The sequence below is a fragment of the Lonchura striata genome, chromosome 1 (genome assembly GCF_050655825.1).
Source record: "Lonchura striata isolate lonStrDom1 chromosome 1, ASM5065582v1, whole genome shotgun sequence".
Classification (NCBI taxonomy): Eukaryota; Metazoa; Chordata; class Aves; order Passeriformes; family Estrildidae; genus Lonchura; species Lonchura striata.
The window spans coordinates 62,698,667-62,770,571 of record NC_140703.1 but is presented as its reverse complement, the minus strand read 5'-3'; the positions used below and the strand labels follow the sequence as shown (position 1 = coordinate 62,770,571).

Here is a 71,905-nt window from a genome sequence, read left to right as displayed (position 1 = left end):
ATCCCTCTAATTTGCCATGGGCTTTTTGTTTCAAACATTTCTTCTGATGAAAAGAAGCATGCAAAAAAAAAAAAAAACAAAACAACAAACAAACAACAAAAAAAACCTCCATATTTAGAATTCAATAAAATACTTCATTTGATCCTCTTCCATTTCTTTGAGAAGTTCAACATGAACACTCAAGTGCTGAATTCCTTCAAACTGTGTGGAAGCTGCTGATCTAGGAGTTGTGCAACTTTGATGTTCCAAGTGCTAAGAGAGGGTACTATAAAAGCTGCTGTAATTCAGATTATTCAGTGGGACTGTTCTGATGGGTGTGAAACCTCAATCTGGCAAGTACAGTACAAGAACAGAGACAGAAATTGTCCTGATGGTTTTACCCTCCTGATCTATGAATCCCATAGGGTTAGGTATATGTTTTTGTGTGGAGTGACGCAGAGAGAATGGGATGATCCATTCAAAACATTTTTCCACCACTGAAAGTGTAGTTCTCACATTTATTGTGTGAGGTGATTTTTCTCTTTTGTTGTGGAGAAAGTCAGGATAGGAAGGATGGATGGCAAGGCAAAGTAGACAAGCTGTATATGAAGGATGAGATCCTGCCCTTGGGCACTGCTGCTGCTGCTGCTGCTGCTGCTGCTGCTTCTGCTGCTGCATAGGGCCAGGCAGGGAGCTAAACCCTCAGGTTTGTGGCTCGTGCTCTTCCACTGGATTTCAGAAATGCTCAGCTCAGTTGTGTTTTCATTTATTCCAATTCTTCCTTTTCAAGGTTGCAAGAGAAAATATTTTAAAAGCCTTACAAATCATCCTTCAAAACATTAATGAATAGGAAGAGTTCAAGGAGAGCAGTCGGTGTCAAGCGATGGTGGTGTGCAGGGACACACATGGGTGAAACACTGTGCACAGAAACGAGGCCAGGACAGCCCTTGCCACACAGACATTGTGAAAGTGGCACCAGCTTGCCCCAGAGCAGACTCAGAGCTTGCCCAGATCCATGCACTGCAATCCCAGGCAAATGGCAATTACAGGGCATTGCAGCAGGGTGCAGGTGGTCCGGCCAAAACTGCTGGGTTAGATTTGACTTCCAAGCACAAGGTGAAGAAACACAATTATTGCCCTCTGCTTTGCAGTGGTGAGGCACATCTGGAATGCTGTATCTTGTCTGGGGCTCCCCAGTGTGAGAGACAACATACTGGAGCAAAATGTCATCAAGACATGTAGAGGTTGAGCTTATGTGCACAAGAGGAGGTCAAGAGAAATGGGTCTGTTCATCTTGGAGGAGAAAATACTCAAGTACCTCTCATTGCTGCCTGAAGCTGCTAAATGAGAGGGTGAAGGCAAAACAGACTTCTCAGAAATGCACTTTGGTGGGATAAGGGACAACAGACACATGCTGCAATATAGGAAATTCCAAATAAATATTAGAAAAAGTATTTTCAGCATAAGGGTGGTTAAATATTGGAGTTGGAAAGGTTGTAGAATCTTAGCTTTTGGAAATATTTAAAATTTGCCTAGGCAAAAACCCAAGGACTCTGATCTAGTAGACTTGCTTTGAGGAAAGTCCTGGACCCTGGTGACCTCCAGAGGTACCTTCCAGCCCTGTTTGCTCTACAGCTCTGTGAGCTCAAAAGCTCAGCAGGGAAAGTAGAATGACAGCAATACAAAGATCATCAGAGCTAATGACATAGAGATATCTTAAAATATGATTAAGAAGCAAAGGGGTCTTAAAAGACTGTTACTAGAGAAATAGCAGAATTGTTCATGAAAAGCAGAAATAACAGACTTTTCCAAAACTAGCTCCCTAAGGAGATTAAAATTACTCAACATAATTAGATTACATGTTTATAAGATGCTTTGTGTCCCAGCAATGAAAGATGCAGTGTAAAGCTAGGTTCTTCACAATCAGGTGTTGCCAGCTAATCTAGACCAAAGAGGAGTAAGAGAAATCTTTGAGGGTCTTTCTGGGTCATTTGCAGTTGGTTTTCACCATTACTTGGATCAGAAAGAAAGTTCCAGAAAACTGAAAGGAAATTTATCCCAAGAAAAAGAGGAGAATTAAAGGTCACTCTTAATGTGATTTCAACACACATGGCTTTTGCCAGACCAGCTAACTCAGTGACTTTTTTAAATGAGATATTGTACAAGATTGATTGACAAAGGTAAAAATACTGATACTCCATACATGTGTTTCTCTGTAGCACTTGATCTTACTGTGTCAGGCACTGGTATTACACAAGTAAACCAGTTTAGCCTTGTGGGTTCAAACAGGTTAACACCGTGCCTCAGGCTTACAGCCTTCAGTACAAGAAATGGTAACAGGATCATTTCTAAAGCACCTCAAAAACAGCCCTGGCTGGCACCTCGCCTGGGCAGCGCTGTCACCTTGGGCAGTGCTGTGCCAGTCCTGCTCAGCCCTTACCTACTCCCTTCTCAGAAATTATTCCACTGGGGAAGCCCAGCCGAGGGTGTCCTGCTGAGCCATCCCAAGGGCAGTGCCTGAGGGTGAGTGTGTCTGTGGGCTCCCACAGTGCTGGCAGAGACCCCTCTGCCCAGGGCAATGGAAGGCTTTGGGTCTTCTGCATTGATGAAACACCTGGAAACAGCCATCTCAGCCTGCAGTCAGACAGAGCAGAGGAGCATCATGCCTGATGGGAACTGACAGGGAGGGGAAGGCCAGGAAAGAGGAGGTTGCAAAGCACTAGTCCTGCCAAACTAACCTTATTATTTTTCCCTCCTTTATCTTTTGACATGAAACAGATTGAGTGGGAGAACGGAAGATGCAGACACAATTAAGCAGATATTGCAGACGGGAGGGTGAGTTGCTTTTTATGGCTAGTTTATGTTTCAGACACACAGCTATACAGAATAATGCAATAAGAAAAACCATGCAGTATTTAGCCTGGGTTTATTCACTGCAGGTCTTCTGAGAGTTGCTTTTGTTTGTCTTTATTTAATTGGCATGGTCAGAGGACCACCAGCAGGTCCAATTAAACAGATTCAATAGATTCCACTGTACATTTTATTTTTTTCTCCATCAGTGTGCAGCAAAAACTGTCCAAAATAATTTGTCTGAGTACTAGTAATGAATATAAAGTGCACTCTATTCCAGCCTGCACACAGTAAGTTTCAGCTGTACAGCATTTTACAGCCAAAGCAAACTGGGTTACTAATGAAATCACTGATGCAATCTTTAGTACAGCCTTAGTGGGGAAGAAAGTAGTGTGTTATGATATGAGATATTTGGTTGCTCAACTTTTCTCTATATCTGAAACACAGAGAAGCATTATGTCATCCTTTGTAGCTATCTTAAGTTTTGGCCTTAAGTGTTAGGTGGGAACAATTTAAGAAAATCCCACCAACAGGACCTGAGCATGCCCTCAATATCAGGTATTTGTTTAAGTGCTTTGTTGAATTGCTGCCTAGTAGATCCTCTTGAAAAGAAAGTGATTTTCAATCTAATAAGGTTATCTTAGTGTGAACATTTTAACTATATCAATCAATATGCCCATCAGGAGTAAATGACTAATGGGATTTTTCTTTTCTTTCTTTCTTTGTTACAAGAATGATGAATTGACTTTGCCTGTTGCTAAAGATTCTCATCTCCTTAATGCATTGCAGATATGTTTAATGGACAGAAGCTGACAGGGTCTTGCAGTAACCAGTTCCAACCAAAAATATTTCCCCTTCGGATTTGGTCGTCGTATCCCAGTTCTGCTCTCACAGTGGAAAATTTGAAAAGGCTGGAAGAGGAATATGTGGCTTCTAAAGAAGCCTTCAAAATGCAGAGAGTGCAAGATTATATTGAGAAGACTAATCTTATTCTCTTCCACAAAGAGACAACTAGGAGAACCAGCAGAGATTTTGTCTGTGATGCAGAGCCTGACGAAGCCTCCTTATCCCTTCCTGCTAAACAAGCAAAAATTGCAATGGAGTTTCCTGAAAGACCTCTGAAGAAAGAAGAGCTATTGACAGGTATTTTTGAGCAATCTGTTACAGGGAAGGAGAAAGAATAAGTCAGCTGTTCTGGAGCTTTTCTACATTGCTCTCTGCATATCATAGAATCATAGAATGAATCATCATAGAATAGTTAGGGTTGGAAGAGACCTTAAAGATCATTTCATTCCAACCCCTCTGCCATAGGCAGGGACACCTTCCACTAGACCAGGTTGCTCAGAGTTCCATCCAAACCTGCCTTGAACAATTCCAGGGATGAGGCATCTACAACTTCTCTGAACAACGTCTGTCAGTGTCTCAGTACCCTCACAGTAAAGAATTTACTCCTAACACCTAATATAACTCTCCCCTCTTTTAATTTAATACCATTCCCCCTTGTACTGTCACTATATGACCATTTAAAAAGTCATTCTCCTGTTTTTTTTATAAGCCTCCTTTAAGTACTGAAAGACATCCAGCATAGTGTCCCTGGAGCCTTCTCTTTTCCACACTGAACAACCCCAACTCTCTCAGCATAGGATAGAACCATCTGTTTTCTTTTTGTCTGGATCAGAGTTGCTGTATTGCATTTAAATTACAGAAAATTAATATGAGACAGTTATCTGTCTTATAAGACTCTTCAAGTTCTGTTTACTTCAGACAGATAAATAGATAGACATTTAGATAGATATAGGTAGATATACATATCCTTCTTTTAATAACACTTGACAGCCCATTAAGTAACCCAGCCAGGATAGGGTCACAGCTGCCCCCTGCGAGTGGGTGAGGAAGGGACAAGTGGCTCCATCAAAAGCCACTAGGAGGGAACAACACAGCTGGTTCCCTACACGAGGAGAGTCTGGCTTTCTGTCTGGATCACAAACTGGGGTCCAGGTGGGAAAGCTTGGCATTATCCTAGGTCTAAACAATTTTTTGGAGGAAAGATCGTACTTTTTCTGTTAATTCTTATTTGAACACAGTATGAGCAAGAATTCTGCCTGCTATAGGAGAGCCCCTGGCACAGCCAGCATGAAAGAGCCAGGCTATCCCTTCATGTAAAGGGTTACCTATTTCCTAAGGAATTCATGCATTTGTCCTCCTTGGGGGTTATCAACAGAAGTATTTTCTGCTCACTTTTGCATTTTTCTCAATGCAAATTTGCCAGCTCCTAAAAATGAGAAAAATAAACTGCTCACACACGTAAGGTTAATGTTTTAGAGAGTTTTCCACGTGGAAATCAAGTACTCTTATCAGGAATACATGTGAGCTGCATCCTTGAGGACAAATCTATCCTAGCAAGAGGCTGAGAGTCTGAAACCACCACAAAAGACAGGCAGCAAATGCATGCAGAAACCTCTCTCAGTGCTATCCTAGGCAGTCATTTCTTGGAATTGCATATCACAATTAAAATTCAGGTGATATATTAAGTTTGTTTCAGTAGAGAGATAGTATGTGGACACAGGAAGATTTACCAAGGAAAGTCAAATATGGGAATGCCTCATTAGGGGACCAGTGTCAACATTTGATATGTCTTCAAGAATTTGTACACTACAGTGGTTCATGGGGATTTTTTGGCTTCTTTTGATTGCTTTTCATTCTTTTTTGTCTTTCATAAGAGTGGCTTATGTAATCTGAGCAATAACCTGCATTTCAATGCTTTTTCTGGCTCCCTGTCATAGCTATCTATACCTCTCTTTTTTTACCATGTGTCTTACTCTTCCACATTTTCTTTTCTACCATCTCCTCTGCCACCCTACGGCCCTTCCCAAATGCCTCCTTGTCCACCCTCTTTCCCCAGAACCCTGTGTGTCCACAGGCACCTCTCCTCTCTCCCACTTCCTTCTGTATATGTCTGCCCTGAATCTCTTCCCTCTGTCTCGTCCGATTTTTTGGCAATAAGACCACTTGGTATGGAGACACTGAGGTAGGTTGCATAAGAGCTGCATGACCTGACAGAGCACGTGAGACAAGGCAAGAGGCACAGCTGACCCAGTAGGTGTGGGCTGTAGCAGCCCCCAGGCCTGCTGAGCTCAGCACAAAGAGGGAAATGTGCAGCATGTGGCCACTGAATTAAGGCAAACCTGGAGGAGAAAGGTGCTGTTCCGGCAGCAAATTCCTTATGGCACCCCACCTGGTTGTATGACATGCTTGGTCCAAAATCACCATTTTGGGTTCACTCCTCATTCTTGCAGCACCATGACCTTCCCAAAGAGGGGCACCCCAGTCCTCTTTGCCCCATCGCTGCTGTGCAGCCACAGGGAAGGGAAGGTAAGACACCCAGGGGAATGTGCCCTTCCAAAGAGTCTCTAAAATAAGGAGACCCAAGCTGTTTACAGAGGAAACCTGAACAGAGAGGCAAAGCAAATTAGCTTGTTACTCTTGCCACATCCTCTGCAAAGCCTGCCCTCGGTCTTCAGCAACTTTTTTTACGGTTCATTTTCTGGAGCTTTTTCTTTGCTCTCCCTCAATTTATTATACCATTAAAACCGATGGGGAAAAATGTTCCTCATTAAGGTGAGAAGGTTTTATCTGAAATACAAAATAATAAAATGGCAAGAAATCTCAAGGCAGGGGAAAAAAACCAACCAACCCACTGTTCTACACAAAAAGATGATTTTTTTTTTTTAAAGAAAACTCTTTCTCTCCTCTCCAGCACCAGCAACGTATTCTCCACCAGCTCAGCCCACAGGACCTGTGCCAAAGGAACCCAGGTAAGCAGAGTAATTGGTAACATTTTTCTGTAAAATTCAGTCACGTTAGGCTGTATTTATGCCATGCACAGGCAAGCAGCAGGAACACCGAGCAACTGGAAATTTACAGTGTGCCTGAGACACTCACAGCCCGGCAGCCTCTGCTGTGCCCTTGCCATTAATAAACTGGAAGTTATGCCTGTCCGAGGGGTTGTCTTTGGGCCCCTCAGCATCAGCTGTATTAAAAGGGATGCTGCCAGCCTCTGCAGAGAGGTTTTTAAATTTTTTATCTTATTTTGCTAGACAGATAAATCTTACACAGCATCTCTCAAATCAACCGAGATGTGTGATTTTTATTTTACAGGCTGCTCTTCCAGCTGGGGAAAAAAATAGGTCTGATTCCCCAGGCACAGTAAATCAGCATAATACCACCCTTCCCACCACCGGTGCTGCTGCAGCAACACGGATTTACACCATCTGGAGACGTGGCTCCCTCCTCCCGTCTGCCCAATGTAAACATAGAGACATATCTAATCTTCCTCGAAGAGAGAAAGCAGGGAAAGGAAATTGAATAGATACTCTTGTGAAGAGGCAAACAAAGACCAAATTCTTTTTCAGTGACTTTAAAGAGCTCTCAGTTCATTAATAACAATCTTTATAGGAATATCCAATTATTTTTTTTTAACTTCTTTCTTCCCTTGGCACCAAGGGAAATGGATGCGAGCAGCTGTTTTAGGGAAAGCTGTTACGTTGTTACAGGAACATGCTGCCAGGTGTTTTTTGGATTATATTTTATAAATAACATCCATAGAAATTGTAAATGTTATAGATTTTTAATAAATTTAAATGTCCAACACATATAAATAACTGTTCTAAATTCATAACTTTCATCCTGAAAGAGTGCAGACTCTATTTCTTCCCCAAATTTTGAAAATGTTGTGGACTGAAGTGAAACTTCCAATGGCAAATCAAGGGAAATCAGTCTTAAAAGTTTCCTGGCTAAAGTCACTACATGAATGGGAAAAAAAGATTTTCCCCCATCTGAAGGTTTGTGAGAGGGCACCCTGCAGTCCATCTCTCCTTAAGGGCCTGGCTGTGATTTGGGGTGCCTGCAGAGAGCTGCCCATGCACTGCTGGGGCTGCCCCCAGCCCAGCATGGGCAGGCAGGTTCCTCACTCTGGGCACATCTCGTTCTCAAGCAAACACCAGCTTGACCCAGGGAGCATCCAAGTCTCCCACCTACAGCCTGGTCCCAGAAACAGGGTTTTCCATGAGATTTGGGCTTGATACTGGTCCCAGTTAACCTGCACATAGTGCTCTACTCCTCATGTGCAAGGCAGAGATGATGGCCTTTTGCTGCCTCAGGAGGGCTGACAGAGCAAACACAATGGAAACATCTCCCTATTCCTCATAAGTTTTCATCCACAGATGCATTAATCTGTGTGTGCTCTGCCCAGAATCCTTTACAATTCATAGGTAAGTAATAAGAAAGCAGTGATGTGTAAAGACCTTGTTGAATTACTAATGGATATAAATAAATAAATAAATTTTTAAACATCCTTCACCCCTTGCCTTGAATCAGATCACAGTCAAGCCCCAAGCAAAGTTTCTTCAGTATCTTATTTTCACTTTTTTTCTGGTTTGTTTTTGTCATTTGCTAAGGCAACAGGTATCTTTAAATTAGTTTATTTCAGGGACTGTAAAACATTCCCTACATTACACAGATAGTAGTGGCTGGACACCTTGATAGCTCTGTGTTGTAGGCTCAGAATGATCTTGCACCCTGACTGACAACTTCTGGTGAAAGGAGAGAGTGGAAGGCTGTATGGGAAGCCCCAGCTGCTGCTGGACATGCTGTGGTAAAAGAGGGGTGTCCCTGCAAGGTCCCAGTCCAAATGTGTGCCGAGAGATACCGTACTGTCAGCAGAATGGGGGTCACCTACTGCCATTTGCAGAACTGTGAAAGCTGAGATCAGCAGGAGGGTGATTTTAGGACTGATAAAACCTTGTTTTGTCCAGTGACAAGGAAAGCAGTGAGACCATAGAAAAGTCAGTACAGCTGCCACCAATACTCCTTGTCCATTCTGGTGTGTCAGCTACCCTTCTCCTCTGTGCTGTCCTTAGCTTTGTGAGGGCAATTGTCTCCCCTGCGTGCTGCAGAGCTCATTTCACAAGGATAAGTGTCTTTCATGACCTGTGTCCTGAGTTCTGTTCCTCTCCTCTTAAGCAGGGTACCCTCCTGGTAAGCCAGGGCAATGCTAAGCCCCTCACCTGATAGCCCAGCAGCTGAGGAGCATCATCAAGAGTGCTCTGAGGAAATGTGACCCCAGTCCACCCTGTCAAAGAGCAGGGATTAGCTGATTTTCTGTGACATGCCCCTGGAAGGCTGCTCTCCATCACCACCCTAAGCCATCATGCCCCAGCTGAGGGATGACGGCAGCTGGGGTGGGAGGATGCCCAGAGGTGCTCAGCATCTCCAGCCTGAGTGTGTCAGCATGGGCTGTCTCAGCCAGCAGAGATGGCCATGACCCAGAATGGAGGAGTATTCCAGTCTTCATCTTCTTCATTTTAACAGGCCTCCTCAGGCTGATGGTTCCCTCCGTTTTTGCCTGAAAAGGGAAAATTAATTCTTGAAATTAACTTGAAATTCACCAGCAGTTCCATGGTGTTGTCAGTCTACCATCAATGTGCAAAAACTTTTCCTCCCCTCCCTGCCTCATGCAACCCTCAGGTTGTGCCTCCTCCTTGCCACCAGTGAGGTGAGCTTCAAGGCCAGCATCTCCTTTTAGGCTAGCACAACTCCTCCATCTCCAGACACCCAGGTTTCAAAGGGCATTTGAGGGCCTTTTGAACCATTCACAAATGTGTTTCAGATCGATCACATTGATTTCCAGGGGCTCAGTAGACACCTCAGTGTTTTAGGGGTTCCTGGCCTAAGGGTTTCTCCATGACAGAAGCACAACATTGTCACCAGGCTCTCAGCCCACGAGGGTTTACAAAATGCTTAGCTGGCAAAGCAAACAGCATTAACTTCTTGGCTACAGCGTTCTGCCAAAAGATAGGCAGGTCGTGCTTCAATGCAGATGTCTCAGGGAAAAAATGTGCAGTGCATTAGAGCTGTGACTCATAGAATAATTATCCTTGTTTCTCATAGTTTATTAATAATTTAAACCCAATCTTGATGTTATTGATCTATCATTGAATTGGAGATTTATTTCAGATCTGTAGTCACTGAAGCAGTAAATTTAATCCCCCTTTCCTCCCGCCCTTCCACCCACTAAACTCACTTTATAACTAAAACATGATGTTTAGGCTGTTTCAGTAATAGCACTCAGAGGCTGTGGGTGGCAGGAGCAGCCTTAAGCCCACATAATACCAAGGGAGGGCATCTAAGGTTCTAATACATCATTTTGACCAAACCATCCTTTTCACATGGTCTCAGGGATGTCAAAAGGACCAGAAGCTACTTGCTGGCATGTGCATCACAACCAGATCCTGGACCAATTTTGCCTGTTTTCATCTAGACTTGATTACCCATGCCCACGGTTAAGCATCAGTTTTGCAGGCATCACCCCAGCTGCGCATCCCACTCGTACTCTCTGTCACAAATATGAGATCACTGAGGTAAAAGTGCCTGCAACACATGGGCTGTTGCAGGGCACATAAGCTCTTGGGCCTGATAATAATCTTACTTAAACTGGCAAAAACCTGAAGCAGCTGCCTGGGTGTCCCAGGAGCCTCGTGAGTGTAAAATCCATTTATGTGTGTGAAGGATCAAGCCTTCACACACATTCAAGAGAACTATAATGTGAAGACTCCTACAGCAGTGCTCGCTGGGCTGTACCATGTGTCTGCTTAATTCAATAATACAGCAGCAAGACTTGGCCTTTTAAAAGAAGCTAGGAATAGAAAGCAGCATCCTTTATGGCTGTAATGTGCCCAGAAGAGTGATTTTTGTAGGCAAATGAAATACATTTTTTATTAGACCAATTGTAGTGTGCAGTTGGGTAGGAAAATATGTTCCTGGTTATACCATCTCTTTCTCAGGTCTGGAAGAAAACAAATGTGCCTAAACATGTGTCTGTTCTTTTCCACCTGTATTAATGGATACAATTAAATATATTTCCATCCTCTTCCATCCTATCCTTGCTGCTGATCTTAGACCCTGCAGTTGGAACCACAACAAGCGGGGTCTCTTGGCCACCACTGGGGTCCCTGCAGCTATAGAAATGTGTGATATGGCCAAGCCGTCACAGCCTTGCTCTAAAAATCAAACCTGATGGGTGTCACAAAACAGAGGGGATGTGTTGATGTGGGTAGTGCTGCAAGTGTGTGCTCTTAGTGTGTCTGGCATTTCTGCCCAAGTAGGAGAGGAGAAGCAGGAAAACAAGGCACAGCAAACTCGATGTAGTTTATGTTTTCCAGAGGTATCATTTTAATGAAATAGTCACAAAGCTCAGCTTTCCTTGGTTTGGATTTGGGGAAGTTTTGTGTTTCAGTTTATGAAAAAAAACTGGAATAAGACCAGGGAAATGCTGCTATTTCTTTAATCCTGCAGGACAAGGGATGGTGCCAGCAGTAGCACATCAGGGTGGAGATGCTGGGTGTTGCAGGGCTGTTGGAAAGGGAACAATCCCAGGGAAATCCATGTCTGGAAATGCTGCTGGATGGCTGGGTCCCTGTGTCACTAGGTCCCACCTGCACTGATGGGACCTTTGTCACTGGCAGGTAACAGCTCCTGCAAGGCCCAGGGTCAATGGCATTAGACCTTTCTCTTCTTTGAGGCCTGAGAGCCTTCTTTGGTAAGTTTTCACCTGAAGCCATGAATTCCTGGGAACTGGGGCTTTCCTGCAGTTGGAAAGGAGTGAGCTCTCCTCCTCCCTGTCCTTGGTGAAATAGGTGGAGTGAGGGATGGCAGGCACAGGTACCCATCACCAGTGCGAGGCTGCTCTGAGCACCCGCCTGTGACGGGAGCAGACTTGGTGCCTCTCTAAACACATAACCCCAACTCCCAGTTAAGTCCCACACCAGGCTGTTAGGAGGGTGTTTTTGGTACTGAGCAGCCAAGTAGAGAAGCTGAGCACCACTTCAGGGCTTCGTCTCTCCAGAATATGCCATTTAATAGGTCTAGGTCTCACTGCACCCTGGTGAGGTGAGGAAATGCCTTTTGCTGCCCTTCTAGGGTGGGTAGCTAGAGAGCTGTGTCCACATCTCTGTCCCCTGGGCCATGTGCCTCCTATTCCAACTTGCTTGCTGGAAGTGTCTGTTTCTTGCTGTTGACAGTCCCCTAATTCAGGTTAAGCTTCACTTAGGGTGTTGACCTTGGGCCCTGGTTCAGCTCACACAGGGTGTGTTTGTCTTTCTGGGCTGCCAGTGCACATTGCTGGGTCGTGTAGAGCTTCTCCTCTCAACCAGCACTGCAAGTCCTTCTCCTCAGGGCTGTCCTCAATCCACTTTCTGCCCACCCCGTATCTGTCCTTAGGGCTGTCCTGACCCATGTGTGGGACCTTGCACTGGCCTTGTTGAACTGCATGAGTTTCACATGGACCCACCTCTCAAGCCTGTCAAGGTCCCTCTGGATGTCATTTGTCAGGTAGAGAGTGCTTGTCCAAAGCAGAGGATGTGCACTGTGACAAAGTCTGCTCCAGCATATTCCAGAACAAATACCAGGCAACAGGAGTGACACAACAGTAGAGTCACTGCCTGTGCCATTTCTCTTTGCCCACCCCAAACCTCTCAGTCTCCCATCAGTGGGATGCAACAGCTTGAAATCTGCAGGGGGAGAATTCCTGGAAATTTGGCTCTGTGCCTTGCCCTGCCCTGCAGCTTGTCCCAGCAGCCCTACTTTTGCTTGCCAGGCATTTGTATAAATAGGATTAACATCCACAGTTACAGTTAGCTAGGTTGCAAATTACACAGGCTATCAAGGCTCGTGCTTCAGGGCATACACTGATTACCATCAGAGGGACAAAAATGAGTTTTTCCAATAACAGAATATTGCGTGATTGACTGGGAACATTACAGGGCAGAGTGGATTAGCCCTTGCCATCAGTATCAGTTATATGTCATTACCACATCAAAGCACCAGCCCGCTCCCATTCAGGCAGCTGGGTCTCGAGGAGCAGGGTTGGTTGTTAAACCCGACACAGATTTTGAAGCTGTTTGTAAAATGTGCCTGCAGCAAGCCGTGCTCCCTGCTTCTGCCTGCCTGCCTCCTGGGCTGAGCACCTTCAGCTGGCCAGAGGAGCTGCCCGCCCCTCCTTGCCTCCTGGGGGTTCCTGGTGGGATCAGGGGGTATCATGGCACCATCCTCATGGCATCAGAGGCTTGCAAGAGGAGCTGAAGTCCCTGTTAGCTTTCTATTATGGATAAATAGCTTTGCCCCCTTTCACATTATCTCATTTCCTTCATCTTGGCAGCAAATGATTATCTCATTTGAATGGAAGAGCTAGAACTGATAGAAAATTTAAAATAAGAAACATAATTAGCAGCAAAACTTTTAATTCTCCTTTCTGAGCCATTTCTAAGTGTGTTAGTGCTTATTTATTGAACCTGGCTTGGCATTTAGACAGCTTCTTTTAGTGCTAATAGGGTTGATTACGGGGTTGAATACTACAGCTTTCAGGAAATGGCTGCTCAGTATTCAGAGATGCCAAGTCCCCTTGACACAGAAATACCCACCTTTCTTCACAGGAAATGTGTTTTATTCAGCACAAACATATTAACATAAGGCTGTCACAGGAGCCACAGGAGTCACAGATGCCACACCAGCAGCCCATGCAAGAGGTGCGTGGCTATGGGATATTAGGGGTTAAAAGCTCCCCCCAGCACAGGCAGGACAGTGCCAGCCTTTGTGGTGGGAGCTGGGCTGGGGTTTACTCCAGGAGGCACCCAGAGAGATCTGGATCTCACCCGGAGAGTGATCCATGGGGAGATCTGTAGTGAAGGATTAGGGCAGAGGGTAAACAATCAGAGAAGAGGAGAAGGAGGAGGAAAAGGAAGAGGAAGCTACCTGTTTTCCCCAGGTTACAGTCAAGATCTGGGGTTTTCTACCCTTGCCCACTTACATTTCACACTGAAATCCAAGACTCTTGTCTTCCATCCGGAGCCAAGCAGAGCAGGGTCTCTTTCCTAATAGAAATCTGGGAGCAAGAAATGTGGGTGGGGATTTTTCTTCCATAACAGTCATTATCAGACTAGTTGCTTCAGTACGTGTAATGGCCCTTTTTGTGTTGCCTCTCCTGCAGATCAATCAAGAGGACAGGTGTCTGATTGTCCTCCTGTTTCAATGTACATCATCATTACTCCTTCGGAGCTGCTGCAAAATAGCACAGGTGTCAATAAAAATAGAATCTGGACTTTCATTTACTTTCATTTAGGCTTTATAGGTGAAAGTGGTGGGTTTTCAGAAAATAAGCCTCACTTTTACATTACTGAGCATGTGATGTCAACACAAGGCTGCTTGGGTGATGCAGCAGCCTCCAGAAATAGGGTGGGTTCCTAAAATCTGAGAGTGTCAAACCAACCGGGCTTGATAAGCTTTGCCAGTGACTAGCCAGGTGCAATGAGATTACCCTGATCTGGGGAACAGAGATAGTTGAGCTCAGGAATTTCTCCCTGGGTGTGATTCTCTCGTAATAGCCACTATCCCTCATTCTCACTTCTAGCTGGGAAGGAGGTGCAGTGTGAGTTTACTGCTTTGTGGCCACCAGCTTGTAAACTGCCAAGGCATGGCTTTTAAGGCAGCCTTGGAAAATGCACAGGAACACAAATGTCCCTGTCATTAAGGCACTGAGATTTCAACCAGAAGGGTCACTTGTATCTTGTGTGAATGCAGCGTCCAAGTGTTTGTTTTTAATTTACTGGGAGAAATTTAGCAAATTACTCAGATTTGAATTGACCATTAGAGCCACTGCTGCATTTTTTCCTCCATCTTTTCTTGCTCATACCCAGGGATGCTCTTCCAGTGATATCTTGGAACAATAAACCCAGGGTGACCCAGGCCAGGCAAAGTGACCTGGGAGATCTGCACATGAGAGGTCTGTATGGAGAACAAAACTGCATCCCTTGATTACCTGTTGCATTCCAGACGACTTGGCCCTCCAGCTGAGAAGCCTTGTCCATGCAGGTGAAGAATTTTTCTTTGAGAGTGTCCTGGGTTGTAAAATAAGCTTGTATTCCATTTGCCATCTGTCGAAGGCGAACCGGTTGGACAGGTTTTTTTGTTATCTCTCTCAGAGACAATAGTTTGTTTATACACCTTTGACTGATTAAATGAAGGGCTGAAAAAATGTAACACCGTGAGGGGTCCCACCCAGAGGGGGGAAGCAGCTCTCTCTCTCTCTTCGCAGGATTCCGAGAGAAGCAGCTCTCCCTCTTCTTCGCGGGACTCCGAGAGAAGCAGCTCTCTCTCTCTTCGCGGGATTCCCAGAAAAGCAGCTCTCGCTCTCTCTCTCTTCGGCGGCACTCGCAGCGAAGCAGCCGGCGCGCGCAGAGGCGACGGCAGCGGAGCTCAGAGGCAACCCCGGCGCAGAGGAAGACCGGCCCCCACTGCCACCAGATCTTCAGAGGAAAACTATACCCTTCTAAAGATCACCACTTCAGCTGCAACTCATCAACTATTGCAAGAGAAAGCAATTGTCCCAGCAAACCTGATACTGGCATTCCTCAGGTTCTAGACTTTTTCTTTCACTGGTTTTGTTTGTACCGATTGCATTTGCCTTTTTAAATTGTTGTCTAGTTTTCTCCTAGTAAAGAATTGTTACTCCCACTCCCATATCTTTGCCTGAGAGCCTTTTAATTTAAAGATCCTCGTAATTCAGAGGGAGGGGGGTTTGCCGTTCTCCATTGCACAGGAGGCTTTGCCCTCTTTCACAGACTCCTGTCTTGTCTAACCAAGACAGAGAGCTAAAGGAAAATGGAATGCTCCTGCCTGCAGGTCTTGGTGGAAGGCTTTTTAAGGTGAAAATTGTGCCTGATGTTGGAACAGTGACAGGCAAGAACACCAGACAGCTCAGGCTTCATTTCAGCCATTGCCTTTAGTGAGATACATGGCCTGGTGTGAAATGCAGGACAGAGGGATGACTGAAAATGGTCAGCCCCCAAAATACACCTGGCCCCGCATTCTGCCCTGGATGAGACCCAGCAGATGCTCAGGAAGTAATACAAAAATAGAGCAAACATTTTTTTTTACTTCCCAGAATACTTTTCATTTCCCCAGTGGTCTGTGACTCAGGAACCTCCTGAACTGTAGATGCCATCTTTGCATTTAATAGCCCTTGATGGATTCCTCTTCTATCGATCAGTTTGCACCCTATTGAACCAACACAAACTTTAAACATCCACTGTACCTTATGGCAAGGAGTGCCACAGCTAAAAATCTCCTTTGTTTATTTTGAACTTGTCACTTGATAGTTTTCTTTGATGTTCACTCTCTTCCTTTGAAGAGCACTGAATAATGTGAACAGCTGTTCCCCAGTCACATCGCTCTTCCTTTCACAAAACTCGGTCATATTTCTTCAGTCATTTTTTCCTTCAAGATAAAAAGTCTTCATCTGTTCAGTCATTCCCTGAATGGAGGCCCTTTTGTGCTTTTGATCATCTTCAATTGCCTTCCTCTGTAACTTTTCTATTTCTTCTGTATCATATTTGAGATCAGTGAATCAGGACTGCACAATGGCATTCACGAGAAGGGAGTCCACGGAGTTATACAGCAGCATAATGATTTCCCCTGTTTTACTCTCTCCTCCTTTCCTAACAATTCCTAGTTTTCTGTTTGCTTTTTTGATTGTTACTGAGTCTTGAGCTGACATTTGCATAGAATTATCTATTATACCCTGAGGATTTTGCTCCCAAGTGGAAATGGCCAGCTTGGAGCCCATTATTTTGTATATAAAGCTAGGATTGTCTTTTCCCATGTACATCACTTTACATTTATCTACATCAGATTTTATCTGTGATTTTATTACCCTTTCATTCAGTGCCACGAGGGCCTTTCTGAAACTATTCACAGTCAACCCTTTGCTTCATCCACCCTTAATATCATCAACAAACTTCTCTCCCTTCTTGCCACTATTTTGAGATTATTTCTGAATATTTAGAAAGCATGGGACAATGTTCTAGCTAATTTAACAGCTTACTCCCTCAATTTTGAAGTGCCAGCTCCCAGGGAGAGGGGAGAAATGGCACCTCTCAAGCTCTTGGGGTGTCATTGGAGAGCAGCTGGGGATAAATGGCATTGTGCCTCAGCAGCACTTCCAGCTCTCCCCTTGCACAGATAGGATGGGGGTGATGGCACTTGCTGGGATGTGTGTCTGCCCTTGTACCAAACCAGCCTAAAATGGGCCCCAGCCCAAGGAGGTGAGCAGAAGCCCTGGGGCCCCAGGAAGGGTTCAGAGTGGAAGCAATGGATGGCAAAGCCTTTCTCTGAGAAAACCTCTGCACACAAAGTTGTGTTGAACAAACAGGGGCTAACTGGGAACTCCTCCTCACAAAAATCAATCTGGGAGCCCGTCAAGCTTGTCCAAGGGAGCCCAAAGCTAGAGTCAGACAAGGAGCCTCTCTCCATGGGAGGAGAACACAAGGATGATGGAACAGTCACTGCCCTCTGCTCAGGCAAGGCAAGACCCAGCTCTGGTTGTTTGGTGAGAAAAACCCAGAAATGAACTTTCCCAGCAGTGTGTTTACCCTGGAAAGCAGCACCTTGCAGCAGTGCCTGGCAGAGGATCAGTGCTGGGTAGCAACACCAGAGGCTCTTCTTCCTTGTTTGGGGGAAGAGGCTGGGCAGTTGCCACTGCCATTTGTGGGCAAAAGGAGCCAGACTGAGCCTCTCTCCAGCACCATGGGGGAGCATGAAATTCATTCACCTAGAGGAAAAAAACAGGAGAGGGTTTCTCATCCCTATCAAATGCCACTACTCAGAGCCACAGGGTCACAGAGAATATGTTTTCTTCTGCTCTCTGGTCCTAGTAAATTTGTGTTGCAGCCTCTAGAGCCAGGTAGGGCAAGATTTGCCAGCTCTTTGGTGAGATGCCTTTCAGAAAAAGCATGTGGCTTTCAGAAAAATGCTCTGTGGAAGTGATTTGATGCTCCTGCACCTGCAAGGAGAAAAAGGATGTGTCTCTCCTCTGATGACAGAGCAAAACTTGCTTCAAAGGGCAGAGACTCTCCCTTTTTAAGAGACTTAAGCTTGACCATCAGAAAACCAGAACGCTTTTGATGACAAAAAAAAAGAGCAGGCATCAGTGGCTCAAGCACAAAGTGTTTCTAGAGCTGTGGGAACAGTTTTGTCTCCTGGCAAAAAGATGTGTGTACACGTAAAAAAAGGCTGACTGGTTTCACAGAACCAGGGAGCAAAACAGAAATCCAAGAGAAATCCAGAGGCAGACCCACTGATATTGCAGACATCAACCCCCTGCTCGACCGAGTGTGGAGGTGCTCAGCCACCGAGGCAGAAGTCCTTGTTTCCACCCCAGCCTGGCAGCTCTGGCCATGCCACTGCCCACTCTGGAGACTGAAGCTGGGGACCAGCAAGTGACCACGGCTCCTCTAGAGTGGCTGAGGATTTCAGCAGTGCCTTCACCTCTTGTTTAGGGGTGAGGTTAGGGGTGGGAACAGCGTGGTGTGCCCAGTGCCAGCTCAGCGCTAGTGACCCACACCAGCATGGCTTACACACCTGCACTGACAGTGGGTGTAAAATCAGCCCCTTTGGCTCCTGTTAGAAACTTTGCATTTCATTCGGGTCAGAACTGGAGGGTCTTTGCCTGTCTCTCTCGACGGGAGGTTTTGGGGAGGAATGAATAATAAATAACAACTCTTCTCACCACCAGAAAGGCAGATGTGGATCACAGGCAGAGCACAGCTTTTGTAAAAGCAGCAGTGGCAGCAGCCACTGTAACTCAGCCAGCACAAAGCCACAATGCCTGTAAATCAAGCTGGAATAAGATGCAAAATGCACAGATGCCATTCATTGGTCCTGGTGGCGCCAGAGTTTGTGCTGTCAGCCCACACAGCCCTGGACCACAGCTGGTTGACAGATAAGAAATACCCATCTGGAAAGAAACCTGGGGAAAGATGGGCTGGACTTAGGTGACAGGACTAATCACATAGAAGGCAGCAGAATTGCTACTATGAATATTACAGAGAGGAAAAAGGCCCTTAAGGCTAAACAAGACTTGCAGTGCTTTTGATCCATTATCATAGAATCACAGAATGGCAGCATGGTTTGGAAGGGACATTCATGATCATCTAATTCCAATCATCTAGTTCCAATCCCTTCACTATGGGCAGGGACATCTTCCACTAAATCAGCTTGCCCATAGCCTCATCCAGCCTGGCCTTGAACATTTCCAGTGGTGGGGCATCCACAGCTTCTCTGAACAAGCTGTTCCAAGTGCTTCATCTCCCTCACAGGAAAGAATTGCTTCCTAATACCTAATCTAAACTCTCTGACAGTTTAAAGCCATTCCCCCTTTTGCCTTTAACAAAAGTTCCTTTCCAGCTCTCCTGAGCCCCCTTTAGGTACTGGAAGGCGCTGTAAGGTGTCCCTGGAGCCTTCTCTTCCCCGGGCTGAACGACAGGCTGGAGACAGGATCTCTCAGCCTATCTTCATAGGAGAGATGCTCCAGCCCTCTGACCATCTTTGGGGCCCTTCTCTGGAACAGGTCCATGTCTTCCCTGCTCTGAGGAGCCCAGAGCTGGATGCAGCAGTGCAGGTGGAGTCTTACCAGAGCAGAGCAGAGGGGTAGAATCCCCTCCCTCATCCTGCTGCCCACACTGCTTTGGATGCAGCCCAGGACAGGTTTGGCTTTCTGGGCAGCAAGTGCACATTGCTGGGCCATATTGAGCTTCTTGTCAACAGACACCCCCAGATCTTTCTCCTTAGGGCTGCTCACAATCCATTCTCTGCTTGGGAAATCCCCAGTCTGGAAGGAGGAGAGCTGGCCATAAATGTTGCCATTGCAAATGCTTTGCAAGTGCAGGCTATTTTACTTTCCAAAATGCAAATTTTCCAACTTCCCTCACAGATTCTTCATATTAATATTGTCTTAAAAGCTGAGTGTGTCTTGACTTCTAATCTAGTTTCTAAGGGTTTTCTTTTTAAAGAAGAGACAGGAGCTGCTTTTTTAAAAAATAGTTTTTAAAGTTTTAAACCTTTTTTTCTTTTTTTTTCCACTTTCTCAGTGTTTCACAGGATGTTAAAAGAAGGCCAAATTCCCAAGTTGTCCATATTTTCATATGAAAAACAGCTATAAGTTTACATTGAGCTCTTAAGAAGGAAGTGTAAACATGTCAACTGTGTTTATGTGGGAACACAGATAAATATAACCTACATTTCCTGTATTTTATATCTAAATATATATATGCCTTTATGAGAACAGTCTAGACCTACAGTAGCTGATCAGCCGCAATATCCCCAGGAAAATGTGAGTCTACCCACACTGTGTGAGCATGGCTGCAGCACAAACTTTGTCCTGGCAAAAAGGGAGAGTGACCATCCCATGGCAGTGCCAGGGAAACAGACTCTACCCACATCCACACCATTCCCCTCTCTTGCCCTCCAAACCAGGCTGCTCCATTCAAACTACCCAGCAGGGTCAGATCCAGGTTCCTCAGCTAGGAATCACAAGGAGAAGCGCTCCTGGTCCCAGGCCAGCAATTTAACAGCACAGGCAAAAGCTTTACAGGGTTTAGGCAGCCTTGAGTAAGGACATCACCACTGTGTCCAGCAGGGGATGAGGTTTCCTGGGACATCCCCTCCAACCCAACTGCCAAGAGAAGCAGCACCCCAGGCCCTGTTGTCCCAGCTTCGGTGACTTTGGAAGGGCAAGCAAGGACTGGAGCTCTGCCCAGTGAGCCAAGGGCTGGAAGGGATCTCCCTGACAGCTCCAGCCCCTGCAGCATGGCTCCTCTCTTCCTTGCCTGCTTCTCCTCTCCCTTCCCCAGCCAGGCAGCATTGCAGTCTCTGTCAGCATGCAAGAAAATGACCTGTGATTTATCACACAATCAGTGATTTTGTTGGCTTTTTTATTTTGGACATAGAAGCACGTTATACTGCTCTCCACGCTGAAATATAGGGGTAGCAAATCCGCCTGCCTGTCTGTCTTTTTAGCCTCATAAAAAGCCTGGAAAATGAAAGCAGGAACAAAATCGTCAGTTTATTGCTTTTTTTGTTCCCCTCTACAAGCAGGAAGGAATTCTTTGCTGTTCTGCAGAGCTAATGCCTGCACCTTCAGGTTACTAAACTGCTGCCAGAGCTACAACTGGAGTCACCCACTTCAAGTATACAAAATGCCTCCACCTGGGAGCTGCTGTGGACGAGTTCCTCAAGTCCCTGCCACAGACACAGCCTAAGCACAGTCCCTTTCTGCAAGTGAGAATTGGCTGCTGCATTAACAATGACCTCTCTGCTTCTCCCTCTCCTAGCTCTCCATTCTTCCCAGAGAAGCAGGAGGTACTGCTGCTTATTTCTATTAGAAAATATTAAGCCCTGCTCCCTTGTAATGCTGGGAGCCAAGCCCTTAGCAAAGAAATGTTTCTATGTTCCTTGTCAGTACCTTGCAGGATGAATTACTTTTGTGTCTGATGAAAACAGGGCACTTAGCAAATTATAACATCAGAGAGCAGCTAATAATACAGAATAAAAAGAGCCATCTTTGTACATGGAAATTGAAAACACAGAAGTGAAGGATGAGTTTTCCTCAATTATTTTAAAGGGTTTAATTAAACAATAAACAAATAAACAAAAATACCCAAGGTGAGGTGGAAAGCACAGAGTGAGATGGTCTTGCAGAGCTCTGGGGGTGGTACCCGTGGAGGGGGGAAGAAGGCCTGGGGCATCACATCCCCATACCCTCTATCCAGGCAGGCATCCCCACCACACTTCCACGTGGAGCCCCAGGTGGCCACAATGGAAAAATGTGGGCTTGCTACCTGCACCTGTGAGGGGAAGCTGCAATGGAGCTGGTTAGCTTCAGAACAACATTGCTGCTGGATTGTTTCTCATCTCCTGTGAGTGTTCTTCACTGAAAGAATGACTGAGGTGACCAATTTCTTGCAGTCTAAGTTGTTATATGAGGTGAGTGATGACTTTAGTAAAAGCTGCAAGCATCTGAGCCATCAAATAATAATTTTTGACATCCCATTTCCAGTCTCCAAAGTTTCCCTTCAGAAAGCTCATATCTGGGGGAATCACTAAATCCCATCTCAATTTTACAAGTCCTCCTTGTGCTGAGGCTAATTAATGGACATCTTAAATGTCTAACCAGCTATTACAAATCATTTTAAATAGCTTTTGCAATAACGCTTCCATCAGACTCCTGCAGTCCTGCCATTTGCCTGCAGACATGTTGGTGCTCCATCCATCACACAGCAGCCAGGTTTTACAGCCTGACACCCAGGAGATGCTGAGCAGCACTGAACCATCGTTGATGTGCCACGAGTCTCTCCCAGCCTCACAGGACCGCACGCTTCCCATCGCTGTCAGCCACATGCTGGCTGCTGGCTCACCTTGATGCCTTAAGTTTTAGCTTTCATATTTTTCACATTCTGTACTGCATTAGTACATAACTCCAAACTTCATATAAAGTTATAGCAAGTTCCCATCACAGTTCAGTTAGACAAAACAATCCTTTTCCAGTCTGAGAACCAAAGACACCACTGCAGCTTCAGGCCCAAAAAGTGTAAACAACAGTGAATTGAGGAGAGCAGTCTGGGAGGATGGGACTTCATAACCTCAAGCTGTAATTGGAAAAATAACCCCACTATGTAAATGGACCAAAACTTATAGAAGTGTGAAAATTCGTGACCCAGCATCCACCTTGGGTGGAGGGACAGCTGGGCTCTTGCACTGCCCAAGGTGTATCCTTTGAAGGCCTTTTAATAAATACCTACTTTATTCCTTTAACACTGTCTAGCCCCTCTTCTAGGTAGCCTTGGAAGGCATCAGCCTCAGAGCTGGGGCTGGCTGCTGCAACACACCCAGCCTCACCCAGCACCTGCAAATTAAGGGCAGCGTTAAGTGACCATTCTGATATTTGTGAATAGAATGTGATAGTTTTGATGGGAGGAAAAGAGAAATCTGACAGCTTGTCCTGCTTACAGACAGGCTCAGGCTTGCCCATGACTGGTGCTGTAACAAATCACAGAGGAAAAGTTAGATTTTTTTTTTCCAGTTGTTTATTCCAAGCTGCAGCACAAGGGAGACCAAGCCACACTTGCAGCCTAGTGAGAAACAACTTCTTCATGCTTGGGCAGGAAAAACTTAATGCAATACATGCTGTGTGCCACAGCTGGTGGATGGTCCAGCACCCAGAGCCCTCCACCAGGCTGTCATGAGATGGAGAGCATCAATTTGTATTTGTATGTGTAAATATGGGCTGTTTTCCCTCACATGCTGCCTTTCCCTCTCCTCTGTAGTTTGGCAGGGCCACTTCCCATACCCAGCCCCACATACACGTATGGAAGACCTCTTTTTAGGGACTTACAGCTGTAGCCATGCAGTAGGAAGAGAGGGATCATGGAAAGATGATGGGGGTAAAAAAGATAACGGTGTGGAAGTTGCTGTGGAAAATAGAGCTGCTACTCCCTGGATGGAGCACGGTCAGCATACCCCACCTTCCACACACAGCACAGCACAGCCTAAGGGGGACTAAAGGGAGGGTGGAGCAGAGACACCACAGCCAGGCTCTGCTGAAACCCTTGCAGAGGAGGGAACCCAGTGGTACTTTCCAGCTGATGAGCCCCTGAAGACAGCAGCTGAGAACCAAGGGAGATAAAGAAAGGCATCTTGCTGTTGAATCAGCAGCTGTGGTGAAATTGCACTCCTTGGACTGGCACATGTCCGCATCACACAGGTCCCAGCTTTTTTGCGGTGTTAGCAGACCAGTCAAACACAAAGGGTTTGAGTTAATCTCCCCTTTTCACTTGACAGGGACTTAAACACACACAGCCCATACTCCACCCATGGGGTTTTTCTGCCCTTCAGGGACTCATGGTTCTCCAAAGGGCCACCCAATTTCTGTAGTGTGCATTTACCAAAGGACAAAAACTTACCAAAAACCAGCCCCTGACTTGATGCATCAGGTCCCAGAAACAACTCTTGAATGGAAAAAATGGAAGTTTGGTCCAATTGCAGACAAAAAGTGGTACCTGGGACCAGGAAGTAGTTGGGTCTAAATTCACCCAGCTGTGTATTTCTCCTCAGGGCCACCCCAGACCCATGTACTGGAATCTATTTGGGGCAGGAAGGAGCCACCAGAAGTGCTGATCTGACTTGACTTCAGCCAGCACTCTCACAGCCATCAAGGAACAGAAAGGCCACATCACCATTAAGGTTCAAACTGACTGTCTCTCAGACACAACAATCCCGTGTGTTTCAATGTGGGGTCCCAGCTCCTGGTGAGCACGTGCTGTGATATCCCTGCCTGACCAGCTCCTGCCTACCAGCTCCTTGGAGAGCAGCAAGGAAACCACCCAGTCGAGATAAACCTGGGACTTCTACATGGGACTGGTCACAAATATTCATGCAGAAAAATAACTTGTTTCATTCACAACCAAATTTCCTGCCTGACTCTTTATGAAATTCCCTCCTGGAAAAGCATTGAGTGGAGATGCTGTCATTGAAGGGCAAGAACAAGACTCACAAAGCCATTTTGAAACACTGCTTCTTTTCAAAGCATTAATATTACATGTCAATATAAGCACAAACCTTCTGATTTTATCTGAACAACATTCCACTTAACAGGAAACAAGCACACAGGGAGAACACCATTAAAATCCTTTGGTATTTGTTGTCACCCACTCAGGTTTACACCACTGACCCTTAGGGGTGAAAATGCTGTTCTGGCCAAAGTTGAGCCCCACTCAGTGCCAGTGTGACTGTCCCAGCCTACTGTGTGTAACCCTGTCCCTTACTAGAAGCAAACACAACTGGTCAGCACTGCAATCACAGATTGCCCATGCTTGGTTGGGCGCTGAGGCCTCATGGGGAAGGATTCAAGTTGTCCTCCCTAGTGCAGGCACACACCAAATGCTGCCAGCCCTTACAGCAATGCTCTAAGTGGTCACAGGCACATCGCTAATGGAAACAACCTCTGCAGTGCCTGTTCAGGAGGGTGGCAGTGAGCCAAGGCCCCAAGAACCACAAAGTGCAGAACCATAAAGTTCTGGCTACTGCTCTTTGACTCCCCAGATTCAGACTTCTCAAGACCTTCTGCTCTGTTAGATAAGGAAGTCATCTTCCTTGTCCCACTACTTCTGGGCAGCCCACTCCCATCTGAGCTGGCTCCAAGTCGTGAGTTTAGTTCTTTGCTCTTCAGTCCCCTTGTGCTGGAAGAGGATCAGCTTCCAGGGGAAGCTGTAGGGTTAGTGTGCTCCACAAGCATGAAGGGAAGGGGCAACCATCGCAGGTTGCATGATGGAAGGCTGGGTTACAAGAGATGCAGGATGCTCTCCCGCTCAGTCCCCCCCTCAGAAAGTTTAGCATTAACATCCTTCACTCTGCACAGGCTCTCTTTGCAGCTGAAAGATGCAGAGGAAAGCCACCCACTGAGGTGGTCAGAAAGAAAAGATGCTTCCTTCAGCCTAGAAACATTCAGCTCATGAGCCTGCTCTCCAATAATCAGTGTTGCAATACTTTTGGCAATCTCTCAGTGGTATCACTCCTTGCATTTTGTTATCTTCTACCTGCATGAAATACTGAAATGCAAGAAACAGCAAGCAGTCACATCAGCATTTCAGACCAACTTTTCCCTTATCAGGGTGGTAACAGTCACTTTGCAATAAAAACGAAGCTCCTTTCTTCAAGCTCACAATGCCCATTTGTGCACCAGGTCCTTGTAAGCAGGTTTGCCTCAGCTGGCAGCACATGATGGATCGCAGTCTGATCAGCAGGGCTACACACCAAATGCACAGTGCCTTGAAGCACATGGCTTCCATACGGCAGCTGAGGAACTGGGAATTTGGGAACTGGTTGTGCCAAGCATGAGCAACCAGCTTTGGCTCTCAGCCAGAGACACCTGGGCTGGTGCAGAGGGGATGGCAAAGAGCAGCCTGGGCACGGAGATCAGGGGCAATCCAAGAGAGGGAACACGAGGTGTCTCTTGGGTTTCTGAGCTCCAGCTGATGGCAATACCCATGGCTTAATGGCATGGCTGGCCACCACTGAAAGGAACCATCTGATTCTCTTTTCCTTTTGTGTTATTTAGAGGCCTTCATATCAAACAACTGACTTGCTTCACACATATTGGCTTCGTTTTAGACCTCTATGAGGATGAAAATGTACAAGAGTAGGAGAAAGCAGCATTTGTGGACAGAGCTGGATCTACCTGCAGTCACCAGGATTTGCTTCAGCAGCACAGACTTTTTCCCTTTTTCATACCCACATCACCCACAACACCAAATACGCATTTGAGAAAATAACTATTAGGTTTTGCTCAGAAAACACATGGCACAGCATAAGATTTTGCTGCAGGCATCACAGTTGTCCAAAAGCTGGCCAGGCATTCATCTCATTTGGATGCAATCCGAAGAGCCAGACCCCTAGAGGAGCCTCCAAGTGACCAGGAAGCTCTAGTTACACATCACTTCTCCAAACCTCTCAGACAGAAGCCAAATTCCACAGGTAAGGAGAGCTTTTACTTTGATAGTTCCATTCAAATGACATTGTGAAAGCCAGAGGGTGAAGGGAAACTTCATGCTGACATTACAGGGGACAAACTGCAAGCTTCTGTATGATGTGTTTTACACCACCAAGGGCCAGAAGAGCACTACAAAGTAATGAGAAACTCTGGGTAAGTAAGTTTGTGATTAAACAGGCAAGAACAGTCATCAAACTCAGTAACACTTCTGTTATCTGCCACCAGCTCCCAAGCTCTCTTAGTAAAAGCCAACTTAGCTAAAATATGTTCTTGTATTTCAGTTGTGGTTCACAGTTGTGGTTTCTTCCTCCTAACAAAACTGTAAGGAAAGAGACCATTTAGCCACACAAGACTGCTTATCAGTAAAGAAAATACAAATTTACTTTTATTATAACCATAAAGAGGCATTAATTTAACAATTAGCTGTACATTCAGCACTCAGATATATCTGTCCCAAATAAACTCAATTCTCTTACTGCTAAAAAAAGAACACTTCTCATCATTGCACAACCTGTGCTCATTAGGATGTTTATTGTTTCTGTATTGCAGTTATCTTGACAGACAAGTTTCAGGGTACAGAATAAAGCTTTACTCTTGGACCAAAATAGGAGGCAAGATTTTTATTTAAAAAAATTAAAACCAGCAAGTTTCTAGTCAGATAATATAAAGCATCTTAAATTAATCTTTTGAAACTATTTACACTATTTGTAAACGTAAATATCTGAAACTGTACATGTTTAAACAAATGTTCATTTAGCAAACAGGCTGTATAAAATGATTGCTCTTCTAATCCTTCCACCAGCTGTCCTAGAGCTGAATGGGTACTCTAAGAGAGAAAAAGATCCCAAGCACAAGAGCAACTACTGCCATGGTTTACCCTTCACAACTCTTCTGTACAATGTCTGTATTAAGTTAGTCATAACTCTGTACAGTGACCATGCAGTCCTTCTGAAAAACCGTATAAAAAACAAATATACATATATTACAAAGCACTGGACATTATTTTACAGCCTGTGTTTCTACATAAGTAAAGGGAGAGGGCAAATGTTTCTCCTTCTTAATTCCTTTACTTAATTTTTAAGGAGTCATGTAAGGTTCTATGAGTACCATTTATGTATTTCAGCACCACTGCTGTAACACCTCTTGTGGTAGCTTTCAGTCCTACCTTCTTACACTCCAGCCTTGTTATTTATCTCGGGAAAATTATTAAATCAAAATACCACTAATGTGCAAGGAAATTTCTTCATATTCAAATGTAAAGGCTTCATATTCAAATGTGAATGTTCAAACAGAATAGGCTTTATAAATAAGTTAAAAATCTATCACATCACCCAATACATTTTCATTTTGCAGTGCTGTACAATGAACATTTACACACTGAGAGACCCTGTTCATTCCATTAAAAGCCAGGCATTTAGCATCCTGCTTTCCACACTAATGTCCAATTAATGCTCACTCAACAGTGTGCACTGTTTACCAGTTACCAAGTACTTATCCTCTCTTTATAATGCAGATTTGACAGCCTTGCACATCAGTTTCAGGCATCCCCACACCCCCTGATTAGCACTTTCTCCAAGAACAAAGGCTGTGCAAGTTCCAGACACCATTCCCACTTTAAACAATGTGACAGCACCATCTGAGCTTGAAAAGGGCAAAAAAAACATCTCTGCCCTAAAATTAGGTTGCTGAAAACCTCAAAGCTAAGCACTGCTGTAAAGCATCTGAAAATGTGCAATTCACTCAGAAACAACAGAAATTATGCTGCACAGCTTTCCATTGCAAATCCCAAGGATCTGAGACACTTCACCTGGAGAAAGGGTAGAGTATGACACTTCAGGTCAGACCTCACAGCTCCCAGTCACAAGAGTGTAAGAAAGACAGCCCATCCAGTGTTTCAAGAAACACTTCACATGTGGGAAATTAAGTTTTCCCAAGCAAGAACCTCTGAATAACTTTTAAGTATGTGGTGGATTACTGGGATTTTCAGAGAAGTTAGAGAAAAGCAGGCATGCTCTGAGTTTAAGTCAAATTGTCATACAAATATGGTCATCTCCCAAGTCTCACAAATATCTATTGCTGCTCTCGTTTGATTCCTTGCACTGTATTTCCAGCGTCTCTTTGAAAGTGTGACTTTCCATTGCATATATCAACTCATTAACGGAAAGCAAGAATGGTTTTTACACTAAAAAAAACAAACAAAAAAGATTTTCCACTTTGAAAATATCTGGAAAAGGCAGTAATTGAGCTTCCAAAAGAGTGATCAGTAAAGGGGTTTTTGTTTCATTTTCTTCTGCTCAAGCAAATGAACAGGAAGACCTTTACCAAATCAACAAACCTGTTCATTTTGGGCGTTTTCACTAAAACAGGGTTAAGCAGCCAGATAGTTTTGATTGCAGATTGGACTGCACAGTGGGATCCTTCGTTTACTTCAAGCAAATGTCTCTGCACTCCCTTCACTCCCTGGCATTTGGCTGAAGCTTATTCTAAGCAGCCTCAGTTTTGGGCTACTTGGACATCGACAACAGTAAGTTCACCTGAAAGACACAATGAAAGCCTACATTAGACAGAGTAGCCAAGTTTTAGAACGGATGTGTCATATTTTAACCTTTAAACAGGATTCCTAGGAAGCACATTAATCAGAAGACAGTTACAAAACAGCCAAAATTTCCAGTCAAATGCCTAGTCACAGGTTTTTTAAAATGCAATCAACCATGCTGACCACTCATTTCAGCAGCCACAAACTACTGTGATAAACTTCCTAAGGTAACTTAATATGTTGTCAAGAAATTCCAAAAAACACTGACAAAAAATGTTACCATTCACCTCAAATATCTGAAACACTCTTGGGATCCTTCACAGTACTTGTTTCCCATAGATTACAATATGGTTTCCCACACACTTCAGTTTGTAGGATAAGCGATCCTATGGTTAATCAGATAAACAATGAGAGGAAGCCATCTCCTCCAGGATAACCTCACCTCCTTATGACGCATCACTCCCACTCCAGGTCAGTGCTCCAGGACAGTTATCACACATTCCTGTGGCCACACGTACTGCAGGCAACATCCTCTAATCCATAAACTAGATTACCTGTTTAAACTATCCTGTGATAATCAAGATGCTACCTACATTCCCTAGACTACTAAGGTCAAAGTGACATTTTTTTAAACCCTACTTGGTTTCTGACAGAGAATCCTAAAAGATGGAATTCTTAACTCAAATTATCTCTGAGACTACAGACCATGTAGGGTTACACTTCCATAAACATCTGCACATTTTCTCATTACAATTAACTTTAAATGCACTCTAGTAATTCATTCCCATGCTTCCTAAATGTAAAAGCTGCTGCTTTTTGTATTTGTCAAAATAAAGAATGCCTTCAAATGCACAGGTTTTTTTAAGGTATATTCACCGGCTTTGATACCTTTCCAAGAAGACAATGCCAGGAAATGGCAAGACTCTTCTACAGTGCTGTACAACTCAATCCCCAGCAACATCAATCACCACTTTGGTTTAAGAAAATCTATTAGACATTCATTAAAAAACCCACCAAACAAAGTCTCCTCCTATCTGAGAGTCTTAAGATCAGATCAACCCAAAAGTTTAATCACCCAGGATTAAGGGGGATAAGAAATAAATAATGATTCTGAACACTGAAAATACAAAAAAAAAATCTACATTTATAAAAGCCAGTCGCATGAAAGAGCAACTGATAAAATAAAATAGGGAGCTTCAATATATACCTGTTCCATTGAAGGACAAGCTATGATCTGGAGGTCTTCATTACTGAATTCTTCCTTTAACAGAGCATGGAGTTTCTGGAACATTTGCTGAATGTTATTCTTTTAAAGGAAAGAAGAAAAAATCAATATTTAAAAAACACAACACCCATTTTAAACCAGAACAACACAATGCACATGGAATAGCTGCTGAAGTGACCAGGTAGGGGGAAGCAGTCAAGCTTCAAGAACTTTTTTCTAAAACAAACCCCAAAACAGCTACAGGAATCCACATTAGTCATCAGATAAAAACTTCAGCTTACATGCGAAACACTGAGTCCTAAAGGCTTAACCTGGAAGCTTAAAACTCAGCCTTGGCTCTCCTGGTTGTTTACAGCAGGTTTTCCACTGAATCTGTATCACCCTCTCTGCCTCTGGTGCTCTTGTCCATGCATAACTGAGCAAAATCAACTGGTTGGTGTAGGACAGAGTTAATTTTCCTAATGGCAGCTCATTTGGTGCCAGGTGGAAGATGTATACAATAAAGAGCAGCAGTTACTTCCCTGTAATATCCATGTGTTGCATAGTACAAGTGAGAACAGCACAGCTGTTTGGATTTGGCTTTCTTAAGCTAAAGATATCACTGTGAAACATCTACAGAAAAACATGGCAGCAATACTCACCCTGACTGGCTTAAACAGAATTAATTCTGTATCTTTATTGGACAAGTATAAGGACATGCTTCGTAAAGTTGATGGCAACTTTGTTTTTATTGTCTTGTAAGTGGAAGAGACCAGATCGTTGATCTTTGCTGAAAGTAAAAGAAAATATGTATAATAGGCTAAAATGGAGTTCTGTCTGCTGAAACCTGTACTCCAGAAAATCACCTCCACTCTCCTGGGGCGAATCATTACCAGAGGTTTGAGTGGAAGGGAGAGAGGGGGCACTGGGCTGTGCAGTGTCAAACCCATCACAGGACCACAGCCTGCCAGACACTGCTTCCTTTCCCTGCAGAAAATGCACCCATCCCATTTCTGAAAGCTACCACATCCTCCTGAGGTTTCTGAAATCACAGCCCTCCAATAGAAACTAAGTTCTACATAGGCTCCCTCCCAGAAAACTTATCTGGAAAAGCAACTGCTGGGAAACAGTGCTAGCAAAGAGAACAGAATATCACAAATCCTTACTGATTATAGGCCATGTCTGTGAGAGGAAAGGCTGCACAGAAATCTGGATTTTGAATTAACCAGACAGGAATCCTCTGTCAGACAAGACCTTCTTTCTTTTATTGCTAGGAATTTTAATGATTTTACAAGATCACTGCCTAAGGCCAGGGAAAAAAATACATTTTGTAGTTTTAAAGTACTGAAATTAAAATCCTATGTGGGTTTTTAACCCCCTCAACTTCTGTCACATCTAAATTTTCTGCCTAGTCCCACTTCCCAGACAAATGACTCCAGGAAACAGCAGAAGCTCTGTTTCAATCTGCTTCTACACACATAATTATCTCCAAACAAACATTAAAAATACTCCTGAAGACGTGGGAGATACTAAGTAGAACCTCAAGTTCGCCCTTGAGAGCCTCTAACCCATGGAGCAGCACTGAATTATGGATAAACATGGCTGGCTTTGCATCTTAAGAATATGATGCAACAGAACGTTCCAGTGTATGATTTGGAAAAATCAGATTTTTTAATCCAGAAGCACAACTTTTTAAAGTGAAGAGCAGAACAACCAAGGAGTATCTAAAACTGCTCCAAATGTTCCTATGAAATGTTCACAACTGAATTTTTAAAAAAGAGGGAAACAAACCCAGATTCCATTTTTGCATGGTGACAGTAAAACAGAAAACAAAGTAAATACCAAATGTACAGACAATAAGGGCTTCAATGAGGATTAATTCTTTCCTACAAAAGTAAAAGCTTTATCACTATGTAATTAATTAATTCCTTAAGCACATTCTGTATGCAGTTGCAGAAATGTTGTTTACACGCAAGAACAATCACAGCTTGAGAAATCAACACGGCATTCACCTACTGCACCAATTAAACACATATTCTGAAGTTTTTCAGGTTATTAGAGCTGGCTTAAGACATTTCAAATAGCACACAGGCTCAAACATAAGCCAGGATTTGCAAGAAAAAAGGAGACAGTTCTTTTATGTAGAATTTTTCAAAATCAATCACAGTCTCTCAGTCCAAGTTATTCTGACCACCTCTTCAGATTCTTAATATGACATGAATATAAACCAAAGTAAATACCTGGCTGTGCCCAAGGTTGTTGTGAAAGGCTGTAATTGGGACCTCCTTGAGTGGCCATTGTTTTTAAAGCAGCTACCTAAAACAAGTAAAATCAACAATAATCAACGATCAATCAATGATGTTTCTTTCAGTTGAGTTCACAATAAAATGACCAAGCAAAAATTGCACAACTCTCTTAAGATACCACAGTGTACAGACTCTCCACTGCTCTGTCTCTTCCATGACCTGACTTAACAACACACAGGGGAAGTAGCTTGACAGAAATGCAATTCAAAATTACAACCGTGATCAATTCTTGAAAGTAAAATTGAAAATGGGATTAAATTTACAAAGATGTTTAGGCACCTAAGGATACAAAACCTCAAAAGAGACTTATCCTTAAGCAGCTTAGTCAAACGCCCCAGATTCCCAAAGAATCACTGAGATCACTCAGACAATCTACCAATCTCACCAGTTACCCATCTGTATTTTAGACATGCCACTGACCCCTACCCCAGCGTGACAGGCATGAGTAAATTTAATACTGTAATCTTCAAAATTCTCAAAAAAAAACAGCAGCTGGGGTATCTGCAGTCCAAGCAATGCTATAGCCCCAGTTTCTGAAAGGCCATATCACTTATTCTCAGGATCTAAGGTTCAGAATAGATCCTGTTGAGAGGTTTTCTCACTAGAAATCCTGACCTCTAGAGCAGGTTCTAGAAAGAAATGTATTGTGACAAGACAGCTAATACTCTAAGACCTCCCTCAAGAACACACGTGACCCAAGACTGTTTTTGAAGGCCTACAAACACAATCAAAGTAATTCCTGCAAAAAAGAAAAGCTCCTGCCAACCTTCACATACCTGTTACAATTCAAGGAAAAATTAAAGCTTCTTGATCGAAGAACACAAGGGGTGCTTGTAAAAACAAACTATGACATATTCCTTTAACCCATTAATCTCAAAATGCCTGGAAAATTGCTGCTGTAACTTAAAGGAAAGCACATTATCTTCAGCTAATCACACAGCAATAGCAGATTGTCATATACTCAATTTAAATACCAATTTCCTTATCCTACCAGTACTGTAGTTAGGTTAACAAACATACAACACACTTGTACCTTTGTCATGAACTCCTCCAGCTGGTCTATAAACTGTTTGGTTTGCTGCTGAATAAACTGCTCACAAGCTGATTTCAGATGACGATCTACATCTTTCTTGGAGTCAATATAATGTTCTCTGATTTCTGGAGTACCCTTGAACAAGAGAACAACAATTCTCTTCTTTTTACTTGCCAGAGATCACCACACACTTAAATTACCCAATTTTTCTTAATGCAATAAGAGTCCACATTACCTCCAGTAAGAACTGTATCAAGGCATTGTTGCTGTTCAATCTAAAAAATCTTGAAACTGCCTTAGGATTCAGGATTTTAAAAGCTGCATCTGTGAATCAGAAAGTCACTCACACTGTAAGTCAATGCCAATCAGCTCCAGGAACTACAAACTCTAATCACTCATTTATGCATAAAAAATGGCCCAGCACAAATTATTATGACTACAACATTAATGATTCTAGCACTGCTCAGAGTGGATGCACAAATGCACATGCACAGAAGCACACAAAGTTTAATTCATCACTTTTCAATGGCATCTATGGTACACCTGTACCTAACAGTCACACAGTCTAAACAGATAAATACATTACAACAAACTAACAAGATGCTGATATTAACTGCAGTGCCATAAGCAAGAAAATTATGTGAGTGCTCCTCTTCTTGTTACTGTAATCTACAAGTGGAAGACTTTTACATAAGCTATTTAGGCATTTATAAACAATATGCAAAATTTTGCACACATTGACTGGGAAAACCAACTACAGTTGCATGAAATAACTTTTAATTGGCACTTTTTTCTTTTGTGCTTAGCTGTTTTGTTAGGACTAAACAACAAAACATCAAGGTTGATGAACATTCATGTTCTCTACACATAAGTCTCAAGAAGGAAAAGCAACAATGTCTGTAATTAACAAAAGATACTGAAATTACACTATAGTCTCAATAGGATGTTGCCATGCTGAAATCTAGTCAATTTGGGAAAAAGAAAATTACTAGTTGCAGTATAGCTTTTTACCCTACTGTCAGCCATTTATCATCCTACACATCAATCTGCCTTTTTTTTTTTTTTTTTTTTTTTTTTTTTTTTTTAATTTCAAAAGGAATTCTGCACTCTGTATAAAACAGGGGGAGAGAAAAAAGACATTAAGAGTAAAAGAAGTGTTTTCTGAAGCATTAAATAAAGACAGAATATCAAATATACAGGTTTGTAGATTTTGCACTGAACTAAGAATCTGCACTCCTGTGCAGTGAAAGGTGAACATAGAGCAAGATTATTTTTTGTTCTCTGAATTTTTTACCAAGAATTTGAGAAATTCCAAAGATTTCCCAAATTTCTGATTAGAAGACTACAAGCTAGTCCTCTTTCCCACCAAATATCTCAGTTACATGAACCTTAACATTATACTACTTCAAAGAAATTGGGCAAAAGCATGACTTTTACAGTAAGCAGTATTGCTTCATCTGTAAACACCAATTACATCTTAAACCTGTGTGCAGGAAGTCTGGCTAGAAAAAGTTTGACTGCAAAACTATTAGCCATATTATTTTTCTTCTACAACTCATCCCAAATATTAAAAGCCCTAGTGGCCTATGCTACACCATAGTAAGAATTAAGGACAACATACACCTTTTCAACACCACTACCAGCACCACCCAATACAAAGAAAGTGTTTTCCAGTACTTACCACTACCACCTGGAAAGCACTGGCTGGCACAAAAATTTATTCCATTAAATGAATATGGAGAACAAACTTGTGTGTCAGCCAGGACAAGACACCAAAAGGATGTATTTGCCCTTTAACCTCCAGTCAACTAGAAACCACTCAACAGGTAGGAGGTTTCATTGATGTTCAAATGCAACAAGTGAAATGGTTAGTGTAAGAAAAGCTTGCTTCACAGATAAGGCTGCAGCATATTAGCAGGAAAGAGAAGTTATTTCTTCAGCTTTCTCTTCTGGAATGCAAAGAAAGAAATTTGACATGCTTCCAATATTTTTTCCCATTATCCTTACAGCTTGGAAAGTACATGGCAGTTCAATTTTTTTATTGAGAGCTTTTTTCCTGAATTTTATAAGGGAACAATAGTACAATTTCAAAAACCATGACCATGGCCACTACTTCTATTTTCCTACAAGAGGCATGCTTGCTACATAATACCGTAATACCGATACTGTTTATTGAACTTGCAAAATAAGAAATCCTTCTCAAAACAAAAACCCTCACAGAATGGTCCAGGAAATCTTAATTTACTCTAGCTAAGTTGACTAGGTATTGTTAAATTCACCTGCTAAGCAGCAGTAAAGAAAGATATTCCTTTAACAAGCCAGAAAAGAGCAAAGACAGTTCTATGCAATAGAAATGTAGATTACTTAGCTGTTCTTAAAAAAAAATGGATAAATTAGTTAGGTCAGCAGTGAAAGCAGGCAAACGCATTTCATACAAAAATAAAGAATTTATTAAATACATTTTGAATTGCCCACAGTAGGAGAATGGTTTTGTTTTTTTTCAGAAAAGCTAGGAACAAAGCAAGAGATTAGAAAAAGCATACAGGTCATTGCAAGTGAACATAAAATAAACCCAAAACTTTTGCTGGCACAAAGGGAGGACAATCCCATCCCATTCTGTAGCCAGCAGCTGTTTAGTACCTCTAGTTTTCTTAAGGTCCAGGGAAATTTCCTTAATGGTGAAATCAGTGTGGAAAGGAGCAATTTGTTCCCGAAGAATCAGAAGGTGCTTTATTAAGAAAAGCTGTCCATCGACCTGGGTCTACAGCACAAAAGAAAGAATATGCATTATATGTGAAAAAAAAACAAAAAAACCAAAACAAAAAAAAACCCCAAACAATTAAATGAGGAGCAAAGTTTCAACATTTCCACTTTTATTAATTAACAAGCTTTTTCCATTAGTCTGCAGTGTGATTAACTACACTCTGGGATCAACAAATCCCACTTCTGTACTATTCCTAAAATACTGCACTACAGAAGCATTACTTCTACTTCTATGGGATACTTTATTCCCATTTCTTAGAAGAATTAGATTACACAGCCATATTACTAAATGTCCTCATTAAGTAAAGGTATCCACTATTTGAAAGGTACAAATTTATTCTTTTTCTAAGAGAGGAATTATTTCATGTAATTCATATAATTTATAGTTGAAAAACATGAGGCTCTAAATTTGTTTTCATCATTACAATGACTAAAAAAAGTCAGTGTTCCTGTAAATAATCTTGATTAACTGTGCTGTTCTGCAGAGGTCTTACAACGCATTTTTCTCATGTCATTAAACACAAAGCTTAGTTAATTTCTAAACAGTACAGCAAAGACACAAAGAGTAAAAGAAGGCCAAGTTCACTCCATCTAAATGATCCGTTTTGCACTGCTTTTTATTTTAACTACATGCTTTATACCGCATGCTGGTTTTAATCTTTAAAGTTCATGGCTCATTGAGGTAAAAGGAGGAGGACTCTAGAATTCAAATTTGCTTTTGCAAGCTGGAGGAGGACTTTCCTTGATATAATGTTAAATAAAACAAAAAAAAAAAGAAATCAAATTTAAATCTGCAGTTTCAACAAACAGAAATTTCACTAAAAATGGGTAATGGAAAGTGCTTGAGTTGTTTGGGTTTGGCTTTTTGTTTTTCATTCTTATATGCATCATTTCACCAGATAACATTAAATTAACATGTATCAAGAACAAAGTGGTAGACATCCTAGTTCTGGGCCAACCTATTTAGGGTTCATTGCAGGATGAGTTTCATTCTCTGCAATACTTTTAAGTCAATGCTGACCAGGTACACAGTGCTGGAATTAGTATTTAACTGCAGAACTCTGAAATCAGTTACACTGAAATCATTATCTGCTCAAGCTAAAGGGAAGTGTAGCTTGCATTTCTTTTTAAAGATGCTATGTTTAACAGATTTTTTTAAAGGACACTCAAAAGAGACACTTTAAAAAAGATCATTTCCAATCAGAACTAAAACCTTTTTCATTACTAAATATTTACTGCTTATTAAAATCCAACAATTTTAGCCTACTAAGACTTGTCTTTTTTAATTCACTTCCTGGTTGTTAGGAATCAGCAAATTACTACAGGATTTAAAGGAACTGTGACAGGAAAAAGAAAGCTTACTCCAACTACTTAAACACAGTTAAAGTTTAAATCACTTGATGAAACTGCATTGAATTCTGAGCAACACATCAGATCAAACCTTTTGACATCACACAGTTCTGAGCAGAGAATACTTAAAACTTCTTCCCAGTGAACATAAATTAAAAAGATTTTTAAAAATTCAAACCATGGAGGCAGAGAAAAAATAAAAGAGTAACAGGCAGTAAAAATAAATACAATGTCCTCTAGCTGAAATTTCCCTTTAGGCATCACTTCACTGGATTCCCATGAGTTAGAGCAGCCTGTAAACACAATTGCTACAATCTGTATTCCACCTTTTCAGACAGGCTACCATGTGAATCATTATATTTGCCCTGCAATACATTAACCATAACTAAGAACTGACAAATCCATCAAGCCTCTGGGGGCAGAAGCAACATGCTTTGACTAAGATTTTAACGGAATTCTGAAACACTGCTTCATGACTTTAGATATACAAGGGGCTGGGGGCTGTGGAAAAAATATAGAAAGCACAGATTCTGACCTTGTTTTTGCTGATGGAATCAGCAGCTCCCAGCAGCGACAGGATGCAGGCAGATAAGGCCTCTTGTGATAATCCCTGAAACACTGCCCTCTGCAGGGAAGAGGAAAAGGATAAAAAAGACCAACAAAAGAGGTGTTAGCAAAGCTTAGTCAGAATTTTAAGAGTTGCACTTCGTGAGCGATGTGTTTACCATTTATAAAACTCAAGATTAACTAGCTACAAGTTGGTTAAGTGCAGTGACACAGGATGGAGCATTTACATACAAAAGCTTGCTACAACCACTCAGGCTGGATGCTGGTACCCACACAAGCCTGCCCAGCTCACCCTGCAGCTCTGAATTGGCACGTGGGTAGCGACATGGTCAGTGACACCTCACACATGCAGAGCCAACAGCATGAATGGTGTGTGCTGAGTAACCTAAACCAGACACTTCTTTCAGTGTCAGGGCAACTACCTGTGGGTGCAAGCTACATCTGTAATAGACAAGAGATCATTCGAGTGAGCTAACCTCAGGCAGACTCAAATTACCTCACATTTGTGACAGCTTAGTAAACAAACATGAGAGCTGCCATGGCCCAGGGGACACGGTGCAAGTGCTTAAGTGGCAGCAATATGAGCCAGCCACAGGAACACAGCTTGCTCCCACCAGCACTCCAACACGGCCCTGACTGCCCCAGACTTGCCAGCACCGCTTCATTCACCTATTCCCCATCTACAGGCTGCAGGCAAGGGGTATCAGTTCTGCTACAGTGTCTCAGGGGACAACTAAATTAACCTCTGTGCAGACACACTGTAAACAACGCAGAAATCACCTCATTTACAAAGGTCTAGCTGAAAACAAGGGCAAATATTCATCTATTTTAGTGGGATTGATATTTTAAGCAATAAAGCATTAGTATTTTCTGGTTTCTTTTTTAGCACTAGCATCTTGGCAGGAGTTTCATGTAACACCCATCAAAGATATTTTGAAATCCATTAAATGTGTCTAATAAAGATACAACACATGCAGAAAAGCAAAAACACTTGCATTAGTTTCCTCAGAGATTTATCAGCTTTATATGCTGTTAAGTGAGCAACACAAAACAGATTCTAATGGGAAAGTCTTAAAATATATGTTAAGTAAACATTGCTTTTGTTTCTGCTAGACATGAAGCTTTCCACTGTCTTAAACTTTGGAAATGTGTTCCTACATTTTGGAACATGAAGAGATGTGCCACCAAAAAAAATTCAACACATTTTCAAAATGTAGAAGCAGTACAGTCAGTGTTTTTAAGAGCAGAGACATCACACAAACACACTCATCCAGTAATTTCAGCAATAGAATCATTCCTTGTAATTGACCAGAACTTCCTATTTTTTCTTGTGCTATTCACTCCTCAGCTTTGGCAAGACCAGTATCTTGAACATCAGACACTAAATTATTTCTGTAACAGCAAAAACAATAGATGTACAAATCAGTGCTATTTTTCTAATTCTACAAATATTAAACTGCCTTGAAAATGATGACCTAAATTTGTCAGTTCACTTGTTTTACATAAAGATAGCAGCAGAAAGACCAAGAGGTCAGAGGCCAGTAATTGTCCATTCATAGTTGGTATTAAAATATTTAGACATGGTGCCCTACACACTTTATAACTTCACCTTAAAAATTAGATAAAGAAATTTTTGCATACATCTATACATCTGTACAGTTTGGAGAGACACACTAGAGTCCTTCTGACAGTAGGATACCACATTCCATGCAGATCTGCAGGTGAAATCGTGCTTTGATGCCTGGGATTAAGGGATTCAGCCGAACCTGTTTAAAAGCAAAATACACACATGAAAAGCTTGCCCTTTTGTCCTTTGAAATAAAGGAGACTGTAATATAAAATTCCATTTTATACCATGTACACAGAAATATGACACTTTCTTTTACCCAAACAAGTTATTTTTTTTTTTCCCTTCTGAGCAGGTCAGTACTAGATTTCTGATGTGAATGGAGCACAAGCCTGTGAAAGACATAAATGTGCTTTCAGGGGTGGCCCAGCTCGACCTTTTTAAATGAGTTAGTGTAACAGGCATGTCTCTAATGACACACACCTCCCACTCAGCTAAACAGCTGAAATCATCAGTTACTGAAAAAAAAAAAAAAACCAGCACAGGAGAAAAGAGGAAAAAGAAATGGTTAGAGATCAAGCAATTACAGGAAATGCTTAGGGAAAAAAAAATAAAAAAAACATTCTATTTCTTCACTCTTTCCTTTCTGCTGGGTATAATCCTACATGGATTGAACAGTTGCAAAAAATACAGGTTTAAACATAACTTATAAACTGTAAATTAACAGCAAAACCAATTTTGTCATGAGGTTGTTGTAAACATAAAAAAAGTACTCCTCCTGGGTAACCTTCATAATAACACAGTATGCTCAAAATGGATTTTCTCAACACGTGACAGCTAGAAGTATGTTTTCAATCTGTCCTTAAAACAAGCTGCAAAACAGCTGAATCAATAGCATCAGAACTCTGATTTCAAATACCAATCATTTTAAAAAAGTAAAATTTTTGTAGTTTCACCTGCTGATGGAAAATGCACTTGTGTTTATGTGATCAGTGAAGAAATAATCTGAAATAATCTAGTAATATCTTTCTACCTTTTGCAACTATAAATTTATTGTCACAGTAATTAGAAAGCCTGTAAAATCTTATATCAATTTGAGGTTCCTAGGCCATTTATTAGTCACTTCAGCTACTCCTGCAGGTCCTGAAATGGGAGAGAGGCACCTCTGAAGGACAAATAATCCAAATTATCTCAAACACATATCTTCAAATTATACCATATAGGTTCCTTCCATCTCCTGAGTACAGGTGAGATTTACAGGGCTTGCAAATTCCATGCACCTGGGGTGAAGTATGATGAAATTCATTCTCAATGGAATTTGTGGAGTCCAGCTAGAAACACCTCTACAGACTTCCCAAGCCAAAAGCAAGAAACTACCATATAATCAAAAGGAATACGAGAAAGAAGTGAAAGAGCTGAGAAAGATGCTGCTGAGTAAATAATAACATTGTACCACTCTGAACAATGATAAAATAAAAGGAGAAATTCTTCATAGATCTTCAATAGTAATTTAAAAATTTCTAACATTCAAATGACTGGCATCAGAACAGCCAATTTTATGAAATTTTATTCCAGTTTGCTGTAATTTACAGACACGTGGGTCCCATGTTTAAAATGTCAAGAAGTAAATTCTGAATTATTTTAAATACCTATAATTTAAGAGACATGCCTGACACACCAAATCACTTTTCCCATCTTAGCACAGCTAACACACAAAAGCATCCTGAAATACACATCTTCATGGCAGGGATGCTTTTCAATGGAGAATACAAAAGCTCAGGTTTATACAAAGTACAATAGATATTGTTGATTGCAAAAGTAGTTGCTTCATATAATGGACTGCACTCGAAGTACAAAGAAAAGAACAAGATTAGGCTGTTTCTCATATAAAATACAAAACTAAAACTTTGAGACAAAATTCACCTCTAAAAATTGCTTATGAATTTGTCTAGGAAAATAACCCTTTAAAATACATGCAAGCTTCTCACAGGTTCAAGTAAATGCTCACATTCCATGAGTTTTATACATTAATTTGACAATATGAGATGTATTTCATACCAGATTTAACTAAGCTGCAGGACTCGGGATCTTCTAGCTGGACATCTGAAAATGAAGCTTCAGATGGCAGCTTCTTCTGTTCCTCTTTCAAACTCTGTGCAATTTTCTGCAAAGAAAGACAATAATATTTTAATATCACATAACACTGCTTTGGTTACAACAGATAAAAGCATGCTTAATTACAAAAGAAATCAGCTACACACAGCTTCCAGTGTCTCAAAAACATTTATAAGAAATAGGCAGATGTTTCCAAAACAGTGGCAGAAATACTGCAATATGATAAAGGTTCACAAATACATATATGTGTAAAGCACTGTTCTTTCCATTTTGCCTGTTTTACTGATGTTTCAATAATGACCTAGAAAGACATCTAGAAAGAAAAGTTCAAAATAGGGTAACCCAGTTCAACACTCACTTGGACTTTAAACCTATTATTTTTTGATGGCTTTATTTTCATAAATGACATGTGCAGATGGCCCAAAAGTTTATTCCCTGTGAGAGTTCAGCCAAAAGCCTTTCCCTAACATTACTCAACATTTCCACACTTCAACCTTTTCCAGTACTTGGTCATCTTCAAAGCAACAGGAGGCAGCAAGAATAGGCAAAGAACTGCATTAATATTTGAGCAGAACAGCACAAAAAACATTTCTGCTCTGTGCTTTTAACATTTTAATAATTCATTTACTAAGAGAGACAGTCTCTCTAAATAGCAAGGTTTTGAGGTTTAAAAGCAATCAAGTAGCAAAATTAATCTCAAACCAGGCAAAACCTGAAGTCTTATGAGGACATATGAAGAGCAGCATAATTTCTCAATTTGGAATGAACTTTCTCTTCCTTAACTGAAGGGTCATAGAACCTTTGTTTGAAAATAAGGCATCATACAGACCAAACAGCAGAATTACTTGCCTGAAGATGCTTATTAGTCCTTAAACTTTCAGTACAAATAGCATGTACCCAACAGACTCACTAGCTTCAGGGTTTAAAACCCCATGGATATCCCACAAAGTTGCCAAAGTACAAACTATAGCACAACAAAAGCTTTACATGTGTATAAGGACAATATCATAGCAACATGAGCTCACTACTGGTAATTTTCTCAGTGTTTTGTCTGTTTGCAGGCAAGAATTGAGACTATTAAAGTACAGTCACACAATGTTATTGTCTTTCAGCCCACAGCAAAATATGCATATTTTAGGTAGGTAGGTAGAGAGAAGAGAGAGATAAGACAGACAGATCGATAGACAGCTTCTGTATTTTTTATAAGTAATGTTCTGATTCTCAAGTCAAACAGCAGCTTCTCTACCAACTGGTCAACTGGAACTAAGTCCTACAATTTTCTAAGCACCACCAGCTATTTTGGCAGCTAGATGGAAAGCAGAATACAGCAATAAAATTTGGATCTTGCTAGTCCACGTTGGAAAGGCCATTCTCAGTAACTTCAGTCCTTTGACAACTTGGGCCTCCCATTATAAAGTGAATGCAAGTAGTTATTTGGAGGGGGGGATCTTTGCTATGCTTTACTGCTTCCGTGTAGTCTTTATGCAGTTGCAGCTTGTTCTAGTCAAAAACTCATGAAAGGTTTCTCATTGAGCATTTATTTATTTCTGTGAGTTGTTTCATTCTGAAACTTTCAACAATATCGTATTAACCTTTTAAAGTAAGTAGAATTAGTTTGATCCATTTCAACAGGAAAATTGGCTTGAAGGGCTTGGAATAGCTAAAGAAATTGCTAATACTGATAAGAACTTGAAAAGGGCTTCTGCAAGCCACTGTTAACATGTTTGATTATCTAAAGCAAGTCTCTTCTCACACTGCCTGAGCACACGGTACACGCATGCCTATCAAAAGCTACTTGGCAAGTAATTCTTAAAACAAACCTGCAGCTAATTGGGACTATCTAAAGCATTTCTTCAATTCCAGCTCAACTAGCAATTACATTGGGTAATATCTATTACTTAAATAGGTAATGTAAATGTAAATAAAAATACAGAAGCTTCAAGTTTGATAAAACTGTTAACTGTGAGAACTATTGCCATTGTCAATAAGTTTGACATAAAACGTTGACATCTAGTTTAGGGTCATAACTTAATCAGCAGGTGTCAATTGAAAAATGCCAGTAATACTAAATACACCTAAGAACAGGAAAACCCAAGCTGCAAAGCACCATACTGCACAACTGCATGTACAAAACCAAGGACAATAAAAAAGCTGAGGCTGTACCTCCATCATTTCCAGCTTGTCAGGATAGGCGAGATCGCCTGGTGCGGGCTTGTAGCCGGTGATGTCAGTCTGAATATAAATGTGCGTCCTATAGACAAGGCGCTCTTGTACATCTTCCAACATCTGCTTGACACCAGCTGCAAATGCACCCAGTTGTTCAGCTGACAGAGGTAAGAAAAGGCACAAACTTGTTAAAACAAGCTTATAGAAACACAAGTTTGAAGTATCACATATAGGAGCATAAAAACCTGGCAGATGGAGTCAAGCTATTGTTGGAACAGCAACATGCAGACGAATTTGTGACAAACAAGGAATTTACTTAACTACATACTGCAGTTGCTTTGGCTCCCCAGATTTTCATTAGGCTATGAAAATGCAACCTCACACAGATGACATCAGTTGCCTTGTTATAATTAAAGGTTCTAATTATTTCAGACCTTGGTACATTAAGTGTAGTTTTGGTGGGAACAACAAAGCAAGGTGGCTTTGGTTCTATCACAGTCAATATCTGTGGTGTGAGTGTTGGAAGTTAATAAAAACAGGTGAATCAAAGCAGCTCACATCAAACTTAAGAATTATTGTATCAGCCCAAAATTTAGTAAGACACTTATGATAAGCCAAAAGATTAAGTCAGCAAGTTTTTGCTCATTCCCAACAGTGCTACAATTATACTTCCAGGAAACTGAACAATTCTTCATGATTATTGGCACAACTTCAGTGCCAAAGAGCTACACTGGGTGATATACCAGCTACCAAGGATGATTTCTGTTTATTGCCAGGTGCAATAAAGACTGTGAAAGGATTCCATTATGCACTGGTCATACTACAAAATGAGACACCAGGTGAGACTTCTATGAAACTTTGAGCTCTTACAAAACTCCAAAATATACACTGCTGCTTAACTCCTCTGCCAAAGTTACAATTTCTAATATGGGAAACATGACTTTAAGGAGAATTGAAAAAAAAAAATCAGTTTGCATTCCTTTATCATCATTATGCAGAAAGTTCTACATGGATGATAAATTAGCAGGGCCAAGTAAAGCAGTTTGTAAATTTGAAAAGTTAATTTAAATCAACCCTGATGCATGCATATGCACTGGGTGGATGCTTGCTAGCATTTGTACAATCTAGAGAAAACATGACTAACATCAGTACATTACTTAAATGACGCTATGCACAGACCCAAATATACAGACCTTCGCTATAAAAGAAAAAGCATAATTAATTTTACACAAACATGTCAAATATGAGGTTAGGTTAACATCCACTAGAAAGAAATAAGTATCTGAAATTTCTGACTACACAATTAATCAGTTAAGAAAACTCTTAAAAACAATCTTCAATCTATGAGTTACCATTGTTCTGTACATGATCCTCAAGCATCTCATTTTTGAGAATCCCACAGAGCTCAGAAAGTGTCTCTAAGTGAATGACATGGATGATCATTGGCCTCAGGACATCATACAATGAAAGACACAACTTCTCCAAGAGCTCACTATGAAGAAAAAATAAAACAAAGCAAAATACTTTCAAGGATCCCTCAAAAGCAAAAGAAAACTTTATCATAAACATATTTTGTGGCAAAGGTTTTTGAAAGGAGGGTGAGAAAACAAGTGTCACAGAAAACATCAGACAAGGATGTTTAAAACATAAACCCACTATTTCCTAGTAGGAAAAGTTTTCCTTTAAAAAGATGTGGCATATCAACTGCTTAAAAATGGTGTTACAGCTTTTATTTAATTTTAAAATAAACTTTTAAAAACTCAAATAAACAAAAAAAATCTATACAAACCAACCAACAACTCAACCTGTCACAAAGGGAAGACGCTGCAACCTGGTTTACTTGGCTTCTGTGTAAGAAAATGCTCCTGCTGAGCTCAGAATCATAACCCAAATCTTCCCTTGAGAAAAGACTCATGTGATTCTAAGGACACAACAGTGTATTAGAATCAGGAGCACACAAAGAGGGACGCAGGAGGAGAAGCTTGGTAATGTTTTCTGTAACAGCTACCAACATCTCAGAGCACACTTTCTAATCCAACTGAAGCTATTATATCAATGCAGTGACACACCAGAAATCTCACTTGAATTTATTTTTTTCTTTCATGTTCAAAGTGATGCATATCTTGTTTAAGACACCAATAGCACTCACTCTAGACATTTTTGCCATTCTCAATGCTCCCTTCACTAATCACATATTAGGCACTAATACTATCTACAGAGCATTTGCAAAGATTATTTACAGAGAATGGGAACTATCAGCTTTGCCTGAAGAAAGAAGAACACAAGAACACCAAATTCTGATGCTAGAAGTGATTGAGCTGGTTTTTTATCTTGCAAGTTCTTACCAAATCATTTGAACATAGCTATTTGCCTTAAAATATTGCCTGCTACATCACAACACACTAAATACAACATCCAGTAAAACAAAACCAGCATCTACCACCTACTCCAGTTTTGGTGTTGGTTTTGTGAAGAACTCATTGTAAAGCTGGTGTTCATCCTGGCATACATGGACCATAAAGGCACAACCACTTCGTACCTGTATCCACAGAAACACAAATACTTGATTATTAAATTATTTTCCTTGCATCAGTATCACAAGAGATATAAGAGGTATTATTACTATGCATTATATACTGTGTTGTGATTATTACAGCTATGATAAAACTGAAGGTTTGTAAAATTCAAAAGCAATGAGATGAGCTCTAAGACTATGGGCTGAAAATATATTATTAACCAAATAAAAGCTCACTGTACAACTTCTGTCCCCTTTTTGTTTCTGAAATTTAAGTAACCACATTTTATGCTTCTTTTTTATCCTCCTCCCTCGGTGAGGTTTGTAACAAAGAGGAGTTTTTACAGAAACAAAACATGTATGGCTTGAAAATATTAGTAGAATGTTAGTGATTCAAACTCACAGAGAACAGTAACAATTTTGCAAGTAAATGACTGAATTAAGTAAGTTCATTCTTCCTGGGGGAGAGAGGATTAAAACATAACAAAACCCTCACAACACATGACTACTTTACCTACCAGAGCACAATGATCTCTGTTATTCTGACTGGTTAATTCTGTAACAGTGCTAGCGATACTTGGACCAAGCAAAAGCTCCCGCTGGTCGAGGTAACATTGATGGATTTCATTGAGAACTTGCTGATACCTAGCCAAGAAATTAAAACAGTAACTGCATCCTGAAGATCATTTTCTGGCATGTATAAAATGCACTCTAATACCCTCTTTAGGTCTATGTAATTTCAGTTTTTAAAACTTTCTTTTAAACAATTAATGTTTTAACAGTACCTAAACAAAAGTAAATATTTTCAAAATTTAAAACTGTTGAAGATAAATTCTGTAGACATACTTACTCTGGCATTTTTTCAGATCTTTGCTCTACTTGTTCAATAAGAGTCTACTCAAAAAAAAAAAAAAAAAGAGAAAGAAGTATTATCAGTAAATTGCTTTTTTGTAGTAATTGGAAGAGAGTTTGTAGTATTTTTCCACAGATACAATACGCAATCTTTGGATATTCACACTTGCACAATATGCAATCCCTGCATTCACCCTTCATATAAATTCAAGCCTCGTTTTCATAACTTCCTTTTTAAAAGTCAGTTACCAGCTACTTACTCTGACTTTGGGAGCAGCTGCTCTGAATTTCACATAAAACAGTGTGAAGGCATTGTCAGAATTTGGCACAGCTGAAGGATCCTGAAAGAAGAGATGAGTAATTGGTTAAAAAGCAAAATACTATATTAGGCATCTAGTATATAATGGCTGAGATAATTAGGCTCTAAAACAGGATATTGCTTCCAGTGAAATAGCTCTTTGCTACTTCCCACCAACAAAGGCATGCTGGTTTCAGAATTTAAAGTCAGATGGAAGAACAAAACCCAACACAAATGTTTCATCCAATAGCCTCTACAGGAAAAGGAACATTTTCAGTAATTATTAAATTCTCCATTAGAGACAAAAATTTTCTCTGGACCTGCTAGAGAAGGCAGATTGTTGGTCCTTAATATGAAGTACTAAAATTGAACAAATTTCCCTTTTATCTGTTGGACCCAAGGCAGAGAAGCAAAGTTTCAGCTTGCATTCAAGCTCCAACCAGAATATCAAGTCTTGAGGTAGCTCCCCAGCCCAGGAGGGCAGACAGCTTGAACTTAAACAAATTCTAGCACTAACAAAGCAGAGCAGAGACCCAGTTTACACACCAAGCTTTCTTCCCCTTATCCCTAATGAAGTGAGAGAGAAGAGATGGTCTTCTTCAGAAACATGATGGGGGCAGGAAAACTCCACCATCCTCACCTCCTATTTTCATCCCTGTGAGCAACCTCATCATCTTTCTACAAACATACATCAAAACCTCCACTCATGTGTGCATCACCAAAGAACATCCAGATCTCAGTCCATTTCCAGTCCTGACAGTCTTGTTCTGTTACAACAGGAAACTCAACACTTGATCACAACTAAAAAACACTGCTCCAGTACTGCACTTTGGAGTCAGCAGAAGGAGTAATTTGATGTTTCAAAGTATACAAAATATCCACAAAACCCCCAGGTACATGGGAAGGAAAAGGTTATCCAACTCTCAAAAGACGTATTCTTCCTGACTTAAAACTCCTAATTCAAATCCAGAAATTAGGTTATGCACTTCTTTCTGAAGACATGCTTATTATCAGAGATGTTCAATTTTGTTAAATTCAGCTCAGTCAGGGCAATCCACTGACATCAAACCAAGCTATGATACCTTTTTTTAATAAGACCTAGGTTTGTAACAAACATGAAAAATGTTCAATGCCACTTAACCACAATCTTCAATCCATGAGTACCCTTTCATAAGTTTCCATGATCACTGCCTAAAATTCCCTTCTTTTAGGTGTGCCAGTTCTCAATTCCATCATCTTTCAGTTTAACTGATTATCCCTCGAGACACCTAGTTTGCCTGTAACAGAACCGAGCACAAGGTACAAAACAATTATTTGGAGAAAGAATAGAAGTGCATAGGAAGAGACATTCCCCTCTCCCTTCTGCTCTGCCAGAATACTGCAACATGAGACTATCAACATTTTAATGAGACCAGTAACCCTCCCTGTTCACATTTATGCCTACATCTCCCTGAAGTGAAGGGGAATAAACACCTGGATAGGGTGTCTCTTCCCTGGGACATTAGCATCACTGTCAACATTTTAAACTGAAACAAAAAATACTGGCAAAACTAACAGGAACCTGGAACAGTTGTTATCTGCAGCTACACAAACCACTACAGAATACATGAACATTTACATGACCAAGAGCACCCAAGAATACTTACTGGAATGTAATACTGAAATGATCACAGTATGAACTCAGAGCTGTGCTTTACAATTACCATCCTATATAACACCCAGTTCCTGTATACTTTTTTCAAGTATTCCCTTCAATCTCTCTCTGTCTCCAAAGCAATCCACCTCCAAACAAAACACCAAAGTAACTCTATTTCTCTTGGGTACCTCCCCCATTTGGCAACAGACCAACAGCCAGTTCAGAGCTCCAGTGCACACTCTGGTTCAGGAAAGCAGCTGTCTGGCCATCTGGTGTCTCTAACACAGTCCTTCATCCATCCCTGGCCTTCACCAGCTTACTGCTCACCTACTTCAATTCACTGGCTTCATGTTCTTCAATTTCCATCATTTTTAATTACTCCTTTTAAATCTTTTGGACCACTAGGTCTCTGTCATATTTGGCTGAGTATTGGACAACCTACACAAACACCACAGCACTGACCTATTTTCCAGAAAAAAACTGCTGACACATCCCACCTTCAAAAAAAATAAAAAGAGAACTGTTTGATGCTATAATAGACATTTCAGTACAGCTCCACTTCCCACTTACTGGTTCACCTTACCCTTTTCATTAACTGTGTTGTGAGGTTCTGTAGTGTATTCACAGTGTATGTCTTGATAAGGTGCATAGCTTTAGAAAGGCATTGTTTAAACTTTGTCAAATATACAGGATAGTCCTTAAAATTTGGCTGAAAGAAAAAAAAATCCATTTTAAATAGTAATAGTAAAGAGTCAAAAATTTATCAAAACTTAAAATACATAAGTAGCTAGCTTGTACAAACTAAAAGCAGTATTTTACAAAACTTAAGCAGAATAATAAGTATATTCAATAAAAATTTCCCACATTTATAAAGCACCATCCTTAACTTCTTCCTGTATCTGACAGAGAAAACTTTTTACAGGGGAAAAAAACCATTACAAAACTATAAACACATAGTAGTGACAATTGAACCAAAATGAATACAGAATGACTTACATGTGATGAAATATATGCAATACAATCATCAAGCTTAGCCAGCATGGGAATGAATCCTTCACTGTTCACAGACAGCGTAGGGGAATTCAGTTTCTTTGGAAAACAAGACAAAGCATCATTGTAAGGAATCTAAGCACATTACTTAGTTGGTGACTAAGTTCAACAGACCGGTATACTTTCATTTTCTAAGACTATTAACAATGAAATAATACTTACAGTGTTGATATTTTCCAGCTCATTAAAGTAAGAAAGTTTCTGCTGGATGTTTTCAGCCAAGTCAACAAGTTCTGACTATTAAAGAAACAATAAATAAAAGAAAATCATCAACCTATGAAGTGGCTTTTATATATATATATACATATATACATATACATATAAAATTATTAAGCCTCCCTCTCAGCTTTCAGCACAAACCACTGTTAAATAGCTCCAAGTAACTTGTAACTAATTAAGTACAACAAAAAATGCAGTAAATGCAGTAGTGTATTTAAAATAATATATACTACAGGTTTGTCAGTATCCTACACACAGTGCTGCATACAAACAGCAGTGCTGCCATCAGTATTACAGAGGCTTGTAAAAATCCTGTATCTCAGGACTGGAGTCTTAAAAAGTTGTTTCTTATCCAGTCTGACTATGAAAAAAAAAAACATTCATTGTATCACTGTTGCAGCAATTCATCAGGAAAAATAAAGTACGTGGGAAATAAGCTCCCAACTTTAAGGATCTTGCAGTAAGTAGCTCAAAATACTTCTGCAAGTGATATATATGAATTATTAATTCCAATACAGTTTGCACTTGTCAGGCATCAGTTACAAAAACTGCCCTCAGCTAACTTTCTTCATTAAAGCATACACTGACACATACCAAATATTTTACTGCAAAGCCTGACACCCCAGTTTCAGGTGAAACACACATAAAAAATTAGGTCCAAAGCAAATGGATGGATTGTTACTACAGCTCACATATTTTCCCAGCCCAAGAAAAATAAACTTTCATGTAAGATGTCTTAGCAGCAGTTCCCAGTACGCCTCCCATCAAAGATTACCTGCTCTTTCAAAAGCTGTTCACAGGCCTCATGCAGCGTTCCTGTCTTTGTGGACACAAAAAGATACTGTTTTTGCAGTGATTCCAGGTGCTGAAGGGCACTATTCACATCATTCAAGATAGCATCACACTGCTCCTGAAAGCCAGACAAGTAATCCCTCATCTGTCTAGAAAAAAGAGAATCAACAGATAACAGAAGTAAAATTTCCCTTTCTGTATTTGCAGATCCAGCTGCCTGCAGGGACACTGCCACCATTTTTCTCTCTAGAAATAAGAGATCACCTGCATCAAGCAAGGGTCATCTGATAAGCAGGTATTTCATAATCTCAGAAATAACAAAGCTGAAGGGTCTGGAATAGCCACTCCATTTCCCTGACATTCCTTATAGCAAGCCTACCTCGAAAGCAGCAGCTTGCACCACAGCTGATCTGCAGCATGTGAATACACTCTAAATGGGCAGCACAAACACAGTGACTTCTGCAAGCAGCCAAATTCTACCTGCCTTGCTCCCAACAGGGGTGTTAATTTGGGTATCCTCTACATAATTTTCAGTTTCCATTTAGAAATTACTTTTTCTCTCCTGAAGTAGCTGAAATTATCTAGAGGATTCAAAACTTACTGTGAGGACTCAAAGAGGCTTAGATGAAAATAAATCTGGTGTCTAATGTCACCAGATTTGTCCAAGGCTCAATGCAGACAAAAACCTAAATGATAACTTAATGTTATGTCAAGCATTCAGCTGATCTAAAGCGTATTAAAAATTAATTACTCTTGGATGTCAGCTAAAACTTCTGAGTTCTACTTTTCCACTTAAAAAGCTGGAAGTAAAGCAATTCCCTGTATCCATGTGCAACAGGCAAAGAAATTATTTATTTTCCTTCTGCACCTTTGGCCTCCTGCAGACAGCAGCATATTGGCCTTCCTACAAACCACTGTGCATCCATAGCACACACCTGTGTGCACCATTATGAACATGTCAACTGACAAAGTGAAAGCCTGCTACTCCTTTTAGGTTCTTAATGATCAAATCACAGGATCTGTATATGCCTCACTCTCTGCTTTTAAGAAAAGTCACGTCCTCAAATGTCAGAGCAAAAGAGAAAAGAAACAGCTCAAAGAAAAGCAGAGGAAAAACAGAAGAGGGAATACAGCCGCATCTCCTTGTGGAAAACGGCAAGTTTGTGAAGTCTCAAAACAGAAGCCAGTTTCTATAAAAGCCACGAGCAGATCTAGCTAAGCCATTCAGCCATACTTCGGATTCCCAAGGAGTAACCATCAAAGTCAGTGGGAAGGGGTTCTTCTGAGCCTGATGGAAAAGTCAGTTACACAAAAACAGATGAGAATGGCAAGACTCAAAACTGGAGTTGAGCAAAGTGTCAAGGAATGCAGGGAATGCAGATACAGAATGACAACCACAGTCACTGGTGAGCCAAACAGTGAGAACAGGAATGACCACCAGCCACATCTGCTTACACAATCTCACCCTCAGAGAATGCCATTCCAATAGCAGCAGCAATTGAAAAATCATAGGAAAGCTCTTAGACTGCCTTTGTCTATAGCCCTGTCTGTAAGCCAAAACTAATTTCCATCTGCCTAAGTATACTGGGCAGTTCAGAAGGAAATCTGCATCCTTTTTAACTGCTCTGCCATCTGAGCAACGACCTTTGGGAGTGAGGCACACAGCCTTGGAAAGCCTCAGCTGCTCCAACACATTCCCCCACTCCCCACCAGCTGAATGTGAACATGTGGTAACGTTAATGGACAAGATGAAGTCCTTCAAGGGTGGAACTACTTATAGGGAAAAGAACTGAGGAAGAGCACGTACCTATACTTGGCACCTTCATCTTGATCCATCTGTGTTTGCACTTGAGCAAACCAGGAGAAGAACTAGAAGAGATTTTATGGTGTGAACAATATAGGTATCACATGCAATCAATTAAAAAAAAATCAAATCTATGATCTATGAAATGAAGATGAGCTTTTGTTAAAAACAGAGCTGTTTCAGAATTCAGTTATTAATCTAGGAAACTAATTCCACACTGTGGGTCTCTTCCAACTGAAATACTCCATTCGATTCCTTCATTGCATTAAAATGGTAAAGACAGAATTTCATCTGGCTTTATTTGCACAAGAACAAGGTTATCATATTAGATGGTCAGGGTTCTTCTTTCTTCTACTTCAAGAGAAACACCACTGTTTCTCTTGAAGGGGTGCCTTATTCTCATGTTAGATTCCACTCCAAATGCAAAAAGTACCTGTCACTTCAGAGCTAAGACTTCAGTGTTGTTTTCCCCCAAAGTTCCCCGTTATGCATCTTGAAAACTCCCCAAAAGGTTTAGCAAACCCACCAAAAGCTAAGCGAGACACACAGAAACTAACAGAATTCTCTGAAGATCAGTGCATCTTGGAGGCCATTCCCTTACCTGCTGTGCTGTTTCAATTCTTTCATCCTCCATCCCTAGTGTTGCAAATCCCTTCAGAAGGACATCCTCTGTGGACTCTGGCACAGCAGCTGTCAGCAGAACAGGCAGCGACTGGGACGTCAGGCTGCACAAGTCCTCAATGGGCAGCTGCTCACAAACCACCACAAACTTTGATCAGATAACTCACTGAAAACTCCTATATGCACCTCAACTATAAAGCCATCCAAAGCAGTAAGATGAGAAAATTACAGGCATCTACTTTTGAAGAAAAAAATGCAACAGACATTTTATCTATCAATATGATAATCACTGAATCATTAAGTTTAGAAAAAACCTCTGAGATCACTGAATCCAACCATTACACCAACAACTACAACATCCATACATTTAGAAACACCACACAGGAACTGTAAGGTTATTTTTGCCAGACATTAAACTAAAATTCAAGACTGCTGCCATAATTTATTTAGAAGACAAAGAACAGTTCTGCTGAACAGGACTTATTTTTAGCCACAATTATTTTGTTTAAACAAGAAAAAACATGGGAAAAATTAACTTGAGATAAGTCGTATTTAAGTATGACCAGAGAATACTAATTAGCCTATATAGAAAAAAAAATTAATGCAAGAAGAAAAATCCTGTTATATACACCTAACTAATACAACACCCTCTTCAATTACATTATTATGAATTGTATGTTTTCTGAGAACATCAGCAGGGTAACACCAGAAAACACTGCTTAGCTACAAATTGGTATCTATCTAGAAAACAACTTGCTTAGTGAAATATTCCCTGCCTGGTAATATTAGTCTGACAGAGAAAGAGCTATCAGTATTTCAACCACTTGAGAAAAAACAGATTGCCATTCATTGTCCAACTTCCACACACCTCTCCACCCCGCTCCCCAAAGCAAGGCTGGCCCCAGCAGGGCAGCCAGGGTTTCTCTCGTGTCTAATACAGAGGCAAAGGTGAACCCACCAGAGCCTGCTGTTTCAGGACAGCTGAGACAACGCTGTCCCAGTTCTCTGAAGAACTCAATGTATTGGCTTTGCTGTTGTCCTCACTGGCAAACGGACTACCTGCCTTGTTGCAAAGCTGGTTTAGATCCGTAAGAACATCCTCTGATAGCAGGACATCCTTCTACAATCACTTTGGATGCCTGCCAATATTTACTTTTTGCATTCTGTTCACACACAAAAAAAAAAAAAATAGAAACCAGGAAGGATTAAATGAAACAGGTGCATTTGAGGAAGGAATTGCTTTACATTCTCCCTTTTGCAGTTCTGAGCTTTCAGACATTTGCTGAGAGCAAGCTTTGTTGATTTTATGGCACTGTATCTTACACTACGATCCTGTTCAAATACAAACTCTCTCCTGAAAAGTGCACCTTAGGAATGCAAGCATTGTGTTCCACCTCCCTTTGCAGACAAGGGAGTGTTCATAAATAATCACCTTATCAGAGTTCGGAATTTTACACCGTGGGAGGCCATGTCCTCTGTGGTGCTGACACATTATTACACTTTTTACCCCTATTCCTGACTTTCCTCAGCTCAGTCGAGAGCCTGCAATTCGTACCAGGAAATAACGTTGGCGCCAGCAGCTAGGCATTGGTAAGGATCAATTTAAGAGGACCAAGAGAATTGAACTCCACGACTAAAGCCCCACCGTCAGCAGAACAAACGCTGAGGAAAGCAGCGAGGGGGGCAGAGAAAGCCCGTGGCTTGTCAGGGGAAAGCTCCCAAGGCTGCCAGGCAGGTGGGCGGGCGGCATGCGGCTCCGAGGGACGGGGAGGCTGGGGAGGGGCTGTGGGCGAGACCCAGAACGCAAAACAGAAAAAACCCAGAACGCTGCTGGGAGCCCCGAGGCCCGGAGCGGCCCCGCAGCCCAGGTCTGGGCCCTCACCCCGCCCGCCTGGCGACGTGGCACCGCGGCCGCTGCCGCCCTGCGCCCCGCGGCCGGGCAGCGCCGCCGCCTCACCTCGGCAGGCACCGGCGGGTTCTCGGCCGCCGCCTTCAGCTCCAGCACCGAGTCGGTCTGGCGGTCGCTGAGCGGCGCGGTGGGCTGCGGGCGGCGGTCCCAGAGAGCGAGGCGGTCCCGCACGTCCGTGGCCGCGGGCGGCGGCTCCGCGGGCGGCGGCTCCAGCATGCTGCCGGCGGGCCGGGCCGGGCCGGGCCGGGAGCGGCGCCCGGAGCGCGGCGGAACGCCGGGAGCGCGGCGGAACGCCGGGAGCGGGCGGCGCTTCCGGGGGAGGCTCGGAGCGCGCCGCGCCGCGTCGCGTGGCAGAGGCGTCACGGGCACGGGGCGGACAGCGCGCCAGGAGGGGCGGCGGGCGGACGGCGCCCCCTGGCGGCCGGGAGGAGCCCCGCGGCGGCGGGGCCGGCTGCGGGCGGGCACCGAGAGCCGCACCAGGCCTTCCCTCAACACCGCCCTAGGCAGCCCGCTCCAATGCCCAGTGACCCTTTCTGAGAAGAAACGGCCCCTAATAGCCAACCTAGACCTGTCTTTGTGCTCTCCTGCCGCCGGTTCCCGGGGAGAAGAGACGAATCCCACCTGGCCGCACCCTCCTGCCAGGCAGCTCCAGAAGGGATAGGGCCCCTCCTGATCCTCCTTTGCCCCAGGAACACCTCCAGCTCTCCCAGCCCCTCCTCGCAGGACTTGTGCTCCAGCCCCCTCACCAGGCAGACACTCCAGCACCTCCGCATCCTTCCCGACACAACACTTGAAACGCAGCCCCACAGGCAGACAGTGACTGCCCCGGCCCAGGGCGCCATTCACCTTCCAGCCCCCTGGCACACGCCGGCTCATGGCTGCAGCTGAGATCCTGAACCGCTGTTTCACTGTTTTGTTGCCCTTGAGACTGAGCAGTCAATTCCAGTCCATCTAGCCCTCTGCAGCTTCCCCACAGATTTACTGGCACAGTGCAGTTCCTGTCACTCCAAACTGGCAGATTCCTCATCCCCCTCGGAGTTAATCCATGACACTTCTCCTGTCACACACAGTCTCAAAAAATCCACTCTGGTTCCACGTGTGATAAACTTACTCTGTTGCTACCAAAAAAAAAAAAAAAAAAAGATTGATCTGTTTCAGACCAAAGTTTCTCTAACATTGGGGGAAATGGTCTTGCTGTTTAAGATATGCTAAAGAACAGCAGAAACCTGCGGTCAGTGCATGTTATTCAGCCACAAGTCACAATCTTTTTACTACAAGCCACTTCAATATGCCTTGGCTAAATAACCAATAACATTGAACAGTGCAATGTTCAATTCAGTTCAATTCAGCAGCTTTCCTTTGTTAAGCAACTTGAAGTATTTGAAACTTCAGAACTGAAAGCAGTTTAAGTCATCACACTTTACATTTTAATGCTTTTAATAGGCTTGACAAACATATACTTTGTTTACATAGCATACAAAAATATTTACACTTTTTTTATTAAAGCACAGAAACAGTTGTAAGGGGAAACACTGCACATCAGCATACCCCTATATATAGAAAATGTTTTACCTTAGGAAAGAAAGTGCCTTGTGCATTTAAAAAAAATCTATTTGTGAATTCAAAATTAGTAATTAAGTGATTATAGCTATTTTGAGATCACAATGAAACTTAAGTGGAATGCATGATTCTATCAAAAATATGTAAAATATTAACACAAGGCCACAAAAATCCAAATCTATGGATCCTGCTTTGCTGCCCTCTGTAAACATAGAGGAGCCATCCTAAGATTTGCATCTCACATACTCCTTTTTCCTGGAATTCAACAACAGCACTTAAAAGCTTGATGTAACCATTGAGTTAATGGCCCTAAAGTTTTGATATACCTTTAAGCCTAAAGGTAATGTTTACAGAAGCTGTGGTTGATTTCTACATCAAGTGTTTCCTTGCATGTAACAGCAACTTGAGCATCTTTGGTACATGAAAGTGTTCACTAGTTCTGGACTTGGGTGTCTTTTTAAAGGAGGAAAGCAGTCTTTATAGTAGATTCACTTTTGGAGGGGTTGGTTCTTGCCACATAGGCACCCACATGGCAGAGCCTGACTGCTCAGTGTAAAACAGCCAATAACCAATAGTTCTTCCCAAGGATGGAAGAAGCATGGAAAGTTTCTCTGCAAGATCAGCAGCTGGGCATGAACTTGTTTGAACTTCATTCCTACTAGCAATTTCCATATGAATATGTTGAAGAAGTACTTATGCTGAAATCAAAAATTATACATGGAATAAAAAAAACTTTCTTCAAGCTATGCAAAACTGTCAACTGTAGCAACCACACTTGCTAATGAAGCTGGATTATTCCCAGAAAATTATGTAGACACCTCAGGACTTAAAACACAGGAAACTTTCAAAACCAGAAACAGATTTTATGCTGCAGTAGTTATTTTGCCAACCTGAAAGCCAGCAAAGATGTCTTGTGACATTTCCAGTTACCCGGATGCTTTAAGCTATTACATTTAAATTGTACACATTTCTGAAAGCAAGAAAAGCCCAACTCCTTGGTTCTGCTTATCTTCCCTTACAGAAACACTTTTTTCCTTTACAGCAATATTTTTCTTTTCCTTCCTTTATGGAAATACAGAAGTAAAAAACTTGTTCTTTGACTCTATGAAACACTGTGCTTTGAGACTCAGATGCACAAGGTTGCATTGCGGATCTTTACGTTCAAGAGCACTGAAACAGTTGACAGAAGGTATTCCATCATGTTTGGTTCCGTCTGAAAAACAGGGCATATCATCCACTGAATCATGTGCACAAGCCATGGTTACAGGAGCCAACTTGCCTTGAAATAAATTACTTCCACGTTCTTCTAATTCAGTCTCGCAGTGACCTCTTCCTTTGGCCAGCAGCTCAGACAAAGAGCAAACACTCAAGACAGCTTGCACATTGCTCTAAACTCAGACAGTACATTAACACAATTCTGTACGCAGCTCAGCATGTCAGGCATCCAATTTCTTCAGCTGTTCATATGTCAGAAAGAACTGGCACAGCTTATTAAGGAAAACTGTTTCCTGTTCGTGCAGTGAAAAGTGGTCACTTTACTACTGAAGGTTAGCTGCAACTGTGTTCCATTCCTTGTTCCTTTCTATGCCATGCTGCAGGTTGGCCACATTTTTTACACAATACTAGGCAGAACGATGAAACTTGCTTAAAAGCTGGTGATAGAAAATACTTTCTCATCCATCTTCCTCAGGATGTTAAACTCAGGACTGAGAAGGCAGGACAATACTGGAAAACCCCTTAAGAGTTTTTAATCACCTAGCTTTGATGGGCTAAAGAAGGTCTGTTTATTGTAAAAAACATTTCTATCAACCTACTTCCCAGGGCTCTGATCAGCTGGCTCTTGAAACAAAGCCAAAATTGTGAGACTACGATAAACAAAAAGATTGCATCAGTAACTGCCAACAGTTTCCCCAGCTCTGGAAATAGCCCCCATTCCTAATTCACCTGGTCAACTTTGATTAAAACTGGGCTCATAGCAAAGGAAACGGACAGGTATGAAATTGGAAGAACAGAAAATTATTCTGCAAGACCATATTTTAGTATTGACTCTGTATGAATCACAAATTCAATCTGACTGGAAGCAGTTGACTAAAAAAAAAACCTGTCAACTGCACAATTTTCCATTCATAAAAAAAGGGACTATCTGTGCTGATATGACACTTCCCACACAGTAATTCTGTAAAAAACAATACTTGCTGTTGAATGGCTAATTTAGCAGTTTTGCACACCTATGTAAAGGATACAATGATATTCCAAGGACCAAGTCTTAACCAGTTCGGCCAAAATCCTTTATACAGGGCAAAAAAGCCTTCATTCTTCCATGTCTAGGGAAAAAAAAAGAAAAACATAAGAGCACACTTACATAATTTTTTTAATGAGAAATCCAAACAGCATGTCAGCTAACAAGACTATACCAGACAAGGTTACAGGACTAAGCCACCCCCTTAATTTAAATTTATTGTCTGACAGGACAAAGAAATACATTTCACTAGATACAAACTTGCAGTTCACATTTGGCAGCCCCTTGAAATTTGCTGCATATAAACCTGTAGTTAGCATTTGGCAGCCCCTTGAAATATTTCATTTGCTTCATGGGCCTCAAAAAATTTCACTGGACAATGTGACTTGGACTGTTCAGTCAACAGTTGAACAGCAACAGCTGACCAACAGCTGACCATCCATTCTTTTCCATGTAAAAGGCCATCATGGTCCCACCTCATACCAAAGTTAGAGACTCCAGAAACCAAATCAAAGTAATCAAAACCAGAGGTTGGTTTTGCCTCCAGCTGCACTAGGCTTTCCATTATGTAGTAAGTAACATAGAAAACCATCTGTTTCAGAAATTCTTGTTCTTCAAGGACCAACCTATGAAATTATAACTTCCTGTCTGCCTGACATAGGCTCTCAGCAGCACTCTCTCTTGCTCAACTTTCTACTTTCTCTCCTCATCCAATACCCAAATAAAGTAAGGTTTGACAGCAGACACTTTCTTCCTGTCTTTCTGTCAAGACAGTAGGTACTTTTCAAACTTGAGTACATTACTGACAGCACAGGCCTTTTAAATATTATGGCAGAAAGCATATCTAAGTTATTAGGGAAAACAGAACAATTTTGAGCTCCACAGCAAAAACACTGGCTGGTGGCAGCAGTCTATTTATGATGATACATGAACTACTTACCTGTAACAAGCAATCCAAAGTGCCCTTGTAGGCTGAGTGTCCTCCATGTTTGTGGCTTTTCTGATTCATCATGCGTGTTCTTACAACATCAACTGGGTTGGATGCAAGGGCTCCAGCTAACCCACAAAGAAAACTGGAACTAGTAAAAGAAGAGTTTAATGAAACCTGATCTACCCCACAGATGTACAAGAACTCCCCCTTCCCAGGAAACACATAGTAATAATGACTGTTTAATTCTTCTACTAAAAAAATTATATCAGGTAATGGATGCAAAAAGTTACTTTTCATTTACTATAAAAACAATTTTGAAAATTTGCTATACAGCCCTTATATACAGTATGTTTGGAAAGATGTTCATGCCCCAGGAAATAATATTTGACTGTAAATTTCTTCTAACCTCAGTTTGCACAGTTGAATTATTCAGACCACCCACAAAACAAATTTTCACATTTCAAAAGAAAGCTAAATCCAAATGCTAAATCAAATTAGCTTCCAAGCTACCATTTGAGATGCTATTACACAAAAAATTATAAACCCATCAGATGTATATATACACATCTAGACAGATGATAGAAAAAAAATCAAAATATTCCTCTCCCCTGTAGCACGAACTAACTAATCTTGAGCTATACAACCACTTACACAAACTTACAGGAAATGAGTATACACTGTATCTCCCATATGTCCAGACATAATTATGTGCTTTTTGGTAAGGTCATACACTGGCAGCTCTACTCCAACAACAATAGCAGCTCTCTGTGCTGTCAATGATACTCCCTGACAAAAGAAAGGATATAGTTGAAGTTTAAAGTCAACATTTGTGCACTGTTAGAAAAGCCAAGCTCTTCTAATACAAAGCAAGACACCACAAATGTGTTAAGAACATTGCAAATTCAAATAAGGCTAATTAATACAAGTCTTCAATGTATGTGCTCCAAAGCCACAAATTTGAAATAACATAAATCACTTCTCCACACAGAATGGCAACTTCAGATCTGTTATTTTTTATCTCTGCCTAACATCTCAATTCCTGCATCAACAGTCAGCTAAAACTTCAAAAACAGTGTTCCTTTGCTGCTAGCTGAAAAACTGACAAAGTAAGGATCTCCAGGTTTTGTCCATCCTTAAGAAACTTTGTGAGAAAAGCACACTAATAGAAGAACATTCCTATTTTCCAGCTGTTTCAAAACAATTGTCCATTTTGGCTCTTCAGTTGTTGTACAGTCATTGACTATAACTGGCCCAAGAGACAACCTGTAAGACTGAATATGACAGTTCCTGAGCTGGAAGGGATGCTCAGCAGCTCCTTTGCTTCCAAATATTCTTTAGCATATGTTTTAAAACAGACAGCATACAGATTGAGAGGTGTCATGCAAAGGATTGTTGAGCTGTTCCTAGAGCCAGTCACCCTAATTAAACCCTACATTTGTCCTCCCTCTCCTAAGTGGCAGCTAATCCTTCACACAAGGCTGGCTGTAGTCCTTCACCAAAAAGCACTGAGACACTAGCAGTGAAAGCAGTCATGACAAATGACAGGCATTATATCCTCTATATTTCAGCTGAGAACACTGTAGGAATACATGGCATTAAATTGAATAAGGAAGTACAGCTGAAGTGTAAGATACATTAAAAAAACTTGCCTTCCATAATCCTTTAGTGCCTTCCTTTTGGTAGATCTGTATGAAGTTGCCCATCATTCCTCCTTGAATTGTTCTACCTTGAGCTTGCATTCTGATCTGAGATTCATTTGAAGATACAATTAAAAGATTAATACAACAAAAATAAAACTAGATTCACCTATTAAGTTACAATTGCAAGTAGTAAAGCAAATTTCTCTTTGCATACAAAAGCAAGAGCTGACATTACCACAACTATAGTGCAATCTTTTGCCTTAACTATCCAAATGCAGCTTCTAATTTTGAAGAAGTATGTGATAGAATTCTTAGCTGCATTAAGTCACTTCTATTTCTGTATGGGTACACTGCTCCATTTAGATAAGACTGGCAGATGGGTTCTGCAGGATGTCCTTTACAGTGTTCTCACAGGAACATGTTGAAATGAAAGGTTAAAAAGATTAATGTTTCAGCAACTGAGAACCATGGTCTTCAACCCAGTAGATTTATAAGAACATTCTTAGGAACCTGTCAGGGTAACTTTCATATACAAGTTGTCAACAAGTGACTTGGTAAGTGGACATAATTTTAGGAAGTAATTAATTGAAGTCACATTTGAAATACAAGATTATGTTTGAAATGTTACTATGTAACCTCATTAGAACTATGAAGGATTAAGCTTTTTAGTAGTTTCAGAACATAGTTTTACTGACTTTCTTTTCATTAGGAGCAGCTGTGTAAGTCACAAGCTCCAGTTTTATAAGATAAATGCCATCAACCCTCTCGAGTAACTGACTGTGGTTAAGCTAACAGATTCTTAAAGAGATCGTTGTTTCATTAATTCACTTTAAATGACTGCTGCTGGAATGCCATTTCTTTAGAACACAGGTTTGCAAAGCCACTCTACAGTGTTAAGGAACCATACAGTAGAAGTAGCATTCACTGGAACTCTTGCCTCTGAACTGATCTTCACCTATTTTGAGCTCTAGAAACAAGTGCAACAATGTCACCAAGAAGTACAGATTAAATATGCATTGTGGCTTCCACACAAATAGCATCAAAGTTATTCTCCCCTCACATTCAGAAATATGTGGATCTAACTACCTCCCCAGCCTTCACCTCCCTTATGCATACTTCCAAATGATTAGTATGGACCAGAAGGAGCTTCCAAGAATTTGGGATGTTACTGATTCTTTCGAAGTTAAGAGATGAGAATAAATAGGGTTACAAAACAAAGCCTATATTCATCAGGAGACTGTTTTTACTTCAGGAGAGAACAAAAACTAAGAAGACAAGCTCTACATAATTACCTTTAAGACATCGGTAGGGTTGGCAATAGATGACGAGATTACTCCCGAAAGAATGCCACACAGAACATTAATCATGAGGGTTTCATCTGTTTCACAAACAAAGATTTTAGCTGCAGATTTACAAAGCTTAAGATGCATTAGGACAGGATGATGCCTCCCCTCACTTAACCAGAGAGTGCCAGTTACAGAACCCATAAAGCCTACTCTGATGAGTTACCCTTGCTGACTGACTGTTGTAACTGGTATAAGGAATGTCGTCTTAGTAGACTTGTTCAAATGCAACATAAGATACCAAGTGGAAACAATCAGCTTCAAGCAAATCAGTCATCAAATAGAAAATAACCACTCACCTTCTGGACGCTCAACAAATATTCTTTTCAAGCTCTGGTAAGTGCCTATTTTTATGGTTCCATATGAAGCTTGTCGTAGCAGTGCAGGTGCAATCCTGTAAAAACAAGCAGCAATAATGTTTATGCTCAAGGTCTCAAAAGCTCATCAGAAAGTTCTTCCTAGTGCAGAGATATCTAGCAAAGAAAGGTTTGTTCATTTAAATAAATGGTTTAAACACACTATAAACAAAATAAGCTTTGGAGCTTTTTAGATTGTGGTTTTTGTGGTTTGTTTTTTTTTTTTTTTTAATATAGCCTGCAAGAACATGAATGGACTGTGAGGGAATTATTACTACTAGACCATGCTTCAACTTGTAATCTATAAAATAGCTGGCAATGTCTGAAATGTAGTCCCCCCACCATCCTGCACATTTTGAAGAAAATCATGCTCATTTATAGACAAAGGTAAATCCAGTTTTAATTCTGACAGATGGAACAACCATAGCAGCACTGTAGAGAATAACCTAATGCTTAGTTAGGTTTTGTTGTTTGAGGATTTTTTTAAACATTAAATGTGTGCAGCACTGAAGGTATGAAACCTGGGTCTTCCAACTTACAGATAAAGGCTAGCCAAACACTTTGTAATCCCGAAACCCAAAAATTCACATACAATGGGCTTATACTTTTATCATCAGATTGTTCATAAACCATTGCTGCAACTCAGTTAATCTTACCCACAGTATAAGGCTTTCAACCCTTCTTCTCTGCATATTCTGACCAGTGCATGCACCATTCCACGGTAGCGGATCTCTTTATATTTGGCATCATTAACTTGACCTTGAACCTGAAGACGCGTTTTGGTCAGATCAATAGGGAAAGTACCTTAAAGGAAAATCAGTGAAAATTAATGAAGTACCTACCTAACCAAAGGCAACAGACATCATACAAGAAACAGTAACATTTATTATATATCATAATATATAAAAGTACTCCCATGGGAAAGAAGCCTTTCTTACCAAGACTTTCTTTTGAAGAAGTGATTCACATTCTATCACCCTGTTTCTTCAAATGACCTGTCAGAGGCCCTGCCTACCTCCTGTGTTCACACTCACTGTATTTTCAGGCAACCCTGCATTGCCTTATTGTAAGCAGCCACACTGAACAGGATCCTACAATCCCAATCAAGCGCCTAGTTTGTACATATATTTTACCAACACCTTTGAAGAGGATGCCACTGAAGGCAAATAAATTCTGTAGGACACACTATATAGATTCTGGCCTAGTATCTGAAAAAGCAATAGCAGCAGTGCCTATTTCTGTTACTGCTTTCCTGTAGCCTACTGCTGTGTTATGTTCAATTCATATTCTCCATGCTCCCCTTATCAAAGTGTTCAGAAGCTGTATCCATCTAGGAAAAGGACCACCTTAACATTCCATACTCACCTAAGTACTAACAGAAGTCAGGATTAACTACACCTGTTTAAATGAGGCTTACCAGACAAGCAAAGTTTTCATGCATTATATGTCTTCCTTAAAAGCTTTTGGCATTATTAACCATATTCAGTCAAGTCAAATAATGACAGTTTTCAAACTCAAGTTTGTACAAATTTCCTAAGTAAAAACCCTTCCCATCCCTGGAATCATTCAAAGTCAGATTGGACAAGGCTTTGAGCAACCTGATCTAATTGAAGATGTCCCTGCTTAAAGCAGAGGGGTTGGACCAGATGGCCTTCCAACCCAAACTACTCTATGAAATCAAAATAGTAGATTTAAGTGTAATCTTATACTGCCTCTACTTTACTAGACAGACCTTTCATGCAAGCTCACCACACACCCTGCTACAATGAAAATCCGGATTTCCTTTATTTTCATATACAACTTTACAATGATGTTGAAATTTAAGGTCTGCCTTTAGAGGAGGCCTAAAACATCAAATGCACTGTCTCACTACAGCAACTATTCTGTATTGGTCACTACTGAATTTAAGTGTTCAAATCTAAGCAACCATTTACATTCAAGAAAAGATTATTTACACTGCAACATAGATATTCAGTAAAGCTAAGAGAAAAACCTACAAATTAAGAGCATAACTGATCTACTGCAGCAAAGCAGAAGCTGTATCTACTTATGACTATTGTCTAGGAACAGATCAAACAAACACCAAATAACAAAACACAAAGGCAAAATATGTATAAAAAACAAGACTCACCAGGGATAAGCGTTTACAGACACAAGTGCTCTGACATTGCAACAGAGATAAGAGCAACTCTTCAGTCAGCATTAAGCAAAAAAACTCTGCTGCAGACCACCATATACCACTGTGTCATCGGCAGCATGGAACCAGACTTGTTTGACATAGAGACCATCCAAGTAAAGAAAATCATGTCAACAGTTAAAGCAAACATTTACCACATTCTGCAGTGATTGATGCTAAACCTCCATAGATAAAGGGCTTCCAGTTCAATGCTGGCATTATTGGTTCCTCTTTCTGTAAAAGAGGAAGATTTAACACTATTGTAAGTACATGTCAAAAATATACATGCTAACACTTAGTAAAAACTTTGTGCCTGGTCCAATTAAAATGGGCCTTTCAAACACGAGTAAAGAGGAAAAAAAAAACAAAAACATGTAATACTTTTGACAATCAGAAGAAAGACAGGAATACCACAGAAAGGCATCTGGGTTCAAATCAGTGTTTGTTATGTATTTGGGCCACCACTCTCCTCACCATGAAAGGTTAAAGCAGGTTATCTCCCAGGCATACTGCTAAGGAGCATAGCACTGAATAGCCTCCAAGGATTTTTACTAAGCTGAACTAGTCTGACTACATCCTGCAGTCATTACAGAACTTCCTTTTTTCCAGTTACCACCAATATTTAGCATGAGCTAAGCTGGTACACTTGGACAGAAAATAAGGGAGCATACACGATTTTGCTTCCATTCAGACCCATTTCTGCTACCAGTATTCACAATATTCATTCTTGAATGTTACATGAAAATTATGTCAATGTAACATGAAAATTGTATCAGTTAGCAAATTTGACAAAGTAACCACAATCCATCATTAACTATAGCATATGCTTTGCACAATGTTAAAGTAATCCAGTTATATTAGAAAAGAGACAAGAACTTTAAAACCAAACTAGTCCAGCCAACACAAGATTGCCCTTCCTAAAAGCAAGCACATTTCTCAACATCTTATTTTTTCCCCTTTCTCACAATACAAATAGTTTTCATTCCCCATTTTCTATAATACCCCCCTAAACATTGCATTCTACAGTTATTTTCACCAATTAATTTTAGGGGAAAACTGTACTCGAAAATACTTCCCTTGGCACTTACACTCCATGTTATTCTTCCCTGCTTTATCACCTGTAGTGCCTAACTGGAAAATATCACAAATACACCCATTACTTAGCCCAGCCTTTTGTACAGCTGAACCTTCTTTAGTCACTTCCTCTAGAAATGCCAATAACCCAGCACCTAAATGAATTTTCAGAGTTGCTGACACTCAGAAGGCCTGAACACTTCCTGCAGCTCTAGTTTTCTTTTAATCATCTTTATTTCATTATGAGTTACCTGAGTCTTTTGAGATACAAGACAAAGAAAGAAGCTAAAATCACAAAATTCCACATACTTAACACCTACATGCGCAGAAATCCATCTTATTCTTTAGACTACTGCAAAGAACATCATTAAAAAAAAAAAAAAAAGAGGACAAGGCAACTAAGTTACCCCCACTATACTGCCAAAAAGAGTGCAGTACAGAGGTCTGGACACACAGGTTTAGACTGTGCCAGCTTTTCAATACACAGGAGGCAGAGCCACATGGAGGGAGAGCCACTGTATCAGAGGGAGGCCAGTTCCAGCTCCAAGTTCCTCATAATCCTGTTCTGCCCTGATTAATGGCAGATCATTTACTTAGCAGAGACAAAGCCAAGCTCAGTTTGCCCACTATCTGCTACACACCTGATCTTCATCCCTGAGAAATTAATCAAAACTGATAGTTAAGACCCCCAACGTATTAAAACAAATTTTCATCTATCACAAATACCATAACAGGAATAAAATGAAAATAGATCCTTTTTCTATTTGTTTTATATTTCACTCTGCCTAGGCAATGAAGGCTACTCACTTTTTCTATGTAATGCTGAGCATGGTCAAATAAAGTTTTCAGTTTGCACACAGATTTACAAATATTAGTTGAAGCTTCAATATATAAATAGGATATCCTAATGCAAGAACTTTATAGTACACTCTTCCTTTGACAGGTCCCACAGTGAAGGTCAAGATCTGTACATCTGAAAGGCTTTCAAGTCTCATCTCCTGCCAGTATGCTAAACTAGCCATATGAATCTTTCCACTTCTAACCTCCAGCCCTCTTCTTCAAGATTTCCATACTTTAGGAAGAAGTATGAAGAAGAAAAAGATAAAGCAAAGAGGGAGAGTTTTTCTCAGAAAAAAAAAAAAATCAAAAACACACACCAGCCAGTAGTTTCGCCCCATGACCTCAGGTGCCTCATTTCCCACTTATACTCCAAATTCTTGGTTTGCTTCTTAGTCAAAACTTCTTCCCTATATCAATAAAAATAATAAGTGTCTCCTCAGAACAAATCCGTATCAGCTGAGTGAATGGCAAACTACTTAAAAAGAGAATTCAGCCAACATTATAGAAAAAATTAAGGTCTCCACTTTTACTAGAAAGATACTGTCTTTACAAAATATATGTTGCCATACCCTAAACCTCAATGATGACAGAGGGGATACTCGACCCTAACGAACATTGGGTTGAATTAATACAGAGATTCATCCACACACTTTCTGCAGAGGTCAGAAGAGAATCTTCTTTTTTTTTTTAACCACAGCATGACTGGACTAAACACAAAAGCCTGGGTTCCATGAAAGAACAAATCACTTCAACTTGGTATTTCCCCGACGGGGAACAGGCTTGAAAAGTCTCACATCGAATTACATATTGGTTGAAAACATCGCTGACGTATTAAGCACACAATACACTCGAGCTTATAGGAGCTTTAACTATTTAAAACGGATTCGGATCTAAGGTGGCAACAACTACTACTACGGAAGAAAAATGGTCTCCCACCCTCCAAGACCTGAGGGCGGCAGCAGCAGCCACTGCCACCTCCCTACTCACCACCGAGCCCTGCCCGAGCCCCGCGTCCGGCCGTGCCTACCCCGCCGCTCCCCAATCCCAGCGCCGCTCCTCGCGGCCGCTTTTGGGGAACGCGGGGCTCCGCCCCGGGGCGGGCTGGCCCTAGGGGCCGAGCCAGGAGCGGGGTGTGGAAAGGGCGGATGCAAAGCCGCGGTTGGTTTAAACGGGGCGCCGAGCCGGCTGTAATTATCCGGGAAAAGATTAACCACGCTGACCTTGCAGTCAGAGGTGTCTCCTTGCCGCTGGCCTTGGAGGGCTGGCGGGGCAGGCCGGCATTTTCCATTAGCATTCCTGCCCTGGGAGAATGAAGTGGCTGTGTCGGGTGTTTCAGCGCTCCCCGATTAACGAGCAGGTCACTCGGCCCTTAGAGTTTCTCCTCTCCAGGAGACACAATGATTTTGCCCCTCGGTTTACGATCCTATGGGCGCCAGCGACACCGCAGCAGTACCCGGGCTGAGCTTTCCTGAAGCGGCACAGGGACCTTTATTTACCTGCTCTGTGGAGGAACAGAAAGGGGCAGGGTGGGCTTAAATAGCTACTTTGCTGTTTAAAATACCCACTTCAATGTTTTTGGCAGAGCGGTTACACGTTGATTCAGCAGTCGTAGTAGTATTACACAGGTCTGTGCCATTCTATGTTTCTTCGCATTACCATGGCAGAAATCATGGATTCAGTATATATGCTTTACACTGCTTTGTTCACACACATCCGGTGCCTGTCCAGAAGGAAAGGGGCTGTCCGAAAGGGCAGGTCTCAGCCGCTGTACGGAGGACTGGATGAGAACCAGAACTAGTCTGGTCCGGAGCCCAGGGCTCGCTGTGAAATGGCTGGGATCAGCTCTTTTGCTGCCCCTAAAGGCAGAGTGTTCTGGCAACTCGGTGTTTCTGTTTCTGACTGAAGAGCTGCCAGGAGTGCTTGTAGGAACCTACCCCCACGGCGCAGCCCTGCTGCCGCTGTCAGTCTGCTGCCTTGCGGGCGGACGGCATCCCTTACCCCGGAAAGGGCAAAACATCCCGCGGGATTGCTCCCCGCGCCAATTTCAGGGCAAGGCTGGAGGCTGAGAACCTATATTTAAGCTTACTGGCTGGTGGGAAAAGGGGCTGACACCCGCTCAGCCCTCATTAAGAAGCTGGATGTGGCTTTGCATGGAATCCTCCATAAAGCATAGGAATCCAAAATTTGGGTTCCAATGTGCCACAAGTATTTCATACAATGAAAATAGTTCTCTAAAGCAATCTAAGTCTATTACAGATTTCCCACAAATGTTACATTTCAGTTTTTAAAGGTGGGCAGCCTACAAAGCTTGTGCTCTAATCACAGTGTTGCAAAGTTGTCTTTGCAGGTGGGCCTCACAGAATGAAGTAGCTATGAAGTCCCACCTTAGAATTGGAATTCACATTCTAACCCCCCCCGAAACTCCTAGTACCTAGCTAGTACAGGTTTTATAGCTACAACAAGTAGTAGTACAATCTTACTTCAGTTAAACTTTGAACTCCTCTCTTTTTGCACAGAGATCGTTTGGACCGATTCTAACATTGACTGATTTTGCACTTTGGTGCAGTCGCTTCAGTTTCCTGACTTCTCAAATTTCTGCCTCCTTTTAAGAAGGACTTTAGTTCCACTCTGGTCTTGAGTTGGGCAGCTCCTCCTGCAGGCAGATGGGTTTTAATTACCTCTGATGAAAATCAGTTCCTGCTCACATGTTATATCTTGCACCCAATCACATTTCTTAGTTTCTTACCAACCTAGATGCTAGTTCTCAACTGTGTACTTCTGAATATAAAAGAATTCAGGTTAACTTTTGTTACTACTGGTGACTTTTGCATGGGTCCTCTGATTAAAGTCTTCTGTTGTATTCTTAACCCAATTCATACTACGTAATGAGGTACGTAATGCTTTTGCCAACCAACAGTGGACTACTTTTGACAAGCTGGAACCTGGCATCTGCGTCATACCTACACTGAGGTGCTCAGCATCTTTCCACATGTGCTACTGATTACACAATCTTACAACAGCTTTATCCAAGCACCAGTTCTCTCCCAAGGGACTGTGCAGGGGTACAGTTTAATTAGTTAATTCCCACACCCCTAAACTTACTGCTCCTAAATTTCCTCACACATTTTTTTGTTTCTTTTTTTTAAGCAAAAGAAGACAGCCCTCAAACCATTTTACGGGGGAGCTCTGCTTTTTGTGCATTCATTCCTGTTTTGCTACTTCCATTGCTGCTTAAAATGGAAAATCAATTCATTTCTGGTCTCTGCAGTGGTGAAGACAGTTTTGCCAAGTCTCCTACTGCTTAAATGAATTGTAAGTGGAGAGACACAGATGGCTACAGGTATTGTTCAAACTGCCTTGTAATTTTGTTGCTAGCTGTAACCACTGGAGAGTTACCTTTTTCCCTTGGAAACTTCCACAATTATTAGTTATATAATTGATTTGCATCTTTCATGTTCCATTGGCTGAGTGATGAAAGTAAGCCTAGGACATGGGAGTCAAGAACTCCCTGCCTCCTCACCTTCAATTGCTTGTACTTTCTCTCTGAAGAGCATTTCATCTGACCTTCAATCATACAGCACATGACTTTGTTGGAAAAGTAGACACTCACATCTAAAATTGTAAGACATAATAAATAATACTTCCATTGTGTTTTCCAGAGGGAAAGCCTCAGCCTGAAGCACCACATCCAGTTATGTGTGGTGCATTTCAGGACGGCTGTACAGAAGAGCTAGGAAAATAAGGCTAGGAATACAAAACACAATCTGTAAGAAAATATTGAAAAAAACAATCTTTAAAAAAAGATTAGTATAACATAATCTTCAAGACTGAAATTTATCCATAAAGAGGAATTTAATTATCTTTTCTCCACCACTTATATCAGACATACAACAGACTTTCTAATGGTGTGGACAGTGCTAGATGAAAATGACTGTGGAGTTTGCAGTACCTTCATCATCACAAACTTTTAAAAACTGTTAAGCAGCTGGTTTTGAGGTATAATTACAATCTGGATTACCCAGACCAAGCATTGGGATGGACTCTCAAGGATCTCTCCAGCCCTTTTTTTCTGTAATTATTCAATGACATTTCCTCTTCCAGCTGCTAGCATATGTTATGCACAATGACAAGACAACTGAAGTTTCTAACTTAGTAACATAATCTACTGTGCAGAGACCAAGGA

At 41.4% G+C, this 71,905-nt stretch overlaps 2 protein-coding genes across 5 annotated transcripts; both read right to left on the bottom strand.

The window, feature by feature from the left end:
- Positions 1-26,613: 26,613 nt before the first annotated feature.
- Positions 26,614-55,845, bottom strand: COG3 (component of oligomeric golgi complex 3). Its single transcript, XM_021528457.3, has 23 exons — positions 55,612-55,845; positions 53,635-53,781; positions 53,037-53,098; positions 51,213-51,378; positions 50,381-50,455; positions 50,165-50,257; positions 49,752-49,877; positions 47,495-47,575; positions 47,233-47,276; positions 46,901-47,027; positions 46,315-46,406; positions 45,220-45,359; positions 43,865-44,025; positions 41,645-41,750; positions 39,661-39,785; positions 37,988-38,077; positions 35,980-36,100; positions 33,575-33,663; positions 33,340-33,474; positions 32,241-32,316; positions 30,663-30,790; positions 30,004-30,102; positions 26,614-28,794 (listed from the first exon to the last, which is right to left on the bottom strand). Exons 1-23 carry the CDS (start codon positions 55,777-55,779, stop codon positions 28,765-28,767), a joined length of 2,481 nt encoding a protein of 826 aa, XP_021384132.3. The 5' UTR covers positions 55,780-55,845; the 3' UTR covers positions 26,614-28,764.
- Positions 55,846-56,982: 1,137 nt separating this feature from the next.
- On the bottom strand, positions 56,983-68,766 carry SLC25A30 (solute carrier family 25 member 30). 4 transcript variants are annotated; one of them, XM_077781393.2, is made up of 11 exons: positions 68,710-68,766; positions 68,040-68,129; positions 65,964-66,042; positions 64,289-64,436; positions 63,576-63,670; positions 63,226-63,311; positions 61,939-62,038; positions 60,955-61,075; positions 60,303-60,441; positions 59,367-59,447; positions 56,983-58,601 (listed from the first exon to the last, which is right to left on the bottom strand). In XM_077781393.2, the coding sequence occupies exons 2-11, from the start codon at positions 68,058-68,060 to the stop codon at positions 58,560-58,562; spliced, it is 912 nt and encodes a 303-aa protein (XP_077637519.1). In that variant the 5' UTR covers positions 68,061-68,129; positions 68,710-68,766; the 3' UTR covers positions 56,983-58,559. The 4 variants fall into 4 exon arrangements, with proteins under 4 accessions (XP_077637519.1, XP_085433606.1, XP_077637520.1 ...); XM_085577480.1 differs by having other exon boundaries at positions 60,955-61,079; positions 61,943-62,038; XM_077781394.2 differs by lacking the exon at positions 68,040-68,129.
- Between the last annotated feature and the right edge of the window lie 3,139 nt (positions 68,767-71,905).

Coding starts and splice junctions, on each gene's coding strand:
- COG3 (XM_021528457.3), bottom strand. CDS start 55,779: ATGCTGGAGCCGCCGCCCGCGGAGCCGCCGCCCGCGGCCACGGACGTG. Junction 53,782..55,611: donor ACCCGCCGGTGCCTGCCGAG/GTGAGGCGGCGG, acceptor GTTTGTGAGCAG/CTGCCCATTGAGGACTTGTG. Junction 53,099..53,634: donor GAATTGAAACAGCACAGCAG/GTAAGGGAATGG, acceptor AATCTCTTCTAG/TTCTTCTCCTGGTTTGCTCA.
- SLC25A30 (XM_077781393.2), bottom strand. CDS start 68,060: ATGGGGCGAAACTACTGGCTG. Junction 63,312..63,575: donor ATTTGTTGAGCGTCCAGAAG/GTGAGTGGTTAT, acceptor TTTGTGAAACAG/ATGAAACCCTCATGATTAAT. Junction 62,039..63,225: donor ACCCTACCGATGTCTTAAAG/GTAATTATGTAG, acceptor AATGAATCTCAG/ATCAGAATGCAAGCTCAAGG.